Source organism: Sciurus vulgaris (genome assembly GCF_902686455.1).
Source record: "Sciurus vulgaris genome assembly, chromosome: 7".
NCBI lineage: Eukaryota > Metazoa > Chordata > Mammalia > Rodentia > Sciuridae > Sciurus > Sciurus vulgaris.
Window position 1 is genome coordinate 116,408,493 of NC_136467.1, and position 68,977 is coordinate 116,477,469.

General features: G+C 48.2%; 4 protein-coding genes and 2 long non-coding RNA genes across 16 annotated transcripts in view; 4 read left to right on the forward strand and 2 right to left on the reverse strand.

Moving 5' to 3' along the window:
* Positions 1-22,379: 22,379 nt before the first annotated feature.
* LOC306666595 lies at positions 22,380-30,566 on the reverse strand. Of its 7 annotated transcripts, none has more exons than XR_013765339.1 (7): positions 30,040-30,566; positions 29,614-29,708; positions 27,933-28,138; positions 27,636-27,826; positions 27,313-27,431; positions 24,028-24,116; positions 22,380-23,448 (listed from the first exon to the last, which is right to left on the reverse strand). It is a non-coding gene; the product is annotated as an uncharacterized lncRNA (long non-coding RNA). The 7 variants fall into 7 exon arrangements; XR_013765340.1 differs by having other exon boundaries at positions 22,380-22,845; positions 23,232-23,448; positions 29,614-30,566; XR_013765341.1 differs by having other exon boundaries at positions 22,380-23,072; positions 23,232-23,448; positions 29,614-30,566.
* Positions 24,651-33,510, forward strand: TREML2 (triggering receptor expressed on myeloid cells like 2; the record flags this gene model as incomplete). Of its 2 annotated transcripts, XM_079148766.1 has the most annotated exons (5): positions 24,651-25,748; positions 27,757-28,077; positions 31,128-31,524; positions 32,700-32,806; positions 33,057-33,510. In XM_079148766.1, the coding sequence occupies 5 exons, from the start codon at positions 25,694-25,696 to the stop codon at positions 33,134-33,136; spliced, it is 960 nt and encodes a 319-aa protein (XP_079004892.1). In that variant the 3' UTR covers positions 33,137-33,510. The 2 variants fall into 2 exon arrangements, with proteins under 2 accessions (XP_079004892.1, XP_079004891.1); XM_079148765.1 differs by lacking the exon at positions 24,651-25,748 and having other exon boundaries at positions 27,648-28,077.
* On the reverse strand, positions 30,609-42,103 carry LOC306666596. Of its 4 annotated transcripts, XR_013765346.1 has the most exons (7): positions 42,034-42,103; positions 41,670-41,917; positions 40,421-40,529; positions 40,230-40,314; positions 34,503-34,734; positions 30,985-31,162; positions 30,609-30,896 (listed from the first exon to the last, which is right to left on the reverse strand). It is a non-coding gene; the product is annotated as an uncharacterized lncRNA (long non-coding RNA). The 4 variants fall into 4 exon arrangements; XR_013765345.1 differs by lacking the exon at positions 30,985-31,162; XR_013765347.1 differs by having other exon boundaries at positions 30,609-31,162.
* TREML4 (triggering receptor expressed on myeloid cells like 4) lies at positions 36,749-44,484 on the forward strand. The gene is made up of 6 exons (XM_079148767.1): positions 36,749-37,642; positions 37,886-38,200; positions 39,095-39,170; positions 40,443-40,564; positions 41,885-41,943; positions 42,744-44,484. The coding sequence occupies exons 1-6, from the start codon at positions 37,585-37,587 to the stop codon at positions 42,993-42,995; spliced, it is 882 nt and encodes a 293-aa protein (XP_079004893.1). The 5' UTR covers positions 36,749-37,584; the 3' UTR covers positions 42,996-44,484.
* Positions 44,485-56,767: 12,283 nt separating this feature from the next.
* On the forward strand, positions 56,768-61,532 carry TREM2 (triggering receptor expressed on myeloid cells 2). The gene is made up of 4 exons (XM_079146135.1): positions 56,768-57,079; positions 58,518-58,868; positions 60,663-60,753; positions 61,347-61,532. The coding sequence occupies exons 1-4, from the start codon at positions 57,040-57,042 to the stop codon at positions 61,519-61,521; spliced, it is 657 nt and encodes a 218-aa protein (XP_079002261.1). The 5' UTR covers positions 56,768-57,039; the 3' UTR covers positions 61,522-61,532.
* A 3,496-nt stretch (positions 61,533-65,028) lies between these two features.
* The window catches only part of TREML1 (triggering receptor expressed on myeloid cells like 1), a 6,680-nt gene continuing 2,731 nt past the window's right edge, over positions 65,029-68,977 (forward strand). Inside the window, exons 1-5 of the mRNA XM_079146734.1 lie at positions 65,029-65,519; positions 65,660-65,992; positions 67,617-67,731; positions 68,104-68,189; positions 68,674-68,726. Coding sequence (XP_079002860.1) covers positions 65,477-65,519; positions 65,660-65,992; positions 67,617-67,731; positions 68,104-68,189; positions 68,674-68,726 — 630 coding nt within the window. The 5' untranslated portion in view covers positions 65,029-65,476. The remainder of the gene's footprint in view (positions 65,520-65,659; positions 65,993-67,616; positions 67,732-68,103; positions 68,190-68,673; positions 68,727-68,977) is intronic.

Below are 68,977 nucleotides of genomic sequence, written 5' to 3' on the forward strand. Positions count from 1 at the left end.
TTTTTTTTTCTTTTTTCAGGTACTGGGGATTGAACTCAGGCATTTGACCACTGAACCACATCCCCAGTCCTATTTTATGTTTTATTTAGAGACAGGATCTCACTGAGTTACTTAGTGCCTTGCTAAGTTGCTGAGGCTGGCTTTGAACTCGCAATCCTCCTGCCTCAGCCTCTAGAGCTGCTGGGATTATAGGTATGCACCACTGTGCAGGGCCTATGAAGATATTTTAATGATAAATTCTTGTTCCAAATCCTAGAAGTACACAGATTTCTAAGCTATAATATTCTAAGAGTAACACAAGAAAAAATAGATTCAAATAGATTAACACATATGAAAAAAATCTGAAATGTTAGATAAAAACATCTTCACAGACAATTCGAGATAATTTTGTAGATATCATCAAACTTTTAAGAAATATTTGATTCACATTTTATACAAGATGTTGCAGAAAATAGAAAAGAAGTGCAGGCTGCCCAGAACATTTGAAGAGGCTAGTATCATCTTAATCCAAAACTGGGTACAGGTAATAGAAGAAATTAAATTATCAGCTCATGATGAACCTGAAATCAAAATCAAGATAATATTTGCTAAGTGAATTCAACAGTGTAATAAAAAAGAATATGTGTATTATGATCAGATGGGCTTTATTATAGTACTAAAAGGATTGTTTACCTTTAGAAAATCTATCAATATAAATGAACCAAATTGTAAACTACAGGAAAAAAATGGAACTGATGCTGAAAAGGCATTTGGAAAGGTTCAACATATTCTTAAGGCAAATTCTTAATTAAATAGAAATAGGAGGATAAAGCTTGGTAAAGACTGTATTCCAGTGAATATAATAACTATTACTGAGTAGAGAAAGTATAAATGCAAATTAAGGATTTTCATAGCTGCCACTAATATTTAGTGTAGTATTTGAGGTCCTGGCCTCTGCTCCAAAGAAAGGAAGGTAGGTACCAGGAAAGATTAGAGGAGAAACATCAAAACTGTCACAAACTTGCAGACAGATGATGAGATCATCTACCTAGAAAGAAATAGGAAGAACCAATGAACTATTAGATCTCATGAAAGACTTTAGCAAGGCTGCCAGATGCAAGACCAACTGACCAAAATCAAAAGTAGTTCTAAGAAAAATCTTAGAAAAAATCTAATCAAAATAAGGTCTAGCCAGGGCAGTGGCACATACCAGTAATTCAACCGCTTTGGAGGTCAAGGCAGGAAGATCACAAGTTCAAAGCCAGTCTCAGCAACTTAGTGAGACTTTGTCTCAAGAATTAAAAAGGGCTGGGGATATGACTCAGTGGTTAAGCACCCCTGGGTTCACTTCCTGGTACCCCGCCCCCTGCCCTCCAAAAAAGATTCTATTCATTTCAGAAACAAAATCTATAAAGTTTCTAGAGAGAATAAATGTAACCAAGATCTCTTTGGGGAACAATCTTTGCTAATAAATGATGTGGGTGATCTGAGTGAAGAGAAATAATCCATGATCTTAGATGAGACAATAATATTACAAAGATTTCAATTTCTTGCAAATTTAAAAAGTCTCTGAGTGTAACTCCAAACACAACTTTAGTTTAATTTTTGAAAAGAACTTGACAGGGCTGGAGAGATAGCTCAGTCGATACAGTGCTTACCTTGCAAGCACGAGGCCCTGGGTTTGATCCTCAGCACCCCCCACCCAAAAAAAAAAAAAAAAAAAAAGAACTTGATGAATTTACTCTAAAATTATATGGAAAAATAAAGATACAGGACTCACTCAGTCTACCACAAAAATGAAGGCCAGACCCTGTCTTACAAAACACTGCAATACTATTGATAGCAGTGCAGTGTCCCAGCCAGAACTGATAAATGGAGCAGGGACCAGGCTAAGAATTCCACAGATCTGCATATATGAAGGGAACCTAATTATGATAAGGAAGTACCGCAAGCCAATGGAAGGAGGGTCTATTAGTTGGCAAACATCCTTGAAATAATTGGCAGAACCTATTTAAAAATGAAAAATAAACTGTCTAATAAAGATGTCTCTTCAGTGCCGAAATGGAGAGTTCCCGTCCCTTTCCCATTTCCTCCTTTTCCTTTTCATGTATCCACCTCCTCCTGCTCAGGACACACCAGCTGTCCCGGAAAACTTTATTTCTATTGCACATGAGAGCCAATCTTATTTCAGATTCTTTGCATCTGCTGCTGCCTGTCCCTTGAAGGCTTCGCGTGAGGAGCTCTAAGGAACACTCAGGTCTCTGTTCAAATACTAGTTCCCTCAAGACACACTGGCTAATGAGTTGCTCAACACTTGCCACCAACTCTCTTCACCCAATCACCCTAATATGCCTCTGCAGGATAAGACACAGAGGGGATCAGCCAGGCTTCCTGAAAATTTATTGTCACCCTTTGCTATAGTTTGGAAGATTCCCCAAAGACCCGTGTGTTCGAGGCCTGTTCCTCTACCCACAGCACTATCAGTAGGTGGTGGAGCCTTTGGGAGGTAGGATTACTGGGAGTTTTAGGTCACTGTGGGTGTGCCCTTCCTCAAACCACTGTTATTTGAGTCTGTGATAGGAGCCAACCTAGAACCCAAAAGAACCTGAAATTATCACATTTATTTCCTTCTTATATGATTCTGTTCTCGATTGCCTCTACAAAACAAGATGTAAGAGTGTAGAAATAAGATCTAAGATCTTTATCCTTGATTACCACTGTATCCCTAAAACTCAGGACCATGCTTGGTAGATAATAAGGATGCATTAAACAAAAAAGTGACCATTACATGGTGAGTTTTTGCAACAAGAATGAATAGATGGAAGCATGCGTGAGTCACTGGTTCTCATTGCTAACTCTGCCCAGGCATCCTTGTCTATCCCTTTCTGTCAACCTCTCCCAGCTTGTGTGGCCCTGCTCAGGGGCTCCCCAGTACCGGAGGTGCTGCATCTTGCCACATACTCTCCTGGCCTGGACGTGGAAAACCACATTTTCTGGCTCAGTGGTTTGAACTTTCCTTAGTGCTTTGTACACCCACATGAGCTTGGAAAAGACTTTTGACACAGACCACACTTCAAAGAAAGTCACCTGGGATATCGGATAGCATCTGGTCCCTCCCTGGGTCCACCACCACAGTGCTCAGTTTCTTCCCTTTCACTCTGAAACATCAAAACATGAAAAATAGGTGGTTACCAGCTATGCAATCTGCCAGATTTATCTCTCATCTCCCAAGGGTTCTGGGGTAATTGGAAGACTGACTTGGGGAACTTGAGGCTGTGAGTCTCAAAATACATCAGCCTTGGTTTAGGACCAATAGAAATATAAAGTGGACCACAAATGCAAGTCATAGACATAATTTTAATTGATATGGTAATCACATCACATTTAAAATGTAAACAGATGGAACTCAAGGACATTATGCTAAGTGAAATAAGCCAGGCATAGAAAGACAAATACTGTATTTTCTCACTCATAGAAGAAGCTAAAAAAAAAAAAAAAAAAGTTGACCTCCTAAAAGAAGAAAGTAGAATAGTAATTATTAGAGGGGGGGGAAGAGGATTGAAGGAGGTTGAATGTGGAAGACCAAAACAGTTAGATTGGGAAAATCTGTCCTAGTGTTCTACAGCACAGCAGAGTGATTATAGCTTACAACTATATACTTTATAGAGAACTAGAAAAGGGGAGTTCATAGACTCCAAATACAAAGAAAGGATAAATGTTTAAAGTGATAGAATTCTAATTACCCTGAATTGCTCACTGTATACATGTACCAAATTGTTACACTGTACCCCATAAACATGTATAATTATGTTAGTAAATATTTTAAAACTATATGCAATTTTTAAGTAAAAAGAAACCAGAGAAATTAATGTTAATAATATATTTAGTTTATATTCAAAATATTTCAATCACATATAATCACTATAAAAATTACCAACCTAGGGTAATGGATAAAGAAACTGTGGCATATATATACAATGGAATATGATTCAGCCATAAAGAAGAATAAAAATATGACATGTGCAAGTAAATGGATGGACTTGGAGAACATCATGCTAAGTGAGATAAGCCAATCCCCCAAAACCAAAGGCTGGATGTTTTCTCTGATAAGTGGATGATGATACATAATGAGGGGGTGCAGGGGGGACAAGAGAAGAATGGAGGAACTTTGGATTGTGTAGAGGGAAATGGAGGGGAGGGGCAGGAGAAGGAAAGATAGTGGAATTAGACTTCATTACCCTATGTACATGTATGATTTCATGAACGGTGTGACTCTACATCAAGTGTAACCATAGAAATGAAAAGTTATACTCCATTTTTGTACAATGAATCAAAACATAGTCTATAAAAATAAAATTTAAAAAATTAACAAATTAAAAAAAAAGAAAAATAAACAAAAAAGTGGATCCCTACCTGATTACATACAAAAATGAACTCTGAATGGATTCAAGTAGCACAGAAAAAATGAAATCATTAAGTTTATAGAAAAAAACACTGCAGATAAATATTTGGGTGAACTAGAGGTAAGGAAGGACTTTTTACACAAAGCTTTAAATCACTACCCAATAGACACATGAATCAAAACATCACACTGTACTTCATAAATATGTACAACTGTTACATGACAATCAAAAAATAAAAATAAAAGATTGGGATCTGGAAAAAACAAAATAAAAGCACAAACTTTAGGGGGAAAATCAAATAAAATCGATGAACTCTATTCTTTCCTAGCTGCCCTCACCCTTATTGTGAATTAGTATCTGCATATCAGAGAAAACATTCAGCCTTTGGTTTTTGGAATTGGCTTATTTTGCTTAGCATGATATTCTCCAGCTCCACCCATTTACCAGCAAATATCATCATTTAATTCTTCTTTAAGGCTGAGTAATATTCCATTGTATATACATATATATATACACATTTTCTTCATTCATTCATCTATTGAAGAACACCTAGGTTGGTTCCATAGCTTAGCTATTGTGAATTGAGCTACTATAAACATTGTGTCACTCAATGTTTATAGCAGTGATGTCACTCAGTGGCTGCATCACTGAAGCATGCTGATTTTAAGTCCTTTGAGTATAAACCAAGGAGTGAGATCCGGGTTAAATGGTGGTTCCATTCCAAGTTTTCTGAGGAATCTCCATACTGCTTTCCATAAGGGTTGCACCAGTTTGCAATCCCACCAGCAAAGTATGAGTGTAACTTTTCCGCACATCCTTGCCAACACTTACTGTTGCTTGTATTTTTGATAATTGCCGTTCTGACTAGAGTGAGATGAAATTTTAGAGTAGTTTTGATTTGCATTTCACTAATTGTTAGAGATGTTGAACACTTTTTCATATATCTGTCGATTGATTGTATTTCTTCTTCTGTGAAGTGTCTGTTCAGTTCCTTAGCCCATTCATTGATTGGGTTATCTTTTTTTATGTTAAGTTTTTTGAGTTCTTTATATATCCTGGAGATTAGGGAGTGAAGGGAGGGGAGGGGGCGTGGGGTAGAAGGGATAGTAGAATGAATAGGACATTATCACCCTATGTGCACATACCACTGCATGACCAGTGTGATTCTGCACTGTGTATAACCAGAAGAATGAGAAGTTATACTCCACTTATGTATGATGTGTCAAAGTGCATTCTGCTGTCACGTATAACTAATTAGAACAAAAATTTTAAAAACTGATAGAACTGAAAAATTGAAATGGACAAATTTTAAAAATTGTTTGAAAATAGAGAAAAATAAAGACTATGTAGAATCTAAAACTTCATAATTCATAAAGATCTTGCGCTTGCTCTTGGGTGTTGTAAATGTGAGTGCAGATAGTCCCTGTCCTTTGATGGCTTAAATGTAGTGAAAAAAAGATCCCTTGAATCAAGCCAAAGTGTTTCTTTTCTTCTCATACTAAAGGTTCAGAATGAAAAAAAAAAAAAAAAAAAAAATGAGGAATTCTATTCAAGGAGGAACACTGTGAGGAAAGTTCTCGAGCAGACAGACTGGGAGAAATTAATTAAAAATGTCTAAAAATGTGGCGACCCTGTCCTATATAAAGAGCTGGTGCCGGTCTGCAGGGAAAAGACTGGAATCCCCGTGGAAAGTGGTCGGGCGCATAAAAGGCGTTTATTAAAGAGGGGATGGCAGAAGGCGTACAAGTGATGTCCACACTTGTTAAAAATCCGAGAAATGTCAACCAGAAATGCCGCCTTGCACCTTTCAACTGACGACGCGAGGACCCCGTGAAGGGCTGAGTGTCGAAGGAACGTGGCCCGGGAGGGCCGAGGCAGTGCTGCCGGGCGGAGCGCACCCTCTCCGGGCAGCCCTCCGGGCCAGGCAGGAAGCAGGGCGTCTCTGGGAGCTGGCAAAGTACCACAATGGAGGAAACGAGGCCCAGAGATGCACAGGGCCTGACCTGCCACCTAGGAGTGGAGATAAGGCAACGCGGGCCCCTGGTGGCAGGGTCCCAAGAGTCCCTCTCCCTGGACCCTGCACTGGCCTATAGACTCTGATTCTGGGGATCTGCCTTGTGGTCTGGCCACATGGCCTCTTGTTTCTGGGCCCTCCCAGTGGCCCTGCCCGTCTGACCTGGTGAGGAAGCCTTCCTGCTCCTCTGGCTCTCTCCCTCCCAGCAGCTGAGCTTGGATACCTAGCTCTTCTCTTTCCTTCCATCCAATAAGCCTGGGTTTCCTGTGATCAGGGCTCCTCTCCGGCTCAGAGACCCCTGTGGGCCGTCTGCCTCCATGAGTCCACTGTTCCTTGGCAGCGAGTTCAGGGTGGATCCTTATGCTCTTAAGTTCCAGCCACAAGGATCTTAGCTCAGGGACATGTAGGAACAAGGACACCCTGCCCAAGTTCCTTCCTTCTTCCCCTTCCTCCAGGAAGTCAAGTTCCCCCTCCTCCCTTGGCCCTGCTTCCCCTGGGCTCTCCCTCTCAGTGCAGTGTGAACTCCTCCTGGTCAAGAGCCTGGTGCTGTCCATCCTGTGTATGCTCCTGAGCTTCCGGTGACACCAGGAGAGTGGGCTGGGTTTGCTTGGGTGGCAGTGGAGTGGGGCCAGCTTCTGTCTCACAAAAGATGGTCAGGAAGAACGTGACTGGGTACAGTCATAGCTGAGTCTAATGGAAATACTCATTATTTCTTGTCATCTCTGTAGTTCTCTTAGGAATTGTCGCTGGCTCTTTGCGGTTCCAAAATCCGTGGATATTTGTCACCGCCTGCAGCAACAGCTTGCACGGGTCTTATGGGTGGTGGAGTGGAAACTGAGGCACTTCTATCTTTCTCTTTAGTGCACTGCTTTCTTGCTTGTTCATAGAGGATAGAGGAAATGAGGTTTACTTGCTTTGAGAGGAGAGAGAGAGAGACCCCGCTTATCAGAGAGAAAGAAACTTTGCTTAAGAGAGAAACTTTGAAAGAAAGACAGGCTTTTCTTAGAGCTTAGGAGAGAGGCCTGCCACGCCTTAAAGTCCTGCATCCTGTGAACTAAGGGTGTGTCTACCTAAGGTCCCCTAGTGATGCGTCTCAGTTCTCCGTTCCGCAATCTGCCTTCCGCCGCTGCCCCTACTCGCTGCTGTTTTTCCCTCTGGCTGCTTCTAATGGCTGCTGTGGCGTGTCTTCTGCTACTGCTTTTCTTCTGCTAATGGCTGCGGTAGCATGTTTTTCCCTCTGGCTGCTGCCCCGCGTATGTCTTCTTCTACTAGCTTTTCTGGTAATGGCTGCTGCTGTTTCTGTCTCGCTCCGCCTACGCTTATATCACCTCCAGGAGGCGGAGAGCAGGGCCACGCTTCTTACGCAAAGATTAGGCCAGACGCTCTGAGCAGGCAATTAGTGCTCGAGAACACATGCGCATACATTGTGTGCGTGGAGGAGAAAATCACCTGAGTGTGCTTATGTCAATTAACCTCCTCGCTGCCGATGTGATCAGGTGCCATCCTGGCGCCGCCAACTTGGCACAGCCCCCAACAAGGAATGGCCCTCAGAGAATGAGAGAAGCTTTCCTGGAGGCTCATTCCCCAGCCTCTGCCTTTAGAGGGAGAAGAGCAGAAAATGTTGGAGGGATTGGGAGAAGGGAGAGGAGGGCTGGAAGCAGGTGGAAGGGAGAAAGGCTGAAGGACTGGACATCAGGCAACAGGTCGGAGTAGGAGAAAGGGACAGGGAAGAGGGGTAGGGAAAGGATTCACTTTATGTTTTTTAAGTCTCTTTCCTCAGGTCATAAGGATACTCCAGGGACAGCAGTGATGGGGGTTTCTGATTCTGCCAGCCCAGCCCAGACCCCAGAACCCTTGGGTACATTCAGCTACAACTCTGGATACAGGAACAATACCTACTTTCCTCCCCCTGGCCAGCAACTGAAGCCTCCCCAGAGCATTGAACACCACAGATCTGTGAAGAAGAGCCAGTGGGAGAAAACTCCCAGTTGCTGAATTCACCAGAGGTTACCGACCCTCATCCTGGATTTGAGAGCTTTAAGATCCACTTCTGCAGCTCTGACCTCCCTGCCACGCTGACCACCCACAGGAGTTTATCTGCATTTGGGTCAATGCCTCCCCCTCTGTGCCAAGGCCCAGCTAAGATCTTCCCCTACTCCACATGGGCTCCTCCTCTCCCAGGACTCCCTTCTTCAATCTTCTCGTCCTTGCTGGGCATCAAGATACCTCAGACTTTCTGTTTCTTGACCCTGTTATAGTGAGTCCTGTGTGCTTCCTCTGGTCCTTCGGTCAAAGCCTTGGATTGAAATATCAGAGCAACTGAGCAAGACAGCAAGCATATCTCCCTGGGCTTCCTCTCCTCTCACCCAGATATCTTAAATGAGACAAAATGACTTAAAAGTAAATCATAATGAGATTCTACATTATATACAACGAGAAGAATGAGAAATTATACTCCAATATGTGTGATGTATCAAAGTACCTTCTACTGTCATGTATAACTAATTAAAACAAATTAAAAAGATGAAAAAAATTCATAAAATTGAAACTTCAAATTCTGTGATCTGCAGACTAGAACCTGAAGAAGTCCTAGAAATTGAAGAAAAACTCAGACCAATTAAAATGCCAAAAATCTCCCCAAATGGGAGCCCAAATATTCATCCACAAATACGATCTGACCACCAGGGTCTGATATTCTGTCTGTTCATCACCTGAGGAATTTTTGTTGCCCGAAAGAGAAAACCAAGTCAGTGAAATACTGAATTGGGGGGCAAAACGTAAACGTCTTAAGGAACAGAAAAAGATGTCACATCCATAAAACAAAACAAGGCCAGAGTCATAGTTCAAACACTTAAACGCAGCACAGCCTGGGCGCTGGCCACTCAGAATGGGTGACCACTCTTGCCACACGTCCTGGGTGGGCGAAGCAAAGGGTTCCTGTAGGAGAGATGGGCTGGCTGCAAAATAAAAGCTATGAAATTTATTCAGCAGAAATAAGGACAGAAGATAGGATTATCTTAAGAGCAGGAGCATGACTGAGTGAGCTGTCCAGAAGGGTCTGGCTCCAACAAGGGAAGGAGCTGGAGCTTGCTTTATTTATAGTGGTACAGATCAAAAGGGACCAGTAGCAGCTTCTTCCCCGAAAAACAGGGTAGGGGTGGAGGTAAGCAAGCCATTTGGCTCTAGCAGGTCTCTCCCACCTCCAGTGCTTGTATTTGAACTTCAGTCATGAACTAACACAGGATAACCACTTGACTCGGGCAGTCTGGATCAGTTAATAACTGAAAGTCCTGGGACCAGATTTTCCTAGTTAATGGCCCAGCTATGCTTGGTTCTCATGCAAATCATGGGTGGCTTCCTGCAGCCCACCATGAAGTTAGTGTATGCCAGCTGAATGCCAGACATGAAAAAGGTCACCATCCAGAGAGCACAGAATGGAGAACATGATGCATTTCCTTTTCCTTCTCTTTTTGGGGCATGAAGGATATAAGTTACTTCATCTGTAGCTCAGCTCATACCACATGACCATCACCTACCTGTGCAGACACTTCTGCTTCATTTGTTTAATTTGTTCTTTTTATTCCCGTTTCGTATTTCACTTGCCTCCCCGCCAAGGCAACACCTCTGATGCATTTGGTATGGAAATCTGATTTCAAATGCATGTAAAATACACAGTAGTTTCTTAAATACACAGTAGTTTCTTCCTGTGACTGTATTTTTTTGACTTTCATGAAAGCAATTGTGATACACCCTTTGTGCATGCTGGTTTCACTCAGGGTTGGGTGCATATACCCAGGCCCCGTTCTTCAGAACTGTGCATCTCTCATTGCACGCTAATTAGAACCCAGGACACATGTGCAATTTTTCCCTCACTTTTCCTTATTGTAGACAATGCAATGAAGGATCTCCTCCATCATATTTCCTTATGGAATCATGTGAAACTTCCTTCGGGATTTATACCCAGGTGGGATCCACTGGGTTGCAGGATCTCAGACCTCTAATTAATGCTGCCAGCTTTGTCGCCTGAACCACAGATCTAGGCAACTAGAGATCATGTGCTTCCTGTGAGTCTGTGAAGTACCCCGCACCACCTATGGTTTGGTCTTGCAGGGGAAAAATAAGTGGAAAATGGGAATACATGTAGCTCGTGGTGGTACATGGGGGTCAGAGGATGCAGTCTCTATTTCTGTGCTTTGTTGGGAATTTTATGATAAAAGTAATACACAAACATAAGCACTTCTGTTAAATCCACCACTCTGGGTTTCAGTTGTATATTGTGGAATCTAATCCTTCCTTGATTTATTCAATTTATACAAGTACAGTGGATCGGGACAAATTCACACAGTACAGAAATACCAAGAATCATTTAAAGAACTTTAGCAAAGGGATAAGGAAATAAACAAAAACGTACCTTTCTTAATTCAGATGCTAAGAGATACACTTACCTTGTGACTTTTTAACATTTTACCTTACCATCTGTGGCCTCAAAATTGCCGCCTTTTTACCACCATTTTCAAATTTGTGGTAAATTCTATGTCTTAACATTTAAAAGTGTTATTTTCATCTAAAACTCTCAACATATTATTACTTCTTTTATGTATTTTCTTCTTAGCTCCAATGTTGTTAGGGAAAACTCTGATACCCATTTTATTTTTCTTGATCTTAATTAACCCATTTTCTCTCTCTAGAAACTTTTATAATTTTTTTTCTTTGAAATTATTATTACAAAGTGTCTTAGTGTGGGGTATTTAATTATTCATTCTACTTGGAATTCTCTGAATACATTGAATAGATTATACATTCAATGTCATATATTTCTTTAATTCTGTGTTATTAATTTCAGTATTATTTGTGAAGTAGCCCCTTCCCTTCAGGTATTCTTTTTTTTCTTTCTCTGGAACCTCTTTGAGGAGATACTGACATTTCTGAATCTATCCTCCATGATTTTAATTTCCCCTTCATTTTCCATCACTTTATTCCTTCCCAATGTCTCTGGGGAGTGCTCCTTAACTCTCTGCTTCCATCACCAATTTTCCCTCCTGCTACTTATTGCATTCATGAATTTTCCTATTTCCACAATTTTCCTTTTCATAATCAATATATCTAATTTGCTCTTTTTCATTATTTCTTATTCATGTTTGTTCTTTTTCTCTGAGATGATTTAATATTCTTACTTTATTATTTTCTCATTACTTTGGTTTCCTCTGTGATAGACCACTCAATTTGTTTCTCCATAAGATATTTGCTTGCCTAGCATGGATAGGCCTTAGGTTCAATTCCTGGTATTGAAAAAAAGAAAAAAGGTATTTGTTCACCTTGTTTCTTTTTTATAGCACTTGGTAGTTTTTCTCAAGTTTTCCTTCCTTTTCTGAGGATCAGTGAATCACTATAGATTTCACCGCCTTGCTGGCCAGGTGTAGTGGCACATATTTGTCATGCCAGCAGTTCAGGAAGTTGAGGAAGGAGGATCATAAATTGGAGGCTAGCCTCACCAGCATAGCAAGACCCCATCTTAAAATAACATTAAAAAAATTTAAAAAGGACTGGGGATATATCTCAGTGGTACAGTAAACCACCCCCTGGAGTCAGTCCCCAGTACCAAAAGAAAAAAGATTTCACTGCCTAAGGAAGCCACAGAAATGAATAAAGGTGAACAGTCTGCCAGAAGTATTCCAAATATGTAGATACATTCAAAAAGACAGCCATCCAAAGCAATGACTTTACTTACTAAATGAAAAGAGAGGATGTTTAACTATTTGGAAAAAAATTAAATTTTATCTCTTTTCACTCTCTAATATAAAATAAACTTCAAGTGGATTAAAGAGGTGCATGTTAGATAAGAAGATATCAAAGAAGTAAGAAATAACCGTATAAGGGCATTAGTGCTTAGCAGAGAGGCAGGAACCACAGAGAGAAATGGTCGAGAGACTTGCGAAAATCCAAACTCTAAAAATTCTGCGTCATAAAACAGCATAAAGGAAGAACAAACCCAAACCAAAACCAGAACAAAGAAAATTTGCCAAGAGGTTTTTAGAATAAAATTAGAAATCAATTACAGTAACAAGGACATTGGGGGTTTAAAAATATATAAATGAAATTCAGAAGTTTACTAGATGGAGTTCAGAGGAGAGTGGAAATGACAGACGATAGAATTAGTGAACTTGAAGACAGACCAACAAAATCAGCCCAACCTGAAACCAGAGAGAAAAAGTAGATGGAGAGGAAAAAATGAACATAAACTTAGCCATTTGTAGGACAGTAATGAGGCTTCCAGAAAGAAAGGCGTGAGGGTAGGACTGGAAAATACTTGAAGAAATACCTCAAAACTCCCCACATTTGGCAAAAGATACTTACTCATTTAAGACCCTGGTTCAGCCCCAGGTAGAATAAGCCCAAATAAATCCACAAAAACACACTCTATAATCAGACTCCTGAGAACTGAAGACAGAAAATTGAAAGCACCCAGAAAACCACTCCTGGGTGGGAAACTCACACAAGAGATTTTAAGAGGCAGATGAACAGTGTCGAGGGTGAAAGAGAGAAAGAGCGCTGATAGCAGGGGCACCACCCTTAAGCAGTGGAAGCCCACGGGCTAATTGAACCAATGTCTAACGAGGAAGTTAACCATCTAGATTGAAAAATAGTGTGTGGGGAGGGGGCAGAATCAGGGGAGAAATGGCCGTAGCCTTGTTCCGTTCATTCCCCCATTTTTGTTTTTATAAGAAAATCTCTTTTGGCGTACGGGCTAAGATCCATCTTCAATGACTGCTTCCTGCTGGACGTGGGCATAGAACTGATTCAGGGGAGGGAGATGTCGTTGCAGTAGGCGGGGGGGGGGAGTGCACTTGTAGCCAGGTTCCAACTCATCCTTTATAAGGTCCTGATAGTCCTGTAACACAAACTGGACAGATCTATTGGGAAAAATTCCAATATTTAGGAAAATGGCAGACAGAATGAACAGCAGGAAAGGCAAAAATGTAGCTGGCAGTCCAGTCCTCATGGCTGGGTGTAGTTGTGTGGTGCCTCAGTGTTCTGGTCCTTGGCCTCTGGAATGGGAAGAAGGGTGGAGGGCTTGATGGCCTTCAGCCTGAGGTGGAGAGGTCCCACTGGGGTGGCAGAGTATTGGTTGGAAGAAGCCTGAGTGTTAGAAGCTGGACAGGAGTTTGTGGAGAGTAGGGCTTAACCAGAGAAATGTGTAGGCACCCTGGTAAACCTCGCTCCTTGACAGCTGTTGGCATAGCTAAGATCACTGTATGGGATCCCTGTCATTTGGGAGAGAGGGGCTGTGACTTCCTGAGGAGGAGAGATAAGAACTTGGTCTCCTATTTGAAGAGGTTGAGCCAGGAGGCCAGACAAAGGTCTAGGCAGGGAGGAATTGGCGTAACCACATAGGAATGCCCAGATGTGGTTTAGGAGAGGAATAAATCTATGAGAAGGAAGAGAGGAGGGAAGGGGAAATAACCCTGGGGAAGGATGGGACGACGGTACATCAGCTCAAAAGGGGAGATGTTGGTAGGTTTCTTTGGGAACGAATGAGGATGCAGAAGAGCAAGAGGCAGGAGTTTAACCCAGTCAAGGTGAAGTTCTAAAGAAAGTTTGGTTACAACATTTTTAAGAGTTCAGTTTATTTTTTCACTTTACCTGATGACTTTGGGTGAAAGGGAATACAGAAATGTAAAGGGACTCCAAGAGCCTTGGTATGTTGTTGGGAAACTTGGGAAATGAATCCAGGCCTATTACCTGACTGAAAGGAGGTAGGCACTCCAAAACAAGGAATGATTTCATGAAGAATAAAGGTAGAGACAGATGGTGCCCTTTTGCTGGAAATGGGGATGGCTTCAACCCACCCAGAGAAGGTGTCTACCATAACCAAAAGGTATTTAGATTTTCTTACTGTGAGCATAGAGTGAAATCAAGTTGCCAGTCTACCCCTGGAATGGCACCTTGGATCTGGTGAGTCAAAAAAGTAGGGGGTCTGACAGCTGTAGGATTAGTTAGTAGGTAAACTTCACATGTGGACAAGAGTTCTTTCAGAAATGAGATGTCAGAAGAGGATAGTTGCAAATGAGTCTTAGTGAATTGTGAGAGCAAAGGAAGGTTGGGGTGAAGTAAAAGGTGGAGGTATGAAAGTATCTCCCTGTTGGGAGGCGGTGGAGGTGAGGGATTATGGGGAGTCATATGGGGGCTGGTGTGTGATAGGGCCCTTCAAGCAAATGAGTACAGGTGAGCATGTAGCTACAGAGGGTGGGTAGGTGTCCCAGACCTTGGGGGTCAACAAGGGAGGGAGGAAGGGACATGAAGACTCAGGTTGGGTTGTATGTTCCTGCAAGGTCATGAAGAGAGGAAAAACAGAGGAGTCTAGGTGGAGGCACCTGGTGGGTGAGAAGGAAATAGAGGCACCCAATTTGCTTAGAATGTCCCTTCCCAGGAGGGAAATGGGACACATAGGAATTATCCAAAAGGAATGAATGAAGCCAATTTGTCTGATATGTCAACTTATTGGAGGGGTTTGTAGGGAGTGGTATGGTTTTCCCTCTACCCAGGCAATAGAAGACCTGGCAGAAGAAGTGGGTCCCCCAAAATCCTGCAGCACTGAAAAGGTGGCTCCAGTGTCTGTAAGGAAAGGGAGCTGCCTGTCTGCCACTGTAAGGGTCAGCTGGGGCTCCTGAGAGGTGATGGTGGTTGGGTGTAGAAGTCCTGGGCCCCGTCAGTCTTCCATTGCCAATTCCAGTAAGTCACTGGGGGAAGGGCTGAGGGTGACCTGGCACTTCTGAGCACCAGGGCAATCCACTGCCCAAAGTCCCGGTTGATGGCATTTTGGACAAGGACTTGGGGCTACTGGAGGTTGGGGCAGACTCTTACCCGGTGACCCTCTTTTCCACACTTCAGGCATGGACCTGGAGGTCTTCTGGGAGCTGGGGTGCCCCTAGAGGTGGCCGGCTGGGCAGGTCTAGCTGGCTGAAAGACTTTGACTAACATTAGGTATTTTAGTTTTTGTTTGTTTTCTCCCCTTCTGTTATACACCCTGAATGCCCCAGCTAGAACCTCTCGCTGTGGGGTAAAGGGCTCCCTGTCCAACCACCTCAATTTAACCTTTATGTCTGGGTAACTTTGAGAAAAAAATAAGTCATGAGTAGCTGTTGTCCCTCTGGAGTTTAAAGGTCCTGGTTAGTATACCTGAGCATGGCCTCTGTGCGGTGACTCAGAAAGGCAGATGGGTTTTCAGTCTTGTCCTGTATTACTTCCTGAAGTTTATCACAGGTAATAGGCTTGGTGGTGGCCTTTCAAAGGCCTTCAAGGACACGAGTTTGGAACTCGTCCTGCTGCAGACACCCGATCCCTGTGTTGTAGTCCCACTGGGGCTCCCTATCTGGTACTGCTTCCACCCCAGTGGGATGGGCCGGGTCTGTTGGTGAACCTCATCTGCATAATTGCACACCTGTTCCCAGACTCTCCTGCGCTCCTCGGGGGTCAAGGTGTTGGGCATGTTCATATAAATATCATACCAAGTAAGATCATAAGACTAAGTAAGATACTGAAATTCCTTTATGAAGTTTGCAGCGTTGGAGGTGAAGGAGCCTAGCCACTTCTCTGTCTGGGAAAGATCAGAAAGTGAAAAAGGAACATGGACTCTGATCACTCCCTCCAAGAGGGAGCTAGAACATGTGCGCAAGACCACATGACAGGAGGACTAGGCAGGCTGGCAGGGGTGGGGATGGTGGTGGTGGAAGCAGAAACAGAGTGGGGCAAAGGAGATGGAGGAGCCAGGGCTGGAAAGGCTTCTGCCCCAGGAGACCAGTATGGGGTGGTTTGTTAACTGGGTGGAAGTTGGAGAAGGAGGAGGGATTAGGAGGGGGAAAAGCCAAAAGGAGGTGTTCGGGTTCGCAGGAAGAGCAAAGATCAGGTTTAGTGTGCAAGAAAGAGAAAGCTTAAAGATAAAGAATTTCTTTCCACTTGCCCGCTCACTCACAGAAGTTGTATAAGTCCCGTAAAACATTAGTATCCAAAGTGCCATTAACCGACCACCTAGATTGATTATCCAAAGGATACTGTGGCCAAATATCATTACACAAGCAAATATGTTTTGGTGGCTCTAGGTCAGGGATCAGGTGAAGGGATTTAAAATTTTCTAGTAAATGTCCCAAAGGGTGAGTCTGCCGAAATGGAAGACCTAGATCCTATAGTGGAGACTGAGAAATAGTCGAGTGTGTCCAAGGCATCCCGAGGTCACAGACTAATTGGCTGGAGACGAGAAGGCAGCACAATGAGGGGAGCCATCACCCCATCAGTGTGTGCCTGGCAAAAACCGAGAGGGTTGAAGACCTGGTGCCAGAAATTTTGAGAGGGGAAAGTGAAGGGAAACCTCAACCCAGAGAGAGAATCTCCACCATAAAGATCGGGGACCCACCTGTCAGATAAGGTCAACTAAGGGGCCAGCCGTAACTGTAAAAGTCATGGCTGGGGAAACCCCACTCCTCAACCAAGGGCACTGGACGATCAACAGTCACATCTCAGGTGAGTGGAGGAGTGTTTAAGTCGACCTAGGGAAAACTGACCAATCTGAAGCCAGTGGTAGATGTGCAACCAGCAACCAGGCGAATGGAAGGCGAGAGCAGCATCCGGGGATCTGGGGCGACAGATGGGATTCCACGCACCCAAGTGGTGGTAGGAGAGCCCATCTGAGTCACGGCACCAACGAAAGCACCCAGAAAACCACTGCGGACGTGGGAACTCACAAGAGATTTTAATAAGCAGATGAACGGGGTGTCTGCCTTTAAGGGCGAGAGAAAGAGAAAGAGCGCTAATAGCAGAGGAACCACACTTAAGTAGTGGAAGCCCACGGGCTAATTGGACCAATGACTAATGAGGAAGTTAACAATCTAGATTGAAAAATGGTGTGTGGGGAGGGGGCAGAATCAGGGGAGAAATGACTGCAGCCTTGTTCCTTTCAAAAATATCTTAAAAATAGCACTGATGTGAACTGCAGCGAATTTCCCACCTGAAAGAATGGAAGCCAGAAGCACGTGGCATCCCTTTTTTGCAAAGGCTGAAAATAAAAACAACCCGGTTTAAAAATGAGCCATGAACCCAGCGTAATAGTCCAGGTTTGCAATCCCAGCTACTCCGGAGGCTGAGGCAGGAGAAGCACACGGTTCCAGGCCAGCAGGGGAAACTTGGCAGGACCTTGTCTCAAAATAAAATTTAACAAGGTTGGGGATGTAGTTCAGTTGTAGGGGACTTGCCTACCGTTTTGCAGGGTGTGGGTTCAACACCATTAGGGGGAGCAATAAATTTGAATAGAGATTTCTCCAAAGATACACAAATAACCAATATTCAACATCAGTACCCATTAAATGAGGGCAAATAAAGACAAAAAGATGGTATCGCACATCTTCCAGGATTGCGGTAAGCAAAAGCACAGGCAATACACGTGTTGGAAAGGTCGTGGAGAAATTAGACTCCTCAGACATTGCTGGTCAGAGTGTAAAGCAGTGCAGTCACTTTGGAAAGCTATTTTTCTCTTATTCAAAATGGTAAACATAGAGTTGGCATGTGACTCTTGGTTACACAGCAAAGAGAAATGAAAATGTATGTCTGCACAAAAACTTGTTCACAAATGCTTATAGTAGCACGTGCTCATATAGCTCAAGTGGAACGAAATCAAATGTCCAGCAACTAAAAAAATGAATAAACAAACCAAATATTTCCATATAGTGGACTATGATCCAGCTATGAAAAGGAATGAGGTGTTTATATAACTGGTCCAGCAAATAGAGGAACCTTAAAAACATTATGCTCAATGAGAGGAGCCAGTCACAAGGAACATATATTGTTACATTAAGTTTTCATGAAATGTTAAGAATAGGTGAATGTAAAAGAAAAAGAAAGAAAGAAAAGAAAAGTTGGTGAAAAGAAAGGGAAAGAAAGAAAGAAAGATTGGTGGTTGCCCGGTTCTGCAGGAGTGGAGAATATTATAAACAGAAAAATGGCCCTCCAGTTTATCCATGTCCTCATCTCTGGAGCCTGTGAATATCACCTGTATACATCACATGCTGATGTCATTAAGGATCTTACCCAAGGGCACTTTACCACTGAGTGACATCCCCAGCCCTTTTTAAAATTGCTTTTATTGTGAAAAACTGGGTCTCACTAAATTGCTGAGGCTGGCTTTGAACTTGCAATCCTCCAGCTTCAGCCTCTGAGATTACAGGGATGCCACCGCTCTGGGCAAGTTACAGATCTTGAGGTGGGGAGATTATTCTGGATTATAAGGATGGCAAATAAATGCAATCACATTTGTCCTTCCAAGAAGAGGCAGAGGGAGGTTTGCACAGTCAGAGAAGGGACTAGAAGATGGGGCAGACGTGTGAAGCTGCGGGCTTTGAAGATCACAGAGTCCCCTGCTGAGAAGTGCCTGCAGCCACCAAAGCCAGAGGAGGCAAGGAATAGTTCTCTCCTAGAGTTCCGGAAGGACCGCCCACCTGACACTTTAATCTTGGTACAGGGGATACTGGTTTTAGATTTAGTGCCTCCAGAACTTTCAGATCATAAATTAGTTTCATGCCATCACGTTCTCAGGAATAGGAAACCAATACACAGTATTACTACTAATAGGCATGGGTGATAAAGATATCCTAAAATGGAGAACTGGTGTGGTGGCTCATGTCTGTAATCCTAGCGGCTTGGGAGGCTGAGGCAGGAGGATCTCCAGTTCAAAGCCAGCCTCAGCAATTTAGTGAGGCAATCTGACGAGACCCCATCTCAAAAAATAAAAAAGGGCTAGGAATGTGACTCAGTGGTTAAGGGCCCCTGGGTTCCATCCCCAGTTCCAAAAACATGCAAAAAAAAAAAAAATACCATTGAATCATGGTGATGGTTGTACACTTCAGGGATATACCAAGAGCCACTGACTCATACAATTTGTTGAGAGACTTTTCTCCACATTTTTGGGTGCAGGGGAGGAACCAGGGATAGAACCCAGGGGCATTTAACCACTGATTCATATCCCCAACCCTTTTTATATTTTATTTACAGATAGGATCTCATTGAGTTGCTTAGTGCCTCTCGGTTGCTGAGGCTGGTTTTGAACTCACGATCCTCCTGCCTCAGCCTCCCAAGTTGCCAGGATTACAGGTGTGCACCACCATGTCCGGCTTCACATGTTTTTATTGGTATGTTATATTTGTACTACTGATGGGATTTGTTTTGACATATTTGTACACGCACACAGTACACAATATAACAATATAATTCGGCCAATATCACTTGCTTCCTGCCTCCCTCTCCACCTCCCCCAACCTTTGATCCCTTTCCTTTACTAATCTCACCTTGATTTTCTTTTTCTTTTATTTTTAAAAATTCATTCTAATTAGTTATACATGATAGTAGAGTGTGTTGACATGTTACGCATATATTCTCAATCTTCTGGTTGTACAGGAGGCAGAATTACATTGGTCTTGTAATCACGTATGCACATAGGACAATAATGTCTGATTCATTCTACAATCTTTCCTATTCCCATCCCTCTTCCTTCACTTCATTCCCCTTTGTCTAATGCAAAGGGCTTCTATTCTTCCCTACCACCCCTCCCTTATTGTGCATCGACATCCAAATATCAGAGAAGACATTCGGCCTTTGGTTTTTTGGGATTGGCTTATTTTCCCTTTGATTTTCATGGGACACTCCACCCCCACCTCTTTTCCTTTTCCTCTCTAGCTTCCACAAGTGAGAGAAAACATAGGACCCTTGACCTTCTGAGTTCGGCATATTTCCCTTCACATAATGGTCTCTAGTTCCATCCATTTTCCTGCAAATGACATAATTTCATTTTTCTTTATGGCTGAATAAAATTCCCACATTTTCTTTATCTATTCATCTGCTGATGGACGTGTAGGCTGGTTCCATAGCTTGGTTGTTGTGGATCATGCTGCTATAAACACGGCTATGCATGTATCCCTGGAGTGTAATGCCCTTAATTCTTTAGGATAAGTACCGAGGAGTGGGATAGCTGGGCCACCTGGTGGTTCCATGCGTAGTCTTGTGAGGACCCTCCATTCTGATTTCTAGAGTGGTTGCCCTAGTTTGCAATCCCAACAGTAGAAGCTTGTTTCCTTTTCTCCACATCCTCTTGAGAGCCTTTTTATTACTGATTCAATCTTGTTTCTTCCTTCTTACTCATCATTGGCCTGTTCAGGTTTTCTGTACCTTTATGGTCCAGTTTGGAAGGCATGTGTCTGAGACTTACCCATTTGTTCTAGGTTTTCTAATGTTTTGGATTACGGTTGTTCATGACAATCTCTAATGGTCCTTGATATTTCTGTGATATCAGTTGTAACATCTTCTTTTTCATCTCTGATTTTATCTATTTGGGTCTGGTCTCAATTTCTTGGTGAGTTTAGCAAAAGATTTTAAAATTTTATCTTTCTCAAGAAAAACCAACTCTTCTTGTTGGTCTTTTGCATTGTTTTAAAGTCTCTATTTCATTTATTTCTGCTCTGATCATTGTTGTTCCTTTTCTGATACTAATTTTAATTTTGTTCTGTTTTTACTTTTCTAGTTCCTTGAGTTGCATTGTTAGGTTGTTTATTTGAGATCTTTTTATTTTTAGTTTTTTGATGTGAGTGCTTATTGCTATAAACTTCCCACATAGTGTTGCTTTCGCTGTGTCCCATAGGTTTTGGTATGTTGTGTTTCTATTTTATTTCAAGACAGTTTAAATTTCCCTTTTCTTTGTTGATCTATTGATCATTCAAGAACAATTTATATATATATATATATATATATAGAAGTCCTTCTAGTTGTTGATTTCTAGCTTTGTTCCTCTGTTTTCAGAGAAGATACAGGGTATGATTTCAATTTTTCAAAAAATATGTTGAGACTAGTTTTGTGACCTAATATATACATATATTTCAAAATAATATATATGTATACATATATATGTATATGCATATATATGTATGTATATGCATATATATGTATGAATTAGGTCACAAAATTAGTATATCTATAAATATACTATAGTATATTTATATATACTATAGTATATATATTTATAGTATATCTATAAATTTTCTGGAGAATATTCCATGTACTGATAAGAAAAATGTGTATTCTATAGCCATTGGATGAAATGTTTTATAAATGTCTGTTAGGTCCTTTTGGTTTAATGTATAATTTTAACTCTGATTATTTTGGCTTTGTTTTTAGAATCTCTTTGTTCTGGAATTTTTGACAGTTTGATGATAATATTCCTTGGAGAGAATATTTCTTGATCAAATTTATTTGGGGTCCTTTGGGCTCCTTTGATCTGAATTTCTCTATTTCTCCCAAGATTTGGGAAAATTTCAGTCATTATTTTGTTAAATAAGTTTTCTATGTCTTTTCCCTAAAGTTAGGTCAGAAAATAAGCCTCAACAATTTCCAAGCCTTTTTTCCTATAATTCTGTGGCTTCTCCTATAACATGAATATCTGTTTGCTTAATAGTATTATAGATATTTTGTAGACTTTCTTTATTCTTTGTTTTTTTTTTGGGGGGGTTTGGCTGGGGTTATTTTAAAAGACCATTCTTCAAGTTCAGAAATTCTTACTTTTGCTTGATGTAGTCTCCTATTGAAACTTTCAATCATACTTTTATTTCACTTTTTAAGTTCTGCAGCTCCAAGATTTCTGTCTAGTTTATTTTTATAATACATATGTCTTTACTGAATTTTTCATTTCGATCATGAACTGTTTTACTAATTTTATTGAATTGTATTCTCTTGTATCTTGTTGCATGTCCTTGTACTTATTATTTTGAATTCTTTTTGAAACATTTTTCAGTTTCTTTTTATTCAGGATCCGTTGCTAGAGAATTATTTTCTTCCTTTGGAGGAGTCATGTAGGCTTGCTTTTTCTTAATTTGGATATCCCTTAGTTGATATTTGCACATGTGGTAGCTCAGTTGTCTCTACCAGTTTTATTGGTTTGTGTGTGTGTGCACATTGGTCAGTATTCCATCACTGTGAGAAAATACCTGAGGTAAACAACTTAGAAGGAGGAAAGGTTTATTTTGCCTCATAGTTTCGGAGGATTTGAAACTTGGTCACACCCTGTTGCCTTTGGGCAGTACATCATGGTGGAGAGTATGTGGCAGAAAAAGCAGCTCACATCATGGTGTCTGGGAAGGGAAAAAACAGGAAGGGCCTGGGTCTTAGTATCCCTTTGAGAGTATGTCCCAGTGACCTAACTCCCTCCTACTGGGCTCCACCTCTTAGAGCTTCCACCAGGCTGGAGATCAAGCCTTAACATCTGGGCCTTTATCCAAACCGCAGGATGTAGTAAGACTATTTCCTGGAGATGTGTCTTAGGTGTTGCTTGAGCAGGCTACTTCTGGGTCAGTTCTGGGTGGGTGTTATAGGACAGTCCTCCTACAGCTTCTCCCGCTATATCAGTGTCAGTGGTGCCTGTGGCTGTGGGTGCAGGGCATCCATCAGTTTCTGGGGGTGGGTGGGGTCAGAGCACCTTGGTGGGCCCAAGCAGTGGGCAAAGCAGTGGAGACCCGCACCTCTCAGACCCTGAGGGTACTTGGGGGTGGAGCTTCTCTAGCAGGCCTGGGTGGGTGCGGTGTGGCACATGTAGCAGCCGGGGTGGGGCCATGGGTGGGTTTGGCCTCAAAAGGGTGCCCGGCAGCTTCAGCCTGGCTGAGAGAAGGTGCAGCATGGACTGGGCTCCCTCTGTGGGGCAATGTGGAGGTGGAAACCAGCTCCCCAGCTGGGCTCGGGCTGCAGGATCCCCCAGGGGTAAAATCTCAGGTGTCTGTGGTGTCAGTGGGGACCGCCGGGGTCCTCCGGCTCACCTTTTCCCTATCATGGGAAGACACAGGCATTTCATCCCTTCTTTACAAGGCCACCTGGAGTCCATGTTCCACGCGTCTCCATTTTGTCTGCACTACACTGCAGCATTCTCCTCTAAATGTTCTTGTCAAATAGCAGCTGTCTGTTCTTTGCTGTGATCCTTTTTTGTGCAAGAGAAGCGTGTCTGGCACCTCTGGTAAGCCATCTTGCCAGAAGTCCCTGAAAAATCAGAATTTTACATTTTAATAAGTCGATTTCATATTATATGAATTTTATCTCATAAAGCTGTTGAAAAACTTGGTGACCTTGGGTTAAATAAAGATTTCTTTGCTATGACAAAAATGTGATCCATACAAATTATATATAGGATTTCATCTAAAGAAAACAACATAACATGCGACATACCGTAAGATTTTCATTCCACAGAGGGAAAAACTATAAGAAAAAAAAATCCACCAGATGGGTGTTGGCCAGGGACTGAGGGGCTGACTTTCAAGGGGCATGGGGAAACTTTTGGGGGTAATAGAACTCTTCTCTATCTCAAATATGGTAGTAGATAAAAGTCCTTATGGGTTTGTCCAACTCCAAGAAGTGTCCATTGAAATGGGTGAATATTACTGTATATAAATCAGATCTTAATTTTTTTCGATCAGAAAAATAAAGGTAAAGAAAAAATAATGCTGTGTTGAATTATTTTGTAGACAGACATCTAACATATACAAACTTCTAGAGATTTTGGTAAATACCTACAACTTCACCCAGGGTCACACACAATGTTTCCCACAGAGCAGGACTTACTGAGGGGCCTTAGTAGGAGCACCGATTGCAGGCAGATGACATCCCTGGAACGAGAGGTAAGTCCCCCACTCCTGAAGCCACTTGCTGTTCTGAGGGAGGGAAGAAGCACGTGTGTGGGAGAGAAAGACAGCCTCTGAACCAGGGGTCTGAGGACCCGGCAAAAGGCATTGACAAGGGCAGGGCGTGAGGAAAATGGAACACACCTCCTGTAGCCGGGAGGTTTAAGTGACCACTGCATCACCCCCGTGCCTCGCGCCAGGCAGTGAGGTGTAAGAATAAAGGAGTGAGTGAGCTAAGAGACAGAAGCACTTTGGAGTCAGCAAAGAACAGAACTTCTTTGGTTTGAGATTTGGGGGTTCAAGTCAGTTTAAGACGGTGGCCGTGCAAGCTGGAGAACATGTTGCTGAGTCCCACATAAAGAGAAGCAAGGTGACCCAGGTGGGTAGGGGGAGCACACCTAATCCTGGGGGTCCGCCTTGGTCCCTGCAACCCAGAAGAGCAGATGACATGGCAACAGGGTGTCAGAAGCTGATCCTTTTGATTCTCTTTCTGGGGAACTAAGTGAAGGGTGGGGTCGTGGGTCAGATGCTGGGTCATTTCAGTTGGAGCTGGGTGCCTGTGGAGGCGAGATAGGGCTGGGGGAGGAAGCCCTGGGGGCCAGCCTGTGTGCGGGCAGGGCGAGGACAGGGGAGGAAGGGGCCATGGGCAGGATATCTGGAGAGGAGGTGGGCAAGGGGAAGCCTTGTGGTAGCTTTAGGAAGCCTGCAAGAGGGCATGGAGTCTAGAGAGCTGATGGGTGAGTAGAGACGACTGTGGCAGAGGCAGAGGGGAAGAGAGACGGGACCCATTGAGAGGAGACCATGAGAGGAGAGGCAGCATGTGTGTGTGTGTGTGTGTGTGTGTGCACGCCTGCGCATGTGTGCACTCACATGTGTGTTCATGCATCAGAGCACAGAAACCTCTCTGAACCCAAATGTTTTGCTCTGAATCTTACAATTTGCATCTTTTCTCCCCATGACAAAAATAAGTCGGCACGTGAGCCGGGAGAGGTTATTTACACCAGTGAACAGAAAGCACGGAGGAGTCTGGGAAGAGAGGCTTTGTGCAATGAATGAGTGAGTGCGTGAGAGTGTGCAAGAGCTCCCTCGTGAACCTGTGTCTATGGTTCATTCTGAGAGCCTCTGCCCTGGGTCCCTGAGCCTGCAGGGTTCCAGGAAAGTCTGCACCAGAGGTTCCAGAACCCTCGCACCAGCCCTCTAGGTGGATCTCCTGCCTCTGGTTAGGAGACACCCTAGTGGACCGGTTTCCCGGAGAGCTGGGGAGGACTGGGGAGGGCGGGCGAGCCCTCTGACTCTGTGAGCCCTCCCTGGGCTGGGGGCCCCTAACTGGGTGGAGCAGCCACACCTGCTTGAAGTTCTGAGGAAGAGGGCGGAAACAGCCTTCAGTGCCGCTCTTGCGATAGGCTCTCTGGGCCCTGCGGTCTGCTGGTGGCAGTGGGTCCCACACTGCCTCATTTCCCTAAATGGGCAACTTCACTTTTAAAACCCAAGGTCCTTCCCTGGTAGACCCAGGTGGTAGGTCCTGTGTCAGCCTGGGCCCTAACCTTGAATCCCCCAGGTGCCCTGGCCCCTTGCTGGGCCTGTGACTACCCCATCTGGATGGAGCCATGGCCCTCATGTTCCTGCTACTGCTGCTGCTATGGCTACAGGGCTGCATCTCAGGTGAGAGGAGAGGGGCGCCGACCTGAGGGGGGTGCTGCACTTTTCCTGTCCCCTTCGGCTCTGCTTGTCCTTGCCCAATTATCTTAATGTTTTGCGAATTGGGGGAGAGGAGGAGGTGGGGCTGACTTAGTAGGTCCTTAGCAGACTGGTGAGAATGTTCCATCTGAATATCTGGCCCCAGCAGAGCGAAGCCCAGGCCTCACACAGGATCTAAGATGTAGCTTTGGACCCTCTGCATCAGCCCCTGGGTCTGCTAGGCTCCCCTGGGCCTAGAACCAGGGGCACTTGGTTCTCTGACCTTTGCTTGGCCTCTGTCAGGGAAGCTCTGTGAGGAAAGTTGTGACTGATTCTGACAGGAGTCATTGGTTCATATACTTCTTTGAACTCACTCTTTCTCGGAATGCTGATGTGGCATCCGGTCCCTGCCCGCTGTCCTGAAGGGAGCCAATCCCTGAAGGCCTTGCCCAGCCACGGCTACTGATGCTCTTTGAAGGGGCCTCACCCATTCCTGCCTCCCTTGCTGCCAAGGCAACCAAATTACCACTTCCTGTTCTGTTCTGGGAATGGGGAGGGTTGGCAAAGTCTACTCTTACCACCTGTGAGAGGCATGGAGGTGTAGGCACGAAGGCCCAGGGTAGAAGGGTGTGTCTCCCGGGTAAGAAATCCTGGGCTCACCCACTGAATAATTGAGTGGATCATTGTGTTTAGCTTTCAAGGGACAAGTGTTGTTTGGAGAAAGTGCTCATTTACTCAGAGCCTCAGCCGTAACCACAGTTGGGCTGGAAACTGGAACCGATGTCTGGGGTTCTGGACCCTTAACCATCATGCTCTGGGCTCCTCTGTGGAAGGCTGGAGCAACCTGCATTTGGGAAAAGGAAGCGTGCGTGCATTGAGCATGTGCTCAAGGCACTCTGGTGGGGCGTCATTCTTACAGGAGTCTGCCAGGGGAGAAATATTATTCTCAGTTGACAGATGAAGAAACAGAGATAGATGTTCAATGAACTGCTTACAGAGTTAAGTGGTTGAAATAGGGTCTTAACCCATGTCTCATTTTGACTCTCTATTCTATCTTACTGTAGAAACTTGTGTGTGTGTGTGTCTGTGTAAGGCTCTGGGGTACTGTTTGAGTAGAAAATACTGAACTTACCCCCGGCCTCTCTGTGTCTCGGGTCCTCATGCCACCCCCAGCCTCTCCACCATACCCTGCGTTATGAAGAACTCAGACCATTTTATCTCCAGGCACAGTGTGCAAGATATTGTAAACAAGCAGCGAATAATTGCAGAATCCGTGGGAGTTTATTTGCATATCTGGGCATATTTGACCTATAGGTTTTATGTAACTACGATATTTAAAAATTAAACACCACCTAGAATGAACTAAGATAGCAAGCTATTTAAAAGGTAACTTCAGGAGGGGAGTGGGGCTGTAGCTCAGCGGTACAGCGCTTGCCTAGCATGCATGAGGCCTTGGGTCCAATGTCCAATGCCACCCCCCAAGACTAAAGCAAACCAATTTGATAAATAGCTACTCATCTTTTTTCCCCCAAATATTGGACTTTCTTACCTACTTCAATGGTTTGTGTTCTGAAATTCCAGACTTAATGACTTGTCTCTGTGCATGAGTCTCTGTCTCATGGAAGGCTGGATCTGGATCTTTCCCACAAGACTAGGAACCCCTGAAGACTAGAAAACACCATGAAGAAGGGGATGTGTCTGATGGAGTTCCAAGCATTAGGGCTGAGTTTCCTCCATTAGACTTGGACTCTCTGAAGGACATGTCGGCCTCCACCATCAGACTGGGAGCTAGCTGTCCGCAGGCCTGTGCATCTCCCGTGTCAGACTGGGGGAGCTCCTGGGGTGGGGGGTAGGGCTGTGCTTTCCCCTCACCCTGTGAGCATCATGGCAGCGGGGAGAGATCCAACTGCTCTGCCTGAGGCCAGGGCGTCAAGTTTCAAGGTGCATCTGCCTCGTCTCTCCAGACCTTGCTCAGTGGGTTGTGTCTCCCCAGGTCTCCCTGCCGAGAGCGTGTACAACAGAGTGCAGCACCAGGAAGGGGAGACTCTGTCCGTGCAGTGCTCCTACAAGGGCCGCAAAAATCGTGTGGAGGGCAAGGTTTGGTGCAAGGTCAGGAAAAGGAAGTGTGAGCCTGGGTTTGCCCGGGTCTGGGTGAAGGGGCCCCGTTACCTGCTGCAGGACGACGTCCAGGCCAAGGTGGTCAACATCACCATGGGGGCCCTGAAGCGCCAGGACTCGGGCCGATATTGGTGCATGCGCAACAGCTCTGGGATCCTCTACCCCATGATGGGCATCCAGCTGGAAGTGTCTCCAGGTGAGCAGGCCTTCCGGGACACTGGGATGGCATGTATGTGTGTGTGTGTGTGTATCCTCCACTAACTAACATCAGACAGAATCAGAATCATAATTCATTAACAGATTATGGGCATTATTATTATTACCATTCTTTTTTTATGGCACTGGGGATTGAACCCAGGGCCTCACACATGCTAGGCAAGTGCTCTACCACTGAGCTACATCCCTGACAACTTTAAAATATTTTTTATTTTAGATGGTCTTGCTAATTTGCTGATCCTCCTGTTTTAGCTTTCTGTGTACTTGGGATTACAGGCATGTGCACCATACCTGGTATTGTCACCATTTTACAGACGAAGAAGATGAGATCTAAAAAACTCTCTGACTCTGACCTTGCCCTGGGATACAGAGTTAGCAGGCAGCAGAGAGGAGATTCGAACCCAGGACTCTGCCTTGTTTTCTTCAGGCTTCTGTTCAACATCTATTCACAGAACCCCTATGATGTGCCAGGCAATGTTCTAGGTGCCCTAGGAGAGATGCCAGGTAACTCTACATCATCAGATACATGATCACAGATAACAATGAATGTCCTTAAGGAATGTGATGGACTAGAAAGTAACTCAGTGATGGGGGCTATACTGAGGATCAGAGGACACCTCCCTGAGCAGACGCCACCAAGCAGAGCCCTGAATGATGGGGGTCCTCCAGGCTGCTGAAATCTGAGTGCTTGGAAGGGCGTTTTCTAGGGAGAGAAGCATGAGCAAAGTCCCTGAGGTGAGGAGGGTGGCCTGTGTGACTGGTCTACACTAATCATGGGGCAGTTGGGTCAGAGGAGCAAGGAGGGGTGCTGCTTTTCTACTGGCTGCTTTTATTCAGGATCTCAAGTTGCAGAGTCAAGTAGCATGAATTCCATGACATGGAGTTGGGATTATTCTAAGTACAATAGGGAGCTAGTAGAGAGTTGAGAGCAGGGCGTTGTGGCTTGTTTTTAAGATTATGATGCTGCTTTTGGAGGATGGAAGGGTATGAGCAGGGACAGAGAGAGCATGGTGATGTCTGGCTGGAAAAGACAGTGGCCCAGAGTGGGATGTGGGCTGGAGGTGAGAGAAGCGGATGGGCTCAAATCTATGTTTTTAAAACTCTTTGCCCACCATGTACTGTTTGGAGGCAGGACAGGACTTGCTTAAGTGGGAGGTGAGGCAAAGAGAAGCACCGAGCCAGGCACGGTGGTGCGCCTGTAATCCCAGCCACTCAGAAGGCTGAGGCCGGAGGATCACGAGTTCGAGGGCAGACTCAGCATCTTAGCAAGAACCTCAAATAAAAAAATAAAAAGACTGGGGATGTCCTCAGTGCTCAGTGGTCAAGAACCCTTGGGTTCAATCCCTGGTACAGAGAGAGAGAGAGAGAGGAATCAAGGATGACTCCAAGTTTTTCTGTTTCATCAGTAGTTGGAAGAAGGAGTCAGCTATTGGGTAGGGTAAATCTGAAAGAGGAATTACTTTGGAGGAGAAAACCCAAAAGCTCTATTTTGTCATAGCACGTTTAAGATACTTACCTCCTAGAAGCCTAGGTGCAGATATGGAGCAGGCAGTGACCTGTCAGCCTGGCACTAGCGACAGGTCAGAGCTGGGATGGATGTTGAAAGCATCTCTATAAAGACAGTGTTTAAAGTTGAGAGGATTGAAGAAATCCACAGAGAGGGAGGTTGATAAGTGGCCACATAGGACTTGGGAAAGAAAGGGGGATGGGGGTGATAGCTCAAGAGTAAGGGGTTTCTGTCTGAGATGATGAGAATGTTCTAAAACCAACTGTGGTGAGGACCATATAACTTTGCGAATACACTAAAAATGATGGAATGGGCGTATTGCATGGAATGTGAACCAAGCTGCGAGCCCCCCACGTTTCTAAGATAGGAAAGGGTGAGGAGCCTGCCAAAGAGCTCGGAGAGAAGAGCCAGTCTTGAAATTTACCATCCCCTTACCTGGTCCCCAAACTCAGCGGCGTCCCCACCTCCTGTTAGGGAAAACGCTCTCTTCTCCTCCTCTCTGCCTCATCTTGGGAGAGCGGGAAGGTGAGGCTCCTCCTGGAGGAAACTTGGTGTATTGCAGCAGGAACGAGGGAGAGGGAATTGGTGACACTTAAAAGGCCATCGTACAAGTCCTCTCTGCTGGCTATTGGTCATTTTTTCTGCCACCCTTTAAGACCTTCTGCATGCTGGGGGTCCACATGCTGGCTCTCCCAACGTGGGAGCGTTTGGAGGTTCTTTGGGGGTATCTTACTGATGAGCACTACTGTGGGACACCTGGTTCCAGGTTGGTCTGTCTCTTCTGTGCCACTCTCAACAACACTGCTTGTTCTGGTCCGTTTGCCCAGAAAAATGGCTCAAGCTCAGCCCTCTTGCCCAGTGACCATGACCTTCGTGAAAGTATCCGTTCTGTGCACCACGGGGGCACAGCAGCCTCTCTCCAATGTCTGGGTCCCTGATGAGGCAGATCCAACAAGCCCCACTAGATGGGAGCTCGGTGACTTCTACTACCCCCGCTCACCTGCCATACAAACTGCAGATTTCTTCTGGAAAGTGGGTGGGGCAGATCTGCATTGATGGACGAGGGCAGCAGGATGCGTGTTAAGTCCTCACAGGTGTTGGCTGTTGGTGGCTTTCTCTGGGACTTGAGGCCCTCCATGCCTCCCTGCCACTCTCTGGCCACTTGTGGGGCAGCTGGAATAGTCCCTGTCCAACACCCTGTTATAGAAACCTCTTTAACCCCCAGGAATGAGGGGCATGGAAAGTGACAGGCGAGGTGGGAATGGTGGGGCTGTCCGCTGGGAACAGGTGACCTGACAGGGGAGGCCAAAGAGATCACATGAGTCTCTCCCTTCTTTATTCTGCCTCCCTTCGGACACCACCCTCTGAGCAAACGCACACCTGGCCACTCAGAGTCCTAGGCCCAAGGTCAAGGAGGACAAGCCTCTCCTTCAGCACCCGGACAGCTGTGTGGGCTGCCAAGATCTGCTCCCTGCACCAGGGCCTGGGCTAGGCCTCACGCTCCTCCCTCTCTGGTCCCTCAGCCTCTACGACTCAAAGGAGCTCTCCTCTCACCTGTCTGGATAACATCCTCAAAAGTAGGACGGTCACGACGGGGCCAGCACCCACCTCAGGTCCTGACGCCCCTTCCACTTCTGGTACGACTCTGTTCACACCTGGACCCCTCACCTTGGCCAGACTCCTGCCCTCCACTGCCTCAGGGACCCCCAGGCCAGCCTCTGTGACCAGCTACAGCTTCACCAGTACCAGTGCCACCACCAAGGGACCCAGGAGGATCACAAGATCCCAGCCAGTGACTGTATCTCCCAGTGATGCCAGAGTCTCCCCCGCCAGCCCCACATCCATCTCCACCACGTCCGGGTGCCTCAGCAGCCACTCGCCCACCACAGAAATGTTCCACAACCAGTTAACCTCATTCAGGTACCTGTTGGGTGACATTTCACTGCATGCGACCCCAGCTCATGGGCCCTGAACAGACCTCGGGGGCAGCTCTTGTGTCTGACTCTTTCCCTTGTGCTCCTCAGGAACTCAGTGTGGATTGCCACTATTATGGGAGGTGGGTGACTGGAGGGGACATAAAGGAAGGCTGGGGAATGAGCGGCAGGACTGAGTCTCCTGAAGAGTCTGTAGATGGAGAGGAAAGGGGAAGTACAGAGGAAGGGAGTAGGGTTTTTTTCTTTTTTGGTGGTGGTAGGGGGGACTGCAGATTGAACCCAAAGATGCTCTGCCGCTGACCTGTGTCCCCAGTCCTTTTTAAATTTTAAATTTTGAGACAGGGTCTCATTAAGTTGCTGAGGGTCTTGCTAAGTGACCAAGGCTGACCTCAAACTTGTGATCCTCCTGCTCCAGCCTCCTGAGTCACTGTGATTACAGGTCATGTCCCCCTGTGCCAGTAAAGGGGTAGAAAGTGGGAAATGGGGGATACTTTAATTTGGGTCCCCCAGAAGCTGACTCTGAGATAAAGATTGACATCTTGTTTGGAACCCTGGAATGTGGGTGGGGAAGTGGAACAGGGAAGGGAAGGCTCCAGTCATCCCCGTGCTCAGAGAAACCAGGGGGGCCTCCTGACCCAGCGTCAGACCCTCACGGGACGGTCAAGGGAGCTGGCACATTATACACCAGGTAGCAGAGTTCGTCACTAGCAGAGTTGCTCAATGTGGGTGGCATAGAGAGCTCTGGTGACCAAGGAAAATCTTAAAACAAAGGTAAAAAAAAATGAAGTGTTACAGTCAAAGGGGTGCAGGCTGGCCCTCACCCAGAGGACAAAAGGGACAAGAGACATTCTCAGTCACTGAGGAGAGCAAGGATGTCGATATCTTCAGTCACGACTGGGAGTCCTCATCCTCACAGATGGTCAGACTGGGGGCACGGTGGAGGAGAAGCATCAAGGTGGAGAGATGCTCCTACCCTCCACCTGGGGACGCCCCCCAGGAACACCGAGCGTCTCACTTGCTTCTGCCTGCTGGAGCCCAGGAAGGGAGGCTGTCTGCCGGGAAGGCAGATGCAAGTGCTTTTCTCCCTGGTCCGACCGCTCTTGTGCAGCAGGCACACAGGAGGGAGTGGTCTCACCCCTGTCCTCTGTCCTGCCCCCACAGGCCCCAGGACTCTGACCTCACTGTGCTGGTGGCGGTGCTGACCTTCCTCCCAGTGTCCGTGATGTTGGTCGTGGTCTATGGGTTTTGGAAGAAGAGACACATGGGCAGTGAGTGGAGCCACCTCCCAGCCACCTGAGGGCAGAGCACTACGTAACTGTACCAAGGCTGTGACGCTGAGTCCCGGGAGGGGGGTCCCTCATCCTCTGCTTAGTCACGAGGACCGTGAGGCACCTGGCAAGGGTGGAGGTGGCCTAGCTTCGCCCTAAGGGGACGGCCTTGCAGGAACGAGGCAGAGCCGGAAGTCCGGGGCACAGGGCCCTGGGCAGGGACAGGCCCGTCACCTCTCGTTTCTTGTAGGTTACAGCCTGTGCAGTGATTCTGCTAGACCCTGGGCAGAGCCACCAAGAAGACCAGAGCCCCTGTGGAAGCTGGCTTAGTTGGAGACCATTAATGATGGGGTGGGAATCTTCTCCCAGGCTGACACTAAGGAGGCCAGATGAGGAGGCCACTGTGTTCTCTGTTTCCTCTACTCCTGTCAAACCTCCACATACACATGGGGACAAGAGTCGGGGCTCATGAATCCTGAGGCAGCTGATGTTCCAAGAGCCCCATCCTGGAAGAGGAGAAGGAATAGTGACTCAGAGATGGGGCCACAAAGGGGTCAGCATTTGGGGATCCCAGAATGGTCCAGAGCTCCCCCATCTGGCCACATGTCCTGCAATGGGGTCTCTGCCTGCCCTGCCACCCCAGAAGCCTGCAGAGTCCTCACCCTACCACTGCCACCTGCCACTGATCCCTCGGGCAAGCCAAGAGCCCCATCCTCCAGCCTGGGATGCTTGAGGCCCAGCTCTGCCTGGTGCTCACCCCATGGCACTGGTGGAGAGACCATGGCTTAAGGGGTCACACCCTCATCACAGGAGCCCCTTAGAAAAAAAAACCCACTTGTGACACAGTGAAGAAAACTCGGAGCTACCCACAGCCTGGAGAAGTGGTCCAGGAAGGCCCAGGGAGAATGGGACCCAGGAAGCCTGATGCCAGGGTCCCTTGGCCTGTGGAGTCTGCTTCCCCACTCACAGCTCACAGGTGGTCTCTACTGTCTAGACCCCTGGCCTGGAGTCCTGGCTGGAGGATGAGGGGGCTCCACCAGCCTGCAGTGACTGGAAGGGCGCGAGGGATAAGTGTGACATCTCACACTTGGCCTTGGCTCAGGGAGCTCCTGGGGGAGAGAAAGCGTCATGTCAGGAGGGCGACTGAGCTGGGGCCTTGCTGAGCAGCTGGGGAGCACTACAGAGTGGCTGTAGGGAGAGAGGAAGAGACAGTCAGGAGACATCTTCAATACATGCAGCAGAGGGCGGAGAAGGCAGACCCAGGTGGAGCAACTGACACAGCTGGTCCCAGGACAGGCAGATAGACAGACAGACAGACAGACAGACAGACAGACAGACACACACACACACACACACACACACACACACACACATACACACACACACACTGACCTCAATCTGGTCAGCAAACAACCTGCTAAGAGCCACCACCCTGGCATATGCTTAGGAGGGGCTTAATTCATATGGGGGAAATGGCTTCTGAGGCCCCCACCACCACTGGTGACCCTGTGCCACCACCATCGACAGTCCCGATGACACCATCTCCCAGAGTGCAAGGTCCGATGGGAAGGGCCCTGGAGAAGGAGTCAGGGATGGGGACCAGTCATACCACTGTCACTGTGTGACCCTGAGCAAGTCACTAACCCTGTCTGGGCCTCGTTTTTCCTCTCTTATGAAAGGGGACAATAAATCCTACCTCTCAAGATTGTTTTCAGAATACCGTGAAACGACATGAACACGGCAAACGCGTGATGCCCTGGCCGTCCTTCCGGTTCCTCGGGTTCTCCGCCGGTTCTCTTGCTTCTCACATGCTGCATTTAAGGCCTTGGGATACTCGTTCTCCCTTTCGTACTCTCCCCAAGTCTCCTTGCTCCGTGGGTGCTGGGCCCTGGGATGCACCCCGTTGGTGAGGAGTGAAGGGACAGGGCCTGGGGAGGCAGTGACACTGGAATCAAGCTGGGTCCAAATTCCCAGTGCAGTTCTTCATCCCAGGTCCGTGGCATGTCACTACGCCTTGCTGACCCTGTTTCCTTATCTGGAAAAGGAGGATGGAGATGAGCTTTGAAGACCCTTTGTATCACTTCCTAGGACAAAGGCAGGAGCAGTTCCATTTTGTGTACATGACTCATCCTGGGGAAGACAGGGAGCTTGGGGGAGGGGTGGTCAGCCCTGGCCTCTGTCAGCCTGTGGCCTCAAGGAGAGTGGCAACATGGCCCTTTACTCAGGGCCAGATGCCACTGTGCAGGAGACAGAAAGGCTGGAGCCCTTCAGAGATGGGAGACCTGGGGATCCAAGGGTCTCAGGCCAGCCAGGCAGGCTTCACAGAAAGTGAGCCCCATGTGAGGCCTGAAGCACAGGTTGCAATGGGAGGTAAGTGATGTCTGCAGGGGATCCTGGGAGTGGGGCGCAGAGGCCAGACAGGCCCTGGCAGCTGGAAACTGTGGGCAGGCTTGCTGGAACTGACTATGGAGGGACAGACGTGATCTAGGGAGGTGCCAGCTGATGGGTGCTAGATATAGGCAGAAGTCTTTAGATGCCCCCTGAGTTCAGGCAGGGTTGTGTAGGGATGACCAATTGTCCCTGTGACTACATGGCACTGGGTGAACCTGCATGAGCTGTTCGCTCTGGGAGCTCGCTCCCATGGGAATTCCTTGGTAGGAATGTGGCGTACTGAGAAGGAACTACAGAACTATGTTCCATCTTGCCAGCTCCTGTGCACCTGGGTTGCCTCCTGGATTGTCCCCTCAAATCCCCAGCCTCTGTCTCCTTCCTGTTCTTACCCTCTCATATGAGCTTGGGGGTGGGGAGCCAGCTCCACAGGATCAGGCAGAGGCTGGCAGGGTTCCAGATAGGCCAGGGATGCTGCTGACCTTGGGGAGAGAGCAGGACTCCTGAGACAATCACCCCATGAAGGGCTTAGCGTTGCCCCCACAGGAAGGAACCAATAAAGTAACTCCAGCACCCACAGGGTGCATATACTCCCTCTGCGGGGTCTGAAGAGCAAGCGTTAGGTGTACAACTCTCCCAAATGGCTGAAAATGGGGTTTTCAAGGTGGATCACACAGAGGCACAGGTGCCTGCTCCCTCTCAGGGCTGATGGGCTTGTGACTGGGAGTGGTGAGGGCAGACATTTCCTCTGCTGGCTTCTGCTGCAGAAAGTCACCTTGCCCGGGCCAGACCTCCCTCCCAGGATGCCCTGCCTCCCAGCTGACTGGCATGGGGTCTAAGGGCCTGGCTCCCCTTTCCCAACCTGCGCATGTCTGGCTTATCCTGCCTCCAGGCCTGGCCACCAGGGCCTTGGCGTCCCCAGGGAGGGCCTGCGCCCACTCCTCTTGCCCTGCGCTGCTCCCTGCGCTTCCTTCCCCAGAGCCCTCTGTTATGGGGCGCAATTTAATAACAGATCGATCACCACTGAGAAGTCCAAATTTGAGAGTCTTTATTAAGCTGGCCAGCTGACTGTCTCACACAATGCCCCAAAAAAATGATTATTGGGAGAACAGCCCCGACCACAGGGTTGTAGGGGTTCTTAGACCAAAAATCACATCAATCATAAGTGTCTGTTGCTATGATTCAAAATTACAAACTAACATCATGAGATCATCGACAGACGGAGAAGTGGGTCAAAATAACCCTTACCTAGGTACAAACTAAAGAATGGTTGCTAACATCCACACAATTACCGTTTACATGGTACATTGGTTAAGAGCAATAGGAATCAAAAGAGGGCAGTTCTTTACTACATAGGAGTTGCCTTTGTATATTATTAAACATGTCACACCAAGTAACTGATGATGGGCACAGAGGCGGGGTATTCCCATGGGAGAAGCTTATTTCCTACATAACATGGAGTCTTAGAGCAAAATGGAATCTGTTTAGTCATTTCGCTTAGAGTCTGGCCTACAACATTCTCATGGAGCCAGATCTGTCACCATCACACCCTCTACCCTCCCTGTGCTGGTGCAGTGTGCTCTGGAACCCCACCTGCCCTGCGATTGTTTCCACGGCTCATCTGATGACGATGTTTAAAAATGTTCTCTACTGGTGCAGTTTTTCAGCAGAGGCTTAATGAAGCTCGGATGGCAAGCTGGGGGCTGGTGTGTGGGGGCGACATGGAGCCGAGACCCCCTTTCCTCTTCCCCTTCTCTCCCCTCCTTCTGGATTTACCTCTTCCGCTCCCCCAGTTTTGTTCTTTCCCACCCCTTCCAGGAACCTCCTGTCCCTGACTTCCTGGAAACGAGTCTCCATCTTCTTCCTCCTCTTCTCCTCCAGTCCCAGAGCTTCCCACTTTCCAGGAAGACCCGGACATCACGTCTCCCACCGCTGGGGACCAGTGGGACTTAGTGGTCTGGCCAGACCTCCAAAAGGTCCCCTAACTCTGTCACCCACCTGCAGCATCTGCTTTACTTGGGGGAGGGAAGAGCAATAGGCTCTTGTTTCACCATAGTTTCCTTCTCTCATCCCCCACCCCAGGGAGGTGGCCTGACAAAGGGGAAGAGGCTGGCCCTGGGGAGCCTAGAGTCCCCTGAGCCACCATCAGTCTCAGGGCTCTGACCTTTCCAAGCCCAAAGGTAGAGCTGAGGGCTGGAGGGCCCATAAAGGCCAAGGCCCCTCTAATCGTGCCCAGGCTTCCTGCTTCCCTGCAAGGCCTCTGCCGTCTTCAGTAACTCACCCTGCTCAGGCTGGGTGACTGGGCTGAAATCCCACCCAGCTCTGGTGCCCTGATCTCAGGGCTTCCCTGCCCCCTTCCTTCCTCCCCCCACTCCAATTCAAGAAGACTCATGGCCCAGGAGGCCACCTACCTGATCCCCCCCATCCTGCTGGTGCTCCTGGCCTCAGGTAAGGGAGGGGGAGGAGGGCCAAGGGAAGGGCATGAGGGAGGGGAGGGGAAGCTGGAGAGGTGAGGTGGGTGGGAAGGGGGCTATGTGTGGGGGAGGGCCAGGAACAGGGCGCTGTGGCCAGAGGCTGGCTCTGGGGCCCTTTCTGAGCAACACAGAAAGTGTTGCTCTCTGAGGAGGGAACCCCCTTTCTAGTCCTGCTGTGGCCATGAGGGGGCTCTCTGACTTGAGGGGGTATTCTCAGGCTCCTGGGCACAGGACAGAGAGTTCCTGCAGAAACTGGAGGGCGAGACAATCATGGTGAGATGCCAGTACAGCCACCACCAACGCTCAAAGGTGAAAAGCTGGTGTCGGAAAATGTCCGCCAATCGGTGTGCATTATTAGTGGACAGTTACAGGACAGTGCCCCGCTACTCCATCCAGGATCATCGCGCATCTGGCTATTTCAATGTCACTGTGACTGGACTCAGGGTAAACGACTCAGGAGTCTATTATTGTGGAGTCTCTGAATATCCCAGGATCTACATTCTCAGAATCATCCAGTTGGTGGTGTCTAAAGGTGAGCCCCCCAGCTTCTAAAATATGTGGTTTCAGCCTTCCAGAATCTCAGGGTGTCAGAGCTGGAGAGGACCCAGAAATCATTTTCTCCAACCTTCTCATACCTGACAGTTGGGGCACAGAGAAGAAAAACCCCTTGCTCAAGGTCACCCAGTGGTCAAAGGCTGACCTGGCACTAGAAACTCAGGACTCCTGGCTTCCAGTCCATTCTTCCTTCATGTCTTTCTCTTAACGTTTTTGCTGCCACTCACGGGGTTCTGCCATTCATTTGGAATGACCTTAAAGCTTCCCCAAGCCTGAGCATAGCCGGGTAATGGTCCTTTCTTGGCCATCCTTACCCCTGATCCTAACCCCAGTGTTCTCTCAGAGGGCCGTGGGATCCACGGCACAGAAAGACCACAGGGCAACTCTGGGAGTCGGGTGGGGTGGGGTTGTGGAGCAGTGCGAACAGACAACAGGCTGCTGGACAGGGAGGCAGACAGGAGACTCAGGGCTAAGACTGGGAGGGTCCTCACCCTGGACCTGCGCCTAACCACTGAGGCCTTGCTGGATGAGCAGAGATTTATTTAGGGGAGGCAAAAGGGGTGTGTGGGGGGAGGCATTAGTGGTTAAAAGTGCAAGACATGGTCAAAAGAGCAAATACAGAGACACCCCAGAATATATCTGATATACAGTGACACTAACGCTGTTCGCACCATGGCACTTCCTGGTGAGGGAAATCCAACACCACACAGCCTAACACCTCCACTCTGCACAGGGCAGATGGTGCTCTCTGTGTCCTTGTTTGCTCTAAGGCCATGTATGGGCTCCTCTGCCCAAGGCTAGGGACTGGGCGTGGGAGACCTGGAGTGCAGGGAGAGCAGATGGACACTCCACTGACTGTCATCTCTTACAGCTTCAACCCCTCCCACCACCAGGAGCACCAGAATGACCACAGCCCTGGCCTCTGCCACCAGCCCTGACATTGGCAGGTACTGCTGACCCCCTCCACCAACCTCTTAGCCCTGTTTCCTCCCACCCTTGGAAGACTATGCCGGTGTCCCCTCTACTACTCTGACAGACACCCACAACATTTCCACCTTCCATCAAGGTTTGTGGTTCCTGGCATCACTGACATTTGGAATCAGCTCATTCTTTGTGGTGTGAGGCTGTTCTGAGTGTGGTAGGATGGTTGGCAACATCCTTGGCCTTTACCCTTGGATGCCATGCCAGGAGCTCCAACTACTGACTGTGCTGATGTGGCCACCACAGAATTCTCCAGACTGCCAGGGCTGACGTGGGGGACATAAATACCCCAGTTTAGAGCCACCATCTTCCAGGTAGTCATGAAGATTAAATGAGGGTGTGGATTCCAGGGACTGAGCCGGTGCCAGGCCAAGACCGTGGCTGCGGCTTCTGCCTCTGCCCTCTCCCCAACCTTTTCCATCTTCCAGCAAGAGCAGGGAGCCCTCCAGAGCTGCAGTGGGTCCAGGGAAAGGCATGGTCTGTAGTTACTGAACTGTATCCTGATTTTCTTTTGCCCCCACCCCAGACAGTGAGTATCTGTCCCCTACCCTCTACCCACCCTCCCTGCAGACTGTGAACCTGGGCTCTTATAAACCATCCCATGTCAAGAGATTAAACCAGAAACCAGATGCCTATCAGCAGAGCTGAGAGATGTCCCTGGGACCATTCCCTCGCTCCCTCTGACCCTGATACCCGGTCACTTTCCCTAGGAGCCTGCTCCAGCATAAGAATGTCTACCCCTGTGCCCTTCCTTTGACTTAGGACAGGACCTATGGGAATGTGTTTACGAGCTGGAGAGCTGTTGTCCGAGGACCCCAGTGTACTCTGAGAGCCGACTGCATCTGGCAGAGAAAGGTTGAGGTGAAGTAGCAGGGACAGGTCAGTTCAGGAGGCTGCGAGAGGTGAGTGCAGATCTCTAAAAGGAGACTGGAAGGAAAGCTACAGTAAAAAAGTCAGAAAAGGAAAAGGAACGGAATCCCGTGACAGTACCAGCATTCTTACCTTACAGAGATGGGATGGCTTACCTGAGACAGCGTGACTTGCAGGGCAGAGCCCCTGCCAGTATGGCTACCAGTATGGCCATCTCCTGCTCAGCCCAGCAGCAGGGACCTCAGGAGAAACAGAAGGGAATCCCAGGAGGGCCTGTGGTGGCCACAGGCATGGGGGAGGGATGGTTTTCTGGCAGAAGGCAAAGCTGGACTCCAACTGCCCTCACCTGGCTGGTTCTTGTTCCCAAGCCCTCCAGGCAACTGGAAGTGGACATTCATCTCCTCTGGCCTGGTGGTGGCCGTCCTGCTGCTAGGGCTCATTGTCCTCATGGTCCTCTATCTCAGGAAAGCCCAAGGGAGAGACAGGAAAGGTGAGACCCTGTCACTGTCTCTGAGTGGACAACTGACTGCTCAACCTTGTCCCCTAGTGATGGGGACAAGGCTTATCATGCTCATTTTACCAACAAGGAAACTGATAAGAGGTGAAGTGCCCAAGTGGCTCTCCTTCCCTTTGCCAGATAGCAGGCCCTGTGGTCCTGAGGGTTAACCGGTCCTCCTCAGAAGCTCAAGGTCAGCTCACTGGAAGCCAATTCAACTCCATGCCCATTTGCCTGAATCTAGGTGTGATAGTATTATCCACTTGGGATCATAGACTTTTACCATCTTTATGTTTAAGAACTTTTTAACAAATCTATGTAAAGAACTTTCTGGCTAATGACTTTTAAAAATGTGTTGCTATCATTTTTAAATTTCATCTTCCTCATGGTAGGGAAAGAAATGGGGAACACATACTCTACCACTGAGCTACACCCTCAGCCCACAATAAAATTTCAAAACAAATAAATGGAAGGGGAACAGAGGGGATTTTTTTTTTTTTTTTTTTTGCCTTCCTAAAAGCACTTCTAGGACTTTAATCTTCAAAGTTTTAAGTTCCTAGCATCAGTCACAAGTGAAGTCTGAATCACTTTGATGACATTTACCGCTTTTCTTGCTTATTTTTTGTGGGTTTATTTCTTTAGCACATAAAACTGTGCACCTGTTAATTGTATGCCCTGGAGATGGTTCTGTAGACAACAAGATTAAAATGTATGCATGGGTCAGAAGTATATTGGAACTCGTGGATATGAATCTTTCAAAGTACAAATCCTCAGGGGAAGAGAGGACCAGGAAATTTTAGAAGTATATTTTTCAAACTGTATAAAATCAGTTTAGTGGGTCACAACAGCATTTTTATAAAGCAAAATAGAAAAGCAAAATGTCAAAATGCTTTGCAGATTTTCTCACTGAATTTTTAAAAGTGTGTGCACAGGTGTGAGAGCGTGGGTTCGCGGATAAAGGGTATTTCTCACTGGGCTTCCCAGTTCAAAAATTTTGAAAGACATCACTATGTGTAATTTTGTCAGCAAATAGAGTATACTTAGTGTGATGTTTGAATTTGGAATTCTTCTGTGAACTGGAATTGATAATTAAGTTTACCTGGCTTGTGCCGGTCAGCCACGGGCAGCTGGTTTGTCTTGCTCCTTAGTGTCCCTGGACACTACTCTGTGCAGGGCACTTGAGACCTTCCCAGGCTGGAATCAAGCTCTGGCCTCTCCCCGTCAGTCCCTTCCACCCAGCCAGGACCCCATCACCTTATTCCCATGGGAGGTGGGCAGGAGGGTCCTTCCCCTAAGAGTGAGTCTTCTTCACAGGTGAGAAGGAATCCCACCACATCTATGAGGACACTGCAGACCAGAAGCAGAAGGCCTCTGTGAGTAGGATGGCCCTCCCCTGCGACAGAGACCCACAGCTTCCCCACATCCTTGGTTGTTTTTTTCTTAACTTCCCAGCCTGTGCTTACTCAGAGTTTCTGCTCACCCCAGACCTTGATACAGTCATTCGTGACTGCTCATGTCCCCACTGCCTCGTGGCCTATCGACACGCTTCCTTTCCCGTACTTCTCAATTCAACTCTGTAGAGAGAATTGGTTGACCCAGCTCCTGACCTCCACCCCGGCCTTTACACTGAAGGCAGCTTCTCAGAGTTCAGGTCGGATCTGCCTATGGATTGGCTGCCCTGGGGCCACCTGCTGTGGGGCCAACACAGGAAACAGCATGGCATCCCTGGGTGCTCTCAGCAGGGGCTGAGGATTAGGCGGGTTCTCTTGGGTAGGTTTGTCCTGTCTCCATAGCTGAGATTCTTGGAGTCACAGAAACACAGGACGGGAAGAACCTAAAGTCACCTGGTCCAGCCCTTCTGTAACGCTGGAGTCAATTCTACCAATAACTCTTGACCCAGCATTCCAGTCCCATCCCCAGGGACTTGGCGCCGTGGATCTGGAGGGGCCTCCTCTGCACTGAGGCTGGCACGGTGGCCTCGCGGATCACCCCGTGTAGCCTTCTCACCCGTGCAAGGCGACGATGGAAGCAATCCTTCCAGCCGTCACGGCCAAAGGCTCTGCCTCGTCCCACATCTTCTCTCTGTCCTCCACTCAGTCGTGGGCACCCGGAGGGCCCCTGACTGCTCTAGCTGTGATCCAGCTGATGGACATCTGTCTTTTTTGATTTCCAGGGCTTCCATCGGCAGTCCATCTCTGATAAGGACACTGGGGCCATCTGCTATGCGTCACTCATCCATCTAAACCACTGTGGCCCTGAGGACTCCATCTACATTAACACTCACCCCAACCCCCAGCTGAAGCCCAGGCCTGACCCCTTTCAGTCTGTGGAATATGCCAGCATCGCTGGAAAGAGACCCGCCCCCTCCACGCTGGATGCTCTAGATGGGAACCTGGGAACTGAAGCAGAATTCACTAGGCAGTGACCACCAACCAAAATGCTCGCTGGGTACGAAGCTACTCTATTGGCCACAAGAGGACTTCGTGTGGCAAAGATGGCCACAAGCTGTCTGGGGCCATGCCCTTCTGTAAGGGAGGGAAGAGAAAGAATCTTGTTAACCAAGAGAGCCACCATGGGCAAGCTGTGGGCCTAACAGAGGGGTTTCTGGATCCTCCCCTGTCCCCTTCCCAGGGTCTGACAAGAGTGCTACCAACAGAGTGCTACCAACAGAGTCCAGGGCCTCTGAGTAACCCATTCTTGCCTCCCTGTGTGACTTTCACTTCCTTCCTGACCAGGGACCATGAAATCCTGCCAATTGTGCAAGTTCCCCCATTGGTATCTCTTAGGGTCTCTAGGCCAGCCTGGGGAGCTCTGCCCAGTCAGCTCTCTCCTCGCTCCTGGCCCCCTGATTCCACCTCCATTCCCACCCTTGGGATCCTTCCACTCTGCCAGGAAGAACACTGGGATGTGGGCAGTGCCCACCACTCCAGAGTCTCTCTGAGCCCTTGCTCTGGCCAGGCAGTGAGGGGCGGAGGGGCTTCTTTCCCTGTGGCCATTCGCGCAACTCCATCTGAATTGATTCGCGCTCCTCCACCTTCCATGGAAGCCATTATTCCCTCTATACCTGCGTCTCAGTCAGGCAGACCAGGCTGGGGCAGGCCTCCGCTCAGCCTGAGGATCCACAGGGCCCTGCTGGAGACAGGGTCTCTTTCTCATTATGTGCCCTCAAAGAGTGACTCTGAACTCTGAACTTGGAGGACTCAAAGCCAGGGGGGCAGTAGGGTGGTGGTCTGCTGTCTCGGGGAAGCTTGCTGGGATTTGCAGATTTGTCACTTCTCGAGTCACTGGACCTGGCTGCCCCTGGGAGATAAACCCCCCTCTGCAACCCTCAGTAGAGTCCCATGTCTCAGCCTGGCCTCGTCTCTCCACAAAGGGAGCTCAGCACTTCCTGCTCAGGCAGTGGGTTTGTGAAGGGTGGGAGGTTTGGGGTCTAGTGGGCTGGTTTTTGAGGATGAGGTCTTCCTCTAGGAGGAAGGCAGGCAAGCTCCTGTCACCTCTGACTGTGACAACTGTGCTACCATTGTCTGCAGTGTTGATGGCAGGGTCACAGTGTTGCTGTGGTCTGTGCTCAGTCTGTGGCACCATGGGACACAAACTGCAGACCTGCGGGGCCAGGCACTCAGGTTGAGGGAGGTGGGCAGAGGGAGGGAGTTGGGGTCTCTGAGTGTCACCCTGGCTCCGGGGGTCTCCGCCCTGCCCCGCTTGCCCCATCCTCCTCCTGTAATCCGGGTCTGACTACTAGAGGGTGGGTGATTGCAGCCGCCTGGCTTCTTCCTGACCTGGCTGTGCTCTGAGAAGGTCATCAGCACTGGCCTGCAGGTGACCTCTGGTCCTGCATGGCTCCTGCCGGCACTTCTGATCTTGGTCTATGTTTTAGTCTACGTACCTACTGGGTGGCCCATCTTCACCACATACTCCCCAGCTTGGGTCTCCTGCTTGCAAAAGACTGGCTGCCACCCTAGGAGCCATCCTGGAATTTGGTTTCTTCACAAACTGAAGGATTTACTTGGACTGGGGCTCCTGGAGCTGACTGACCTGCATTCATTAGAGAAATACTTACGGGTGCCTCGGACAGACAGTCGCTTGCTCAGGGTGGAGGAGCCAGAGGTTAATTTCAGTCAGCCAACATGGAGAGAGCATGAATGTGCCAGATTCCTCCATGTGGATTAATGGTTCAAATGTCCCAATAAGAGAAGTACTTTCTCCTATTTAACAGATGGAAAAATTGAGGCACAGGGAGGCTAAGTAACTTCCCCAAATTACACAGCAAGTAAATGGTGGATCCTAGACCTTGAAGTTTAACCACTATGCTTCTGGGGCACTGTTTACTTAAGAAGGTGTGTGTGTGCCTGTGTGTGTGTGAAAATAGTGACAATACAAACAGGCATTGATACAGCTAGAGGAATGCTACAGGGGAAGGATGAAGGAAAGTGGGCTTTTGTGACCCCAGGGGATAGGAGGGGACAACAGGGGTGCAGCTGGGAAGTTCAAAGGGAGAGATTCCCAGTCCACCATTAGACCCCAGGACTTGTGCCCTCCTGCCCATCCCCAGGGAGGGGGCTGCCCCTGTGACCACCAAAGGCCCGGGAGTCGCTTTCCAGAGTTGTGTGTGGCCTTGCCCTTTCTCAGTACTCAGGCCCCACGGTCATTCCGGTAGGAACGGACTGCTGATCCTTGACCTTTGGAGCCCAGGAAATTTTAGGTCATTGCACACGGCCAAGCTTCCCACCCCAGGGGCCGCGACCCTGAGGGTCTGTGAGCAGCCGCACAGTGGGCCCGCCCCTCCCCTTGCCGCCCCTGCTCTCCAGGCAGGTGTCGCCGTGTGCGACGATATTTGATTTTTCAGGGGTGTTTCAAGCCTCCGCGTTTTGAGATAGTCTGTTAGGCAACAACAAGAAATCCAAACAAACAGCCCAGACGGGTCTGGAGAAGAACAGGGCCACGGGGAGCGGCCTGGCCTTACCCCACCAGAGAGCAGGACTCGCAGTGACGTGGTGACGATCACTGTGCCATCCTTCCACGGGAAGGCGGCCAAGGCGACAGGGTTGAGGCGAGAACCGCCCGTGGACGGATGGAAGTGTGGCGTTCGACAGCGTGAGCACCAAGAACACAGCCAGCTCTCCATCTGGGGGAGATAAAATTAGGCGCCTACCTTATGTCTCACACAAAAACAAGTTCCTGTGGGGCTGAGACTTCGTCGTGAATAGCTGAGCAATAAAATGTTTAGACAAAAATATAAGTTTTTACACTTCAGGCTACAGATTTCTTAAGCAGGACATCAGAGGCCCAAACCACAAAAGGTAAAAAAACAAAACAAAACAAAAAAAAAAAAAAAAAAAAAACAACCATGATTGACTATTTTAACCTTGAAAACTGGGTTTAAAAGAACATCCTGGGAGTAAGGAATCAGGGTGAGCTGTAACTTGGAACTGTCATTACCCTGCAGATAACTGATAAAGGGTCAGAGGCCATGATTTGTAAATAGATCATTCAGATCAATCTAAAAGGATCAAAATCAAACCATTTTCATTTGGCAAATAGGTAAAAAACAAAGCAGATGAGAACATTTTAAAAAAAGGTATATTAATAACATTGAACTTCAACAACAACCAGAGAAACTCAATTTTTAACTAGATATGTATCTCTAGCAGATTAGTCAGTAGCTTCACTCATATCTGTAATAATTTATTTTAAAATACATGTATTTATTCATTTATACACACATAGATGTTCATAGAAAGATGGATAGATGACCTCACATTTTCTAATTCTTAGAGTTGATGATAATAATCATAGAAAAATATTTAGTTCCATGTATGAATTTGAGCAGCTCAAATGGCTTTTTTTTCCCTGTAAAAATGCACATAAAATCATTTTGGGTATGAGCTGACCTCAGGTCTCTGTTACACCAAAGGTTTATGCACAACCTTTGGTGTAAAAGAGGGAACAACATTAAAACATGCAAATGAAAAACAAACCAGATATGACAAAATGCATAGCTTTAGTGTGAAATTTTACTGTAAAATTTCACTTAATACAATGTAAGAGAAAACAGCCTTTCATTTCCTAGATTTAAACCATTTTCCCCTCGTTTCTCCCTTCATTTTCAAGTAGAGCCAAATATTGCTGTACAAAGTTGGGTGATTGGTACAAATGTTAGTTATATTTCTGTATGCTTAAAATGTCTATACATTTCTGTATGCTTAAAACGTGTCTTACTTTTAATTTTGTAAATTTTAATTTTTATTTTTTGGGTATCAGGGATTGAACTCAGGGGCACTCAACCACTGAGCCATATCCTCAGTCCTTTTTTGGATTTTATTTAGAGACAGAGTCTCACTCAGTTGCTTAGCACCTCACCATCGCTGAGGCTGGCCTTGAACTGGAGACCTTCCTGTCGCAGCCTCCCAAGTCACTGAGATTACAGGCATGCGCCACTGCCTTACTTTTTGAACATAGCTATTGCAATAGTCCAAGCAAGAGCTGATGTGGTTGTAGCCCCGGGTTCTGTAATGGGAAGGTAAGGGTTGGCACAGCCACCACCCAGCTTGAGGACAGAATTGAAGCCAGGAGGCCTCAGAGCTGAGAGGAAGGTGGGGGAGGGGCAGTGGAGAAGGAGTGACTGCTTTCAGTCTGGTGCAGAGGACGAAGGGGTGGGGGATGGAAAACACCTAGAGATGTGCAGCTAGTTGGACAAGGAAAGCTTGGTGCCAGGGAGTGACAGCAAAAGATGGATTGGAAGAGAGAAGCACTTTGGGAAGAAACTAAGGAGTCCAGGCTCAGGGGCATTTGCATGTGTGTATGATGGCTGGGTGGCCAAGCAAGGAAGTCAAGGGAGAAGTCAGGAAGGTCACTTGCTGACCTGGGGAAAGTGGACAGAAGAGCTCTTACTCTTGGCAGGTGCTTTTGTTTAGGTGAGGAAAGAAAGGAGAGGATTCAAGGAAGAAGAGAGAGAAGTTGCCAGGGGGCAGCAGAAATACTCACTTGGTGTTCCAAAGTGTAAGCCAGCTGCAGTAACAAAATCCCTAACTCAAGTTTATTTCTCACTTCTGTTCCAGCTCAGTGTGGGTCAATGAGAAGATTCTGCTCCACACAGTCATTCAGGGACCCAGGTTTATTCCCAGTAGTGGATCTATTACCTCTAAGCATCAGGGAAGCCATGAAACCCTCTACTCCTGGGCAGCAAATGAGAGAAAAGAGAGAACTTGGAAGATTGCCCAGGAGGTTCTGTGCCCCAGGCCTGAAAGTAGCAAATGTCATTTCTTCCAGAACCCAGTCTGGTCACCTCTGGCTGCAAGAGGCTGGAAGATGTAGTTTAGATGTGTTCTCCGGAGGAAATAGTTCAGTGAACAACTATGCAGTCTCTTCCAAGACATTTTGAAATAATTTAAATTTTAAATTTCTTGGGGAAACCGCCACAGGGTTCAGAAATTTGGCCTGTCTTCTCTTTCCTAACTGCACTTACCTCTTTCCCTGCCTGACTTTGTTCCTTGTGGGAATCCTTGTGCTTTCTCAAAATAAGCCCCTGCCTCTGTCCACTACAACTGTAATGCGTGAAAGCTGTCACAAGCCAGGCTTCATAATGGGCCTGGCTTTCTTGGGATTTTATTCTAGGAAACTCTGACTACACCACACACACACACACAAAAAAAAAATCAAAATAAACTGAAATTTAATCTATCCTTCAAGGAAACACACACACACACGAACATTTTCAAAGTCCTTATTTATCTTGCTGTCAATACCTGGCAGTACTGTCTCACAGCTCCCAATCAAATCTCTCCTGTTTTCCTGACTCCTTTGCAACCCGCTGGTAGGTCAATAATGCCTTTGCAGGAGAAAACAGGTCTCCTCTGTCACAAGCTTAGACATCAACATGCTGGTCCTCGGGTGGTAAGAGGGTGGATCCTCCAGAACTTTCTGGTCTGGTGTTTTCGAGGTTGCAATATTTGAGGTTGAGGCGATGCTTTGGAGACTTGGGGGCAGGAATTGTCTAAAGAGGAGTTCTGCTGCAGGACAGTGGCCTCAGACCACAAAAGAGGTGAATCGCAAGCTTACTGCAGCTTACTCTCTGTCTATTCGAGTATTTAAACTAGAATCCCAATGCTCCACAAAACATGACTCTCTTAAGAGACAGTAGCATGCAACTGTAATGCACCAAGAAAATATGAAACAAAATAAAACAAATAAAAAAGAGACATTAGTGTCATGAGAAAATAATCCATGCTGGCCCGGGGTTGTGGTAGAGCACTCGCCTAGCACATGTGAGGCACTGGGTTCGATCCTCAGCACCACATAAAAATAAATAAATAAAATAAAGGTATTGTGTTCATCTACTACTAAAAATATATATTCAGAAGTCCATGCTGATCGTATATTTTCTCCAAATATTATAATATTATGTTATAATATTATATTGTGGTATAATGTAAAGGAAAAGTTGGCAAGAGCCAACTAGAAACTTGCTTAATATCCATTAATAAGAGCCTGCTTAAATAAATTATGCTATATCCACACCATACTATACAGACATTATAAATAATAAAGTAAAACTGTATCTGTTGATGTGGAAAGATGTCCCAGGTATATTAACTGAAAAAAAATGCAAGCTCCAAATAACACATCTAGCATGAGCTCATCTGTGTGCAACCACAGAAAGAGGACTAGATGAACAAATGAAACAATGTTAATAGCAATTACCTCTGCATAATGGGATTAGAGGAGTGGAGAAAAATTCCACCCAATACAATTATGGAGGAATGGATCTGGAGACAGACTACCCAGGTTTAAATCCAAGTTCCATCTTTTACAAACTCTGTGATCCTAGAATCTCAGTTACCTGGAGCAATTATATTGCCTACCTCATAGCTAATGATGAAATAGAGTGCCTGTTAATACATTCATGCAGAGTAATATAATGCATTGTATTATGTTAATGTGCAATATAATTAATGTTAATACATAATGATGTTCTAAACATGTAAATTATTTAGAACATTGCCTAGCACCCATTATTCACTCAGTAAATGATCATGTTTTAAGTGATGGAATTAGGGACAACTTTTACTTTTTTAGATGAATTTTTATGTATTTTTTACATATGAAGTCATTACATAAGGTCTTTAAAAGATTTCAAAAATATGTAACATATTTTATGTAGACAGTATACTAATAAAGATGTATCCCATTTAAGTGTGGCAGGTGGCCTGGGAGAAGCTGCCTGTCAGTTAAACATATAGTGTTTTGACTACATAAGAAGTATTTACCATGGAATTATTGATATTATTGATGTAATGACATCTGCTTTATATGTGCTGTTAGGTCTTGAGTCATAATTTCAACAAATAGATTTCTATGAATTAATTTTTTAAAATTTCTAATTTAAAAAATTCTGTTTGAAGTCTTGGAGGATCAATTAAATTTTGGAGAAACTGATTTAAGAATTTTATTTTTTTTTCTTTCTACTCTAATTCAGGCTCATATATCAACTCCAGAACTCTGGCTAATGTCCCAAAAATTTAGAATACTGTTAGCAGGGCTTCCAGGTTAGACAAAGTTAGGAAGTCACCGGTCTCTGGATGGATTCCCTTGTTTGATCCATAGGCTGTTGTACTATGGGCATAAAGGGAAAGGACTCCCAACCCGGCTCCGACCAGGGTGTTACAGGGGAACAGCACCACCGTCTGGTGGTGGGTGGGTCTGTCAGTGCTACCAGTGGGAATAAGCCCCTCTCTGGAGGAACCGTCTTCCTTCAGAAAGGCAGCACTTCTCCAATAACCCTCTTCCAGCACCGCAGGATGAGTCCTCGGTTGTTAGACCTCTGTGGTCAAAACTTGGGTTCCGTTTTCCACGCTGATTGTCTGCCTAACTTCTCAGCTTACTCTCAGACCAGGAGCCCAAATATGCCTTTCTGGCTGAGATGGCGTCGGTCACATGTTCCACATTCTCCACGGTGATTCATTGGAGGGCCTGCCTGCACTCCCTCAACCCAAGGTGTTGACCTTCTAGAATCTGTCCCTACAGATTCCAATCGACATCCCTTCCAGATCAGCAAGAGAGAGGCAGCACCCTACCTGTGCCCTGGCACTGGTTTTGCTTGGAAAGTATTTGTGCAATAAACAAACATACTCCCGGGGAAGAGCTGCCCTGGCTCTCCGAGTTCTTCAGTGAAAGGAGCGCCAAGAAGGAGAGGGTCGTCGAAGGTCAAGTTCCCTCCCAGGAACACACAGGGTTCGGTTGCTGATCGAAGAACGAGGTTCTTCATGAGGAGTGGGAAAAGATAAGGCATGGTCATGCATCCAAGACGGGAGCTGTTAGGTCCCCTGGCTGGGAGGAGCAAGAAGAAAGAACCATCTTGCTGCAGTGAGTGAGAGGGTGTCCACGGGCAGTGGCAGGAGGGGAAATCACTTCTCTTCACTCCGGCCAGAGGCTCCCTTTGACCAGACCTAGCAGCAAGTCAGAGGAATGGGAGCTTGGACAGAGTGACCAGGGATAGGGAGGCCAGTCTCCCAGCGACTGAATACGGGGGAGCGTGGGTCAGGGTAGGGGCAGGCATGGAGAATAACTAGCATGTGGTCAAGAAGGTCAAAGATGACGGAAAAGCCAAGGAGGGTAAGGGCTGGGAGGAAGCCATTCCTGAGGAAGAGCTTGAATAAAATGCTGTCTAAGGCAGGAAAACAGACAAAACAAGGGTTTCCTACTCTCATGCTCAACACTCAATAGGGAATACTTCTCCGATCAACAAAATGGGTGTGGGTTTCCCCCACATATTGAGCAAGACTCCACTGGCCACCAGCTGTCCTACAACTCAATTTAATTCTTATGCAGGAAGGGCTCAGGTCCATGAGACGACTCTAGTGAGATGCCAGTTGCATGTCCCAGGGTGATTTGTACGTCTGATCATCTGACTGTGAAATTGGAGTTTCTCACGATCTCCTCCTTGGGTTTGATTGATTTCCTAGAGAGGCTCACAGAACGCAGGGAATCACTTTACTTACATTTACTCATTTATTTATAACAAAAGAGGCTCCTATTGCTCAGGAAATTCCAAGGGATTTAGGAGCTCTGTGTCAGATATTCCCATTATTCAGGATATTACAAAGATTTTAGGAGCTCTGTGACATTAGTCAGAGCTCAAAGACCAACTATTAGAACTAAAGATTCTCCTAGCAGCCCCATCCACAAGGAGATTGGGAGCTCTGTCTCAGGAACCCAGGATGGAGACCAAATATATATTTCATATTAGATCACAATGTCATAAAGGACATTCCCCTTTAAAAATAGCAAAATAAATAAAGAACCAGGAAAAAGAAAAGAAATGTATGAACCCAGCTAACCTCAAGTTGGGGTCCTAACACACAGAGAGGAACAACTTCACACAGTATAATAATTATATATCTCCAGCAGGGTAAACCCTACAAATAAAAATAATAGCCAAATAAAAGGTTTAGCTGTTCTCAGTAAGCATACTGTTGGTGAGCAGACTAGACTGGTGGTATTATTCTGTGACTCTTGAACCACAGGTGAAATAAAGCAAATGAGTAACTACGTGATACTCTAATTCTACCATTTTGGGGTAGAATTCTAAATGTGAGAGAAAGAAGATAAAGATGCAAGACAGAAGACATTAGATAGTAACTTGATCTGTAGCCCTGATTTTATTTTATTTATTTATTTATTTGGTATAGGGATTTAACTCAGGGGTGCTTTACCACAGAGCTACATCCCCAGCCCCTTTTGTTTTTTATTTTGAGACAGGATCTCTCTAAGTTGCATAGGGCCTTACTAAGTTGCTGAGGTTGGCCTTGAATTTGTAATCCTCTTGCCTCAGCCTCCCAAGTTGCTGGGATTATAGGCATGGATCACTGCAACTGGTTATTGTCCTGATACTGTATTAAAAGTATCAGCATAAACTCTTGAAGAACTAGTTTAAAAGGTAACATATTTTATGACTTTGTCCAGTAATAAAGCCAAAATACAATGAGCAAACCAGTAGCAATAGACACCCATAGTGCCCCGCTTGTAGGTCTTAAAATACCAGCGTTTACTCAAAGGGAGCCAGCCCCACCCGAAAAATGATTGACCCAAGTCTAGCAAGAAATTTACAAGCTAAGCCTGGAACATTTTGTCATGCCAGATGGTGAAGAAGCTGTCGCAGACTACTTGGATCAGCTCAAAGGACTCAGAAACTAACCACCGGTCAAAGATGTAATAATCTGAACATCAGTAATGATAACCATGACAAAGGATAGAAACGGTTCCAATCTGTTTAAATCACTCATTTATAGTTATACCCAGGCTTAAAATCCAACCAGTCACAATTGCAGAGTGGTGCTGAACCAAGACGCTCTCTATTTTAAAGCATGCTAATAAAACAAAGAATAAAGCCTGCCTCTCTTATACAAGCCAAGCAGAGGACAGGAGTGTCACTCCTCACACAGAAATGATCCCTTTGGCGGCCTCCAACGAATTAATGAATCTGGGTGTTGAGCAAGAAAGCTGCTAACATCACAAAAAGAAGCCCTCTCTCCACAGGAACTCGCTGCTAGATGAACACACCCCCACCTATGAAGTATTTGCTAAAGCAGGAAAAAAATCTAGAAAAAGCTTTATCGCTAAGCAGCAATAATAAAAAATGCAGAGACCAAGGAGAAACTTAGGCTACACCGTCAACGCTCTGGGAAATTCTACAGGACCAGCCATCTGGCTTCTTTAACAAATAAACTGCAAGGGAAGGAAAAGGCGGAGGGAAACTTTATAGAGACATTAAAGACATATCCTATTAGCCAACTGGATGCATAGACTTATTAGAATCCTGATTTTTTTTAAACCTGTGAAATACATGATATTGTTGGAACAATTGGAAGTTCTTTAAGATTTATGGCAATACTTTAAAGAGTCATTTTAGCATTACATCCATAACGATGATACTGTGGATGAAACGCCATGAGGGATGGTATTTGCTTCCAAATAATACATGAGGAAGGGAGGTAGATCCCATGAGATCCGCCTTGAGTCGTTGCCCTGTTGAAGATGGGTGATTGGCAGATGGGGTTTATGATACCATTCAGTCTATGTTTGTATATATTTTAAAAGCTGCATAATAAAAAAAAGTTGAAAAATATTTTTAAAAGCAGTGTGTGGGTGGGAGGGAATGGAGATGGGGGGCTGCAAGCACCCATGGGAGCGGAGCATGAGAGGGCAGCCCCCAGAGGGAAAGCAGAGGCACACGTGGAGATTTTAGGACAGAGGAGACCAGATCCTTTGAAGGTGGAGGTAAAGTTGGGGAGTGGGGACGGGAGAACTGGGAGACCCTGGAGGAGAAGGCATAAGTGAGGGAGTGTGTGGCTGGGGACATCGGGGCAGAGGGAACCTTATTTTGGAAGAGGAAAATGGACAAGGATGGAGGGAGAATTTTAGAGAGAAATATATTTAGGTGGAAGGAAAATAGTAACAGCTATTATTATTGCTTCTATATTATTATTATGGTATTAAGGAATGGAATCAGGGGTGCTCTACCACTGACCTACAGCCTAGCCTTCTTCATTTCACCTTGAGACAGGCTCTCACTAAGTTGCCCAGGCTGGCCTTGAACTTTCCATCCTCCTGTCTCAGCCTCCCAAGTTGCTAGGATCACAGGTGTGCACCACCGCACCTCGCACCTGGTCTTTGTGGCTGTTGTTGTTCCTTCTTTTATTTTTTATTTTTGCCATAGCTTCACAAACCCAAATAGTGAAATTCAGTGTTGAGAAACTTGTCCAGCAAGTCTTTACAAATCACATGTCCCATAAAGGACTGGTATCCAGAATATAAAAAATTCCCACAATTTAATAACTAAGTTAATAATAAACAATAAAAGGACAAAAGAGTTGAACTAAGACTTTGTCAAAGATATACCGATGGCAATAAAGAGATGTTCAACATCACTAGTCATCACGAAAATGCAAATTAAAACCATGAGATCTCACCATGAACGTATAAAAGGCTTTTTAAAAAATTTGGTGGGACTGGGTGATGGAGCTCAGTAGTAGAGTGCTTGTCTAGCATGCAGGAGGCCCTGGGTTCAATTCCAAGTACTGAGAGAGAGAGAGAGAGAGAGAGAGAGGGGGAGAGAGAGAGAGGGGGAGAGAGAGAGAGAGACAGACAGAGAGAGACAGAGAGAGAGACAGAGAGAGAGACAGAGAGAGAGAGAGAGACAGACAGACAGAGAGAGAGAGACAGACAGAGAGAGAGAGACAGAGAGAGAGAGAGAGAGAGAGAGGGGGAGAGAGAGGGGGGGGGAGAGAGAGAGACAGAGAGAGAGAGAGACAGAGGAGAAAAAGATTTTTTTAAAAAAATTCTGACAATACGGCCTTTAAAGAGGTAAACACTTATATTTGACCTGGAACCCCTACTTCTAGGGTTTTATCTAAGAGAAATGAAAAATATGTGCACACAAAAGATAAATTCATGCATGCTTATACATGTGAATGTCTGCATACATGAAGGTTTAGATGCATAAATGTTTATAAACATGAAGGTCATGGCTTTTTTCACAATTTTCCCAAACTGGAAACACACCACATGTCCCTCAGCCAGCAGATGGCTGAACTACCTGTGGTCTGGCCATACAACAAAATACTGTTCTGCAATAAAATGACTGAGAAACACAGCTTCACACCTGTCGAGTGCTTCCGATGTGAGAGAAGACAGACTCGAAAGCCTCCGCGCTGTGTGCTCCACGTAGAGGACCCTCTAGAAAGGGCCAGAGGTTGCAGGATCAGAAGTCGGGCGGGTAGTTGCCAGGGCTGAGAATCGGACAGGAAGAGATTGGCTAAGCGGGGCACAGGGAACTTGGCTGACGGAAGGGCTCTCCATTATTGTGTGTGTTAGGAGACTTGGCGATGGGGTAGTTGTCGCATGGATGTATGAATCAAAATTCATAGAACTGGATGCCCAAAAGTGACAAGTTTTTTTTTTTCATGTGAATTATTTACCCATAAACGTGACTTTGAGGGAAAAACTCCAGAAGGGTACAAATAGAGGGAGCCAGTGACCCTGAGGTTTCAGGTCAAAGGTGGGCAGTTGAACTCCCATCTCCAAATGCACTTCTTGTCCTCATGGCCAAGGCACGACAGACCTGAGTAAATATGTGAATAAGGAACAAATAAGCCAGGCACGTGGTGCACACCTGTAATCCTAGCAGCTCGGAGGCTGAGGCAGGAGGATCTCAAGTTCAAGGCCAGTCTCAGCAACTTAGGGAGGCCCTAAGCAACTTAGCGAGATGCTGTCTCTAAATAAAATATAAAAAGGACTGGGAATGTGGCTCAGGGGTTAAGCCCCTGGATTCAGTCCCTGCACCAAATAAACAAACAAACAAAACCCAACCAAATAGATGAGTGCCTGCAGGAGACTAGAGCCTAGTCATGTGTAGCCTCCACAGTGCCCAGCCTCTCCCGCCGTGACCCCTAGCATGACTCAATTCCTGACCCTGGATATTGCTTCACGTCTCCCCCACCCATCCCAGGTTCATGGGGCCACTTCTCACCTTTGTGCACTGCACATGTGGGTCCCTGTGCCTGGGTCACCCTTCATGGGAACCTGTGGGAAAACATCCCTACCCAAGGACTCTGGGAAGTGCCATGTCCTACTCTGTCCCATTGGGTGGTCAGGAGTTCAAGTCGTGCCCTATGCATAAAATACATGTCACTGTGAGCATGTCACTCAGGAAACACCAGCTGGTCAAAGGAGGCCAGACTGGGGGACATTTCAGCAGGGAGAGAGATTTCTTCCTCTTGCGGGTGACCCGTTTTCCCCTGCTCCTGTTCACTGGGGTGACAGGACGTCAGTGCTTGGCGGCGCTTCCAGAACGTGGCAAGTCCTTCACTCGCAGGAGTCCCTGGCATCCTCCCGATAGCGCCACCCGTGAGCATCATGGGGCGCAGAGGGGCTGTGGGTGTGAGGTTACAGACAGACTCGAGAAGCAAGGAAGGGCAGACCTGGAGAAGGAGGTCTGGGCCCGGAGCCAGGTTCCTAGCTGCTGCCACACTCTGGGGGTGCCAGCCCAGAGGAAGGACGAGAAGGGCCAAATGTGGGTCACGAGCTCCTAGAGGAGGCACGCACCAGACGGTGGCTGGCACTGCAGCTGTGGGCACAGGGACCCCTAGGCCAGGCTCTGCCGGAAGATGGCTGAGCAACCCCAGCCCGGTGGGGCCCTGGGTGGGTGCTGGCAGGAGGGCGACTGGCCTCTCAGAGGTCTGGGATGCCCAGCCTCCCCCAGCCGGGCTGCAGCGCCAGCTCCTCCTCGCCCCTCCTCCCACGCACCCCTCCTGAATCACGAAGCCAGACCCCAGTCCTGACTCTTGCTCAATGACCAGAAGCCCAGTTCCTGTGGGCAGCGCCTGACGTGGCTGTCCCTCTCTTTTCTGCAGCTCAAGAGAAAGACAAGATCTTGCACAAGGCACATCTGTCTTTGGCCGGGGACAGGCGGCATGGGGCCTCTCTGGCTGGTGGTCCTGCTCCTTGTCACAGGTAGGCCCCTGTGCATGCCTCCTTTGCCTCCCTTCCCTGAGCATGACCAGGTGGAGGTGGGGAGGTGGGCACTGAGCTGAACCCAGAGGGAGGTTGAAGGCCAAGCGACCTGCTCTGCCCAGCTGTCCCCACCCTGCCTCTCCCCAGCATCCAAACCCACACAGGCCGCTGATGATGTGATGGAGGCTTAAGGAGCTGCGGGCCTCCATTCATACGGGAAGGAGATGCTGATGGGGGTATCTTAGGCACCAGCTGGCAGTCAGGGGAAGTTTGGGGGCACTGGTAGGAGCCCCTAAAATTATGAACCACTTAAGCACAACACCAGCCTCCAGGGAATGGCAGGGAGAGAGGGAAGGAAGGAGGAAAGACTCAGAACAGTGGCCTGCATCTTTGAGAGGACCCTCTCATGCTTGGAAGGTCCTCTCAGCCTCAGCTCTTGGTGGGAGGTTTGGACTGGAGGTTTTGGCCACTGAGTTGGGGGCAGTGACACCCCAATTCTTGCATATGGTAGCCTCTTCCCAAAGCAGCGGGCAAACCTGGGTGAGAGGAGAGCTCACAGCCATGGAGACTGTCCCCGCAGCTCCTGTGGAGGTGGAGGGAGAAAGGTGGGGCATGCTGGCCCAGTGGAGGCAGAGGAATGGATGGAAAGGGGTGCGAGGGAGGACCACTGTGCGTTGGTGTCTCTGGTTCCAGAAAAGGCAGGTTGCCAGCTTCTTGGTCCTGTCTTTCAAGTTTCTGGCACAATGATGGTTAGAGGTGGGGGCTGGACAAGAAAGAGGCCAAGGCAGAAGGTTCTGGCGACTCCCTAGTAGCCCCTGCCTGGCGAGAAGCCGGAGCTCCAAGTCTGTCTCCTTCACCCCGAAGAGGATCCCTAAAATAGCAGCCTCATGTCTCCCCCAAAATAGTTCTGAAACAAGTCCTTCCTGCAAGGGGAACAAAGCCACAGAAATAGGGAAGCTGGAAGCTCACAGTCAGGAGAGGAGAATGTGCAGGAGGACCAGCATGGAGCCACAGAGCAGGCGAGGGCGGCCAGGGCAGGGAGGAGGTGGAACCAGCTCCAGGCCTGAGGGGCCAGTGACCCTGCTCTCTTGAAATGAGGACAAGAGAAGAGGGGTCCTTGTCCCATAAGACAGGAAGAAGATGTGCAGAAGAGAACCGGAGGGGCTTTAAAACTATGCATCTCTGGAAAGAGGGCCCAGAGAGGGCCAATTTCTTCTCTAAGGATACCCAGCAAGGCAAAAAGTGAGAAAACCAGTTTCCTGGTTCCCAGTTTCCCACAAAATCATGTCTGGGCTGTGCCACATAGGTGTTTCTTTCTTCCAATTTGTATAAGCTCCTGAAGGGCAGAATTTTTATCTGTTTGGCTCACTGCACATAGTAGCTATTCAATAAATATTCGGCAAATAAATGGAGGCACCAATGAACGTCTCTTCTGCAGAGTCAACCCGAGCCCACAACACCACGGTGTTCCAGGGCGTGGCGGGCCAGTCCCTGCAGGTCTCCTGCCCCTACGACTCCACCAAGCATTGGGGGCGGCGCAAGGCCTGGTGCCGCCAGCGGGACGAGGAGGGTCCGTGCCAGCGAGTTGTCAGCACGCACAGCCTGTGGCTGCTGGCCTTCCTCAAGAAGTGGAATGGGAGCACGGCCATCACGGATGACGCCCTGGGCGGCACGCTCACTGTCACACTGCGGAACCTTCAAGACCATGACGCTGGCTTCTACCAGTGCCAGAGCCTCCGGGGCAGTGAGGCTGACACGCTCCAGAAGGTTCTGGTGGAGGTGCTGGCAGGTGAGTGGCTGGTGTGTCCCCGGTCTGTGTTTGGGCCAGGCCTCATGTTCTGGGCATCTGTGTGTAGGACCACACTCTGGCCTCCTAGGGATCCTGGGGAAACCCACGTGTGGGTCCCAGGGATGGTTTTGCAGGTTGCTCACTGTGCAAGGGAGCCAACTTGCAGGCTGGACTCCTCTTGAGCTCCCTGGTGCAGGGCTGTATTACCTGTAGGCAGGGTGTCTTTCTCTAATTTGCATTGAAACATTGTCTGAGTTAGCCTTGGCCCTACTTCCTCGAATTGCTTTATGCATTTAACATCCGCTTAGTATGTGAGCACGACAGGCGGCCTTTATGGGGCAGCCGGTTAATCTCTTCACTCACCCAATCAGCCAGTGAGCCTCCCAACACAGGTTAAGTTTTCGGTGCAGAAAAGCAACCCTGAGAGGATGCTTGCTCGAGCTGTGTGTCCTCCTTTCCTCATCCTGCACTGGAGATGTTGGGCTGGGAACATCTCAGTGGTAGTGCTCTTTCTTAGCACGTCAGAGGCCCCTGGGATTTTTCCCCCAGTACGGAAAAAAAAAAAAAGAGGAAAAATGGTTTAAATGGAGATGATGGTGTTTGTCCGGGTGGCCCCAGGGTTTCTGTGATGCTTGGGAGCAGGGGAAGGGGGGACACTGGTGCAGACCTCCTGTCACTGAACTGACCTGGGATCAGCAATCCTGGCTTGAGGAGGGGGGACGCCCCTCAGCTTTGCCCTGGGACCACCCTCCAGGAGAGCCTTCTGCCTGTCTCTAGTGGACAGCTGTGTCCCAGAGGAGGGCGACTGGGATTCCAGAGCCCTTTCTGTCTCTCCTCTTTTCCAGTGACGCCCAGTATTTTAGTCAGCTGCTGCGCTGCTGTGGCTAAATGAGCCGACCAGCACAACTATAGAAGAGGAAGGGTTTATTTGAGGGCTCAGGGTTTCAGAGGTCTTAGTCCACAGAAGGCCAGCTCCCTTCCCCGGGGCTCGAGGTGAGGCAGGACATCATGGTGGGAGAGTGTGGCCGAGGGAAGCAGCTGGCTTCACAATGATCAGGAAGCAGAGAGAGACTCCACTTGCCAGATACAAATATAGACCCAAGGCCACACCCCAGTGCCCACCTCCTCCAGCACACCTACCACTTCAATGACCACTCAGTTCATCCTGTCAGGGGGATTAACTCACTGACTGGGTTAAGCCACTCACAACCCAGTCACTTCTCCTCTGAACCTCCCTGCATTGTCTCACACTTGAGCTTTGGGGGGACACCTCACATCCAAACCACAACACCCAGTGTGGCCCTTTATCATCAGTGAGGGTCAGATGCATCTTCTTAAGGAGAGGAAACCAGGGGAGACCCCACCTCTCTTCTGAGAAGGGGGCACAGAGACATGCGTTTCTAGCCCCGTTAGGGTCAAAGGCTCAGCCGACTCTCAAGGGGTGACAGGAAATGACATAGTCATAATCACCCGTCGCTGGTGCAGACAGCTCCATAGGGTTTTCCACGTGGAAGGAGGGAGGGACGTGTGATGGCGGGAGGGAAGGCAGCCCCTGAGCTCCCGTGTGACCCCAGACGCTCCGCAGGGCTGCCCCTGCTGGATCCTGCCATCGTTAGCAAGGAGGCGATCCCATTTGCCCAAGGTGTAGGTGAGGCTATTGAAGCTGAGAGGCTCCTGACTTGATCCGTGCAGGACGGGAACCCCGAGCGCCTCCCCATCCCCTGTGGGTTCTCCCCACCCAGGCAGCTGGCCTGAAGGAGGACAGGGCTGCCAACTCACAGCTGTCTCCCGCAGACCCCCAGGATCGCCAGGACACTGAAGGCCTCTGGGCCCCTGAGGAGTCCGGGAGCCCCGAGGGTGTCCCAGTGGAGCGCAGCTTCTCCAGGTGAGTGGGCAGCCCTTCCCAGACCCAGCTGACTCCCGCGCCACAGAGCCCATCACCAGGCGGAGTGGCGGTCCCGGGACCACTAGAGCAGGAAGTCCTGGCCAGGCTCACCCTTCCCACCAGCTGGTACGTGCCAGCTGACAGGAGATTGAAATCTTCTGTCACCCTTTGTTGAGAGTGCGGCCCTAAGACTCCCCAGTGGGCAGCCCCCCACCCTTCCCCTGGCAGCCTGACAGCCCCACGCCTCAGCAACCAGGGACGCCTGGATCCCTGCCCCTTCAGCACAACCAGAATCTTTTCCGACTGGTCCGCGCCTGTGTGTTGGTGTCAATATCCTTGTAACCACTGAGTGCACGCGTGTGCACACACACTCACACACTTAGAATACCACGTGGACCTCAGAAGGCTCTCGCAGGGGAAGGTGGCGTGCTTAGCGGGTTAGTGGGGACCCCTGCCTAGAACTGACTGCAGGCTCCCCGAGCCCCACGAAGCCCCGTCCAGGGACGTGCAGGGCAGGGAGCTTTCCCGAAGCTCTGAGGAGATTCCAGTTTGCAGGTCACCTCAAGCCTCCCCTCTGTCCCCCTCTTCCCAAGGAGCCTCTCGAGGGAGACCCCTTTTCCGCCTACTTCCATCCTTCTGCTCCTGGCCTTCGTCTTTCTCAGCAAGCTTCTAGCAGCCAGTGCTCTCTGGGTTGTAGCCTGGCGTTGGCAGAAGCTGGGGACATCGCCAGCCAGTGGGCTGGACAGTGGCTACGACACAGGCCACTAGCTGCAGACCCTGACAGGTAAGCCCGGGAGTATGGCAGTGGCTGGGGGACTGGCAGGGTGGAGGGGCTGAGTGTGCCGTCCATTGCAGGCCCGAGGAGCCCCTGAGAAAAGAGGACCCCCAGTGGAGGAGAAGCTGGGGAGAGGCCAGCCAGGGGCCGCCCCAGCCTGCCTGTGTGCCCCTTGGCCACCAAGACTCCTGTTTCTGCTCTGGCAAGACGCCACTCAGTCTGCACCCTGCTCTCCCTGGGGCCTGGAAGCAGGGACATGTGTGTGTGTGTGTGTGTGTGTGTGTGTTGGGAGGCAGGTCACTTGTCAACTTCTGGGCTTTTCATACTAAACTTTCAGAAATCAATCCAAGACTGTCCTATTTTACTGGATTTGGGGCTTCGAGAAGGTCTTCTCTTGCTTCACGGTAGGAGAATGAATTCAGATGAGGGAAAGCGAAAAGATCTCATGCTTGGGACCTGGGGTCCAAGGGAACCACGTCCCTCTAGTCTCACAGGCTCCAACCTGGCCCACCTTTCTCTTCCTCTTTCCTTCCCTGGACCCAGTCACTGAGTCCTGCCCTCTTCTCTAAAACCTCTCCCGCCACCCTCTGCGTTCACTCTCTCCTTGGCTTCCTTGGCCTATTGCCAGCTCCCTCCCAGCCCCAGGCGCCCTCCACTGCCCCTGCCCCCAAGGCCATGCAACCCACTGACTCATCCTTTCCCGCTGGAGTTTGCGTCCCTCAGGCTACTACTTGCCCTCCAGGCAAATGCCAAGGGCTGGGTCAGTGCAGCCCCTGAGAGTTGGGGATGCGGTCCAAACCCCTCATCCTATTAAAAAGAAACCGAAGCTCCAAGAGGGGCCGTGGCTTCTCCGAGTTTCCCAGGATTGCCCAGGAATCCAAATTTCACTTGGCATTCAAGGGACTCTGCCCCTCGCTCAGTCCCTCATCCATCCATTAATTCATCCAGAACGCCTTCAGCACCTAGTGGTCCAGGCCAGGCACCATTCTGAGGAGCGACAACAGTGAACGACAAGGACAAAGGTCGAGGGTCCTAGGCACGTGGCGCTCACTGTCCAGTGGGAGAAGGGGAGAAAGACAACAGCTCATACAGCAGGAACTGGACGACCTGCCCAGAGCACAGAGTGCCGGGGACAAACGTTAGACCAAAGTAGGGGGAGAGTACTGGCCTGTGGGAGGGCTGGGGACGGCCGTCAGAAGGCACCAATGAGGTGTCCGTGAAGGAGGGGAGGAAGTGGACCAGGCGCGCACGACGGAGGTGTTCCAGGCAGGGGGAGCAGCCCGACCTCCCTCTGCGACGTGCAGGTGTGAGGGGGAAGTGGAGTGAGGTTCCCTGAGGGTGGGCCCCAACTCTGGACGGGGACTCACTGAGAAGGCGCCCAGCTCAGAGCTCATGTTCTAGCCTCCTGTTCTCCCTTGGTCCCAGATGGACCCAGCCCTGCCTTGCCTGCCTGCCTCAGGCTGCCCCCAGCCCCTGCCAGGGAGCGCCAGCACTGTGATTTTTTGGCTTCTCTGGCTTGGTGGCACATCAAACTTCCTCAGCTCACCTTGGGCCGGTTGTCTAGTCCCCACAGATTCTGGACAAACTCTAAGAGCCACGACTGGGCTGGGTCCTCTGTGCCTGCTCCCTCTGTGGGCACCATGCTGACAAAATTGGCCTGGGAGCCCTTGGAGCGTGCCTGGCGCTCGAGCGCGGTGCTCAGAGAACTTGGCCTTTCCTCCTTCCTGCTTTGCCACGTTGTCACCCACTTCTGGACTGGGATCACCATTGGAACCCCAGCCTGGGGCTCAGGAGCACACTGGACTGAGGCAACAGGATCATGGCGTCTCAGTTGACCTCTGCCTCCTAACAAGACATCTTAAGCAAGTTCCTCAATCCCTCTGAGCCCGTGTCCTCATCCACAAACACAAATAAATAAACAAATACTCCCCACTCCCCTCCTGACCTACTTCACAAGGTTGTGAGCTTAAAAGTAATTACATTTGTAAGAATTCCTGGCCAGGCATCTGGCACATAGTACATCCTCAATAAACACTATCTTCCTCCCTGTCATGCCCAGCAACATGACACCCCCGAAGGCCAGCATCCTGCCTGGTCACCTCCGTCCCAGCAGTGGAACATATTCATGTGAGGAATTCAGTTAAATGTTGAACACAATCCTGCTAAGATTACAAAACACCCCAGGTGGCTTATTAGGTGTGAAAATAACTTTTGTGTGAGGAAATTACAGAAAACCTGACATGTGTTGGCAGAACAGATAAATAGCTGGTTTGCTCAGGACTTTCTGCTAGGTCCCAGGGAAACCCTCAGTCCCAGGCGGCAGGGCTGGTGGGGCACCCATTCACCTGCCTCACTAGGCTCAGCTGACCCCAGCTGGCTGTCTCAGGCTCCCAGGGCCAGTTCCCTTTCTGGACTCCCCTGTGCCTGAAGGAAAGAAGGACAAGAAAGGAGAGAGAGGGGAGGGAGGAGGCTTTTCCAGCCCTTTCTAGGCCTCACCCTGGAGATGGGGGCAGCATGCCCCAACCCAGGCATCCCCGCAGGCAGCTCTCATCTCCTTGACAGCCGCTGTCCACCCTGGTGCCCAGGGCCAGTTTCTTAGTCACTTTCTGTCCTTGTTCCTCAGCCCAGGGGCTGGGCAGCATGAATGAAGGCCCATGTCTCCTGTGCAGGCAGTGGGTTTGCATCACAGGACAGGATCCCCAAATTATGAGATTTGCAGTTTATATAGAGTATCTGGCATGTGGGTCCATCTTGAGAGAGAGCAGGAGGGAAGGAGGGAGGGAGAGGGAGAGGGAGAGGGAGAGGGAGAGAGAGAGAGAGAGAGAGAGAGAGAGAGAGAGAGAGAGAGAGAGAGAGAGAGAGAGAGAACTTTATTCTCCAACGTGAATAAATTTTCTCCAGGGAGGAAGGGGAAGGATACAAATCTCTCTGCAGGTGCCCGCCGTCCCAGGGCAAGATGGCTGCTCATCACGCTCCAGCAAAGCGTGGTCAGTGTCCCTCACTCAATACGCCTCTTTGCAGAAAGGTGAAGGATTGAGAATCGTCTCCCAGCTGAGAGGACAGACATTCATGAAACAAAAGTGGTATGTCATAAATAAAGAATGTCTGGAGAATAAAAAAAAAGAGATCTTGTAAATTAAAAATATTAAAGAATGAACATTCAAATGATAGCAAAAGAAGGGATAGAGGAAAATATGAGGAAATCTCCTAAAAGGCTGAACAATGTGGACACAAAGATGGAAATGAGCAAAGATGGGAAAATGAGATGAATACAGATGATTCCATATGCGACTTATTAATAAGTCATAGAAAACTGGAGGGAGGAAAAAGAACAGAGAAAAGTAACTGTCAAAGAAATAATCTGTTTTCCAGAACTGAGGACATGGATCCAGAAGGAAAGGCCCTGCGCGTCCAGGCAAGACGGAAGCAAGCCCCATCCAGGTGCACCAGAGGTGGAGTTTTCCGCTGGAAGGTTGCACTGCAGGAGGGCCAGCGTCCTGAAGGCCTGGGTGGTGAGGGGCCATCTGTGAAGAATTTAAAACCGGATGGCCTTGGGCCATCAGTAGGGCACTTTCCTGTCCTCCTTTATAGCTCTGCATCCTCAGATTCGGAAGACCCCGGAGACCACCTCCCTCCTTCCCTTGCCTTGCAGTTGCCGACCTGCCCTCACCTCACCCGGGGCTGGCCCCTGCTCAAGGTTCTGCCCTTCTGCGCTTCTCGCCAGCCTTGCTTGCCCCTCCTCACAGGGGCAGTTCCTGAGCTCGGAGCCAACCAGGGTCTGGAAGAGCTCCCCATCCCCAGCCCTGGAGGTGCCCACCCGTCCCCACCTCCCACTCTGTGGTCACGGAGAGCCCCATGTGACCAGCTGAGACAGATGCTTCCTTCCCTCAGGGGAACGCTGTGTCAGTGACCAGGCGAAGCCCAGAACTGGCATCTGCCTGCCCAGTCATGGGTCCCAGCCTCCTCCTGCTGCTGCTCCTGGGACAAGCAGGTGAGGCTCAGACGGCACTGCACTCCTTCCCTGTCCAGGGACAACGGGTTACTGCAGATGCTCTATCCCAGGCTAGAGGGTGGGCTGGGAGGTGGCCCAGCTCCTGACCGACATCATTCCCACCTCCTTTCCTTCCCTAGGTCGGGGCTCGGCTGGCAGTCTCCCCGAGGTACTGCAGGTGCCTGTGGGGGGCTCCATTCTGGTGCAGTGCCACTATCGGCTCCAGGACCTCAGAGCTCGGAAGGTGTGGTGCCGGTTCTCGCCAGAGGGCTGCCAGCCCCTGGTGTCCTCAGTGGTGGATCGCTCGGCCCCAGGAGGCAAGCGCACATTTCTCACGGACCTGGGAGGGGGTCTGCTGCAGGTGGAGATGGTCACTCTGCAGGAGGAGGATGCAGGGCAGTACGGCTGTGTGGTGGAGGGAGCCATGGGGCCCCAGACAGTGCACATGGTCTCTCTGGAGGTGCTCCCTTCAGGTGAGTCATCCTGGCCTCACCTGCACCCTCTGACTGCCCTCCCAGCACCCCTGCGGTCAGGGCTCTGGGGCCTTGAGGGGCAGGGCCCCTGTGGGGAGGCACTGGGGGCGATATCTTCCTGGCAGCTGTGGAGGGGGCGGAAGCTGAACTGGCTGGGAAGTCTGAGATATTTCCCCTGCCAGAGGCGGCTCCTCCTCGCAGCCCATGGCTTTTGCCCCTTTTCCAGCACTTTCCACAGACTCAATGCTATCTTTTTTTTTTTTTTCCCCTTAGAAATGTTTTAAACAAAATTGAATTTGAGCATAAACAAATTAAAATTTTTAGATCTTTCAGGTTTTTCTTTCTTAGTAATGAGTTTGATGGCTTAAAATTTACTGAATTCGTATCTTAATCTTACAAGTCTTCACAGAGCATCTAGTAGGTGCCTGACCTACAGGCGGGGTACAACTGAACTACTTCAACTCATTTAGTTCTAAAAATGGAAAAAGTGTTATTAATATTTAGGTCCAAATTCTCACCCTAATTTCAGTATAAAAAAACACTTTTACATTTCATTCACATGACCCACATCTTTCTAGTATTTAAGAATTTATTAAACATGTCGTTATTATTTTTTTTTCCAGAAAATAAAATGCTATAAAAAAACTCTCCTAGAGAAAAATGTCAGCTACCTGAAGCAGAGATTGCTGCTACTTTTCTCTTATGGATACTAATTTTTCTTTTTTTGTTTTTTTTCACTTTTTGGTCTTCCTTTTCCAAATTTGTGTCTAATCTCCAAAGAATAAAATTAAAAAATGCATTTTTCCCTTCCCCAAATAAGAGAGTGGACTAAATGGTCATTGGAACCCCCTCATCTTGAGTTGTTCTATAATACAAAGACAGTGGTCAGTCCTAGTTATTCTTTGTCCTCCTCATTCCTTGACTCTGTGGTGGAGGAATTCTTTTAAATTCCTAAAAGGCAAATTGTGATAAGCCTCACTGGGAGGATTCCCGTAATCAGAATTCAAGCACTTTGTAGGGACGACAGAAGCCTTGCCACAAAGCTGAGTCTAGGGTACTAGCAAGGCCCTCAGAGGATCCCCTGGCGTTGCCTCACATTAGTGCTGATCTGGAGTCCCTGGAACCCTGAGGGTAGAGCTTGTGATGGGGCTTGTCCAGCATTCGGGTGGGATCACAGGGTCGCAGGTATGTGGGGAGGCCCCGTTTAAGGCCAATGAGTCAGGAACGAGGTCACCATTAAGGACGAGAGCTGGAGAAACGTTTCCTGGGATGGGAATGAAAGATAGGCAGAGATTACTCAGTGGTGTTTCTACACAGTCTGAGCAGCCTGGTAAGAGTAGAGGGGTGTGGGGTGGAGAAGACAGAGAAGAAACTCAGGGGGACATGGACTGATGGCAGAGGAAAGATGGATATATTTGCAAATAGGTAAAGATACAAAGGGTCAATACCATTCCCTGACCCACAGAATGAGAGGCCCTTAAGGAACATCCCAGAATCTTCTTTGTGTTCCTTTCTCAGGACTTCTCCTTCCTGGGCTCCGTTTTCCTAGTCCCTCAGACCTCAACAAGGCACGGAAGCCTGCCCACGATGAGTATATGCTCATCAATGTTTCCTTCTGACTTAGTTCCTGGCCTGGGAGAGGAGGAGGAGGAGACCCATAAGACTGGCAGTCTGGGCGAGGACCCCTTCTTGGACCCTGCAGGCAGTGCCAGTCCCTGGGAACTCAGCCAACAGAAGAGGTACTGGCAAGATTGGACTGGGGTGGCTGGGAGAAGGTGACTTGGGGAAGATATGACTTGTTTTGAGCTCTAGATTAAATTGAATGCGGGAAACTTAAGATTCCTTCCACCTTTGGGGAACTTCTGAGCAACAGACAAACTAACTGACCAACCTCTCTCACCCTTCAGCAATGGGTCCCTCATCCTAGTGGATCTTCAGCCAGGAGACGCTGATAATGTGTCTGTCCACCTGAGTCTACCCTCCTCATCCATTCCATGCCCTCTCAACCATGGTTCCCTAAGAACGTGGCTCTTCTCTCACTCTTCCAGGGCTCCTGGTTAGCAACTCTCCATAGGGCTCAGGATTAAGCCCTATTACTTTCTGTCCCTCAGCATTCCCTTGATCTGGTGTGCTGTGTTCCTGCTGGGCCTGCTGGTGGCAGCTGTGGTGCTGTTTGCTGTCATGGCCAAAAGGAAAGGTCAGTAGCTGTCTACCCACCTCTCCTGGGCTGGCTCTATGGGTCAACCGGTTTTGCAGATGAGGCCAGGAGTCTGGGTCTCTTCCCCTACAGAGAGACCTGTTTGGGCTTTAGTTAATGACCCACACCCTAGAATTCCCATAGCTGAGGGATGAAGGGGAGGGAGGGAGATTCAATGGGAACAGGCCTGGGGAAACATGGGATTGCAAAGAAGTGGGGGAGTTGGGGAATGGGGGTGGGATTAGGGGAAAGGGGATGGAATAGGTAGGAAAGGGTTCTAAGAGGGAGGCTGTATATGGAAGCAATAAATGGGTGGGGAGAGACAGGGCAGACTGGGGGAGGGGTCTGGGAGAAGTGTAGAGGGTTGGCGGTAGAAGTGGGGAAGGCAAATATGCACTAGGAAACAAGTTTCAGAGCTTCTGAATGGAGTGAGGGAATGGGATCAGCCCTGGAAGAGACTGTGTGCTGTTGTCTGTCCTGCCAGGGAACAGGCCTGATATCTGTGACCAGTTCGAGAGCCAGAGAGTTTCGGGCATGGTAAGAGGCTTCTGCAAGTCCACAGCCAAATTCCCACAATCACTGAGAGGTCCCAGGATGATAAGGTGGAGAAAGGAGAGAGACCCAGTCAAAGGTCCAGTCCTCTCCCTAAATGCTGTAAACCTGGCCCCAGTGATCACCCTGGTAACTCACCTTCCTACATCTGGGGAGTAACTTGGTGTTTAAAACATTCAAAGCAAAGCCCTCTTGCACTGACAGACATACTTAGGATTAGAGAGAGACAGAGAGAG

What these genes read in the sequence shown, in the direction of transcription:
- TREML4 (XM_079148767.1), top strand. Translation starts at nt 37,585, where the DNA reads ATGGCCCAGGAGGCCACCTACCTGATCCCCCCCATCCTGCTGGTGCTC. An exon ending in CCAGTTGGTGGTGTCTAAAG is followed by an intron (nt 38,201 to 39,094) that starts GTGAGCCCCCCA and finishes CATCTCTTACAG; the next exon opens with CTTCAACCCCTCCCACCACC. An exon ending in CCAAGGGAGAGACAGGAAAG is followed by an intron (nt 40,565 to 41,884) that starts GTGAGACCCTGT and finishes TCTTCTTCACAG; the next exon opens with GTGAGAAGGAATCCCACCAC.
- TREM2 (XM_079146135.1), top strand. Translation starts at nt 57,040, where the DNA reads ATGGGGCCTCTCTGGCTGGTGGTCCTGCTCCTTGTCACAG. An exon ending in GGTCCTGCTCCTTGTCACAG is followed by an intron (nt 57,080 to 58,517) that starts GTAGGCCCCTGT and finishes TCTCTTCTGCAG; the next exon opens with AGTCAACCCGAGCCCACAAC. An exon ending in GTGGAGCGCAGCTTCTCCAG is followed by an intron (nt 60,754 to 61,346) that starts GTGAGTGGGCAG and finishes CCTCTTCCCAAG; the next exon opens with GAGCCTCTCGAGGGAGACCC.